We start from the raw sequence: 56,252 nt of genomic DNA, 5'->3' as shown, positions 1-56,252 counted from the left end.
TGACAATACTGAATCGAATGTACAAGAAAAGTCTGATAGTAACTTTTTGCCAGAAACTGATTTTTGCGATAATGTTGATGATGACCCATCTGATGAAAGTGATGAAACTGATGAAACTGATAATACTACAGAATACCAATTAAAAGGAGGAATGAAGCTTGTCAAGAGAAAAAAAGCAAAGATAATAAGATCTGTAAGGTTTAACAAAGAAAATGATCCTGAGAATTACTGTAGAGAACAACTTATGCTTTATATCCCATGGAGAAATGAGCAAAAAGATCTCATAAAAGACTGTGAGACGTACCAAGAAAGATACCAACAGGTAGAAGAAATCATCAAAAGCAACAGACAGCAGTATGAATACCACTCTGATATTCTTGACAAGGCCATCAAAGACCTAAATGACAACGATAACTATTCTGCACCAGTGGCTCCCAATACACAACACATGAATGAACAAGATATTGCAGCTAAATCAAAACCTACTGAGTTATTTGAATGTTTTGATCCAGGTACCAACAAACAACACAGTCAGTATGATCTATTTCAGGATATGAATATTTTACCAAGGAATAATGATGATGAAGAACTTATACAAAATTGCCTACATGATAGTGATTATCGACAGCTTGTTCGCTCACTAAACAAAAGACAGAAAGAATTCTTTTACCATGTTTTACACTCTATTAAAACTAATGATGACCCACTCAGATTATTCTTAAGTGGAGGTGCTGGAGTTGGTAAAAGTACTGTCACTAGTGCTCTCTATGAAGCACTCACAAGATATTTAAATAGTGTCCCAGGTGAAAATCCAGATGAAGCAAAAGTACTGAAAGTTGCTCCCACGGGCAAAGCAGCATTTAACATCAAGGGAAACACACTTCACTCTGCTTTTAAAATACCTGCCAACAGGGGATTTCAATACTGCACACTTGATACAGATAGACTTAATACAATACGAGCACAGTTAAGAAAACTGAAAGTTATATTTATTGATGAGATTTCAATGGTAGGCAATGGAATGTTCAACTTTCTTAACTTACGACTGCAGCAAATAATGGGAAACAAGTCACCATTTGGAAATCTGAGCTTGATAACAGTTGGAGACTTATTCCAATTAAAACCAGTATTTGATAAATGGATCTTTGAAAATACCAATGATTCTTACAGTGCTTTAGCAACCAACATTTGGAAGGAGTATTTTACCTTGTTTGAACTCAGGGAAATCATGAGGCAAAAAGATGACAAGGACTTTGCAGAACTATTAAACAGACTTAGAGAAGGAAAACATAACCAAAATGATATTAAGGTCCTTAAAGAAAGAATTGTAAAAATTAAACCTGGTGAGAAAAATTATCCCATCAATAAAACACATCTATACTCAACAAACGCACAAGTAAATGATCACAACAATGCAATGTATCAAACTGCACATACTCAAAAAGCTCAAATTAAATGTATTGACATAGTTGTTGGAGATATGTCTGATGACCTAAAAAACAAAGTCAAAGAAAAAATTCCAGATGATCACACTAAAACTATGGGCTTATTTAATGTTGTTTCAGTTGCTGTGGGAGCAAAATATGACTTGACAACAAATGTCAATGTAACTGATGGTATGACAAATGGTGCCGAGTGTGTCATAGAGAAGATAGACTACAGAGTTAAAGACTCCACTAGGCCAAGTATCATCTGGGTATCTTTCCCAGAAGCTAGCATAGGTCAAAACCATCGCAATGAATTTGCACATTTATTTAACAAAAATGTGGATAGAACCTGGACACCAATTTTAGAGATAACTAGACAATTCAAGATTTCAAAGCGACATCAATGCCAGATACTTCGTAGACAATATCCTTTACGGCCAGCAGCAGCTAAGACTATCCATCGTTGCCAAGGTGACACACTTAATGAAGCAGTACTTGATTTACCATCATCAACCAGAGAGCACATGCATTATGTTGCTTTAAGTAGAGTAAAAAATTGTTCAACACTACATATAATCAACCTAAATGAAAAAAAAATCTGTGTTAGTCAAAAAGTTCAAGAAGAAATGTCCAGACTTAGACAGCAATGTTTACTCCCTTCTATACCACTTTTATACAACCAGTCTTCTAGAATGAAACTACTGTTTCATAATGTTCGATCTCTTCATCTTCATTTTGATGATGTTGCATGTGACTACAATGTTCAAGCAGCTGAGGTTAATATCTTTGTTGAAACACGTTTATGCCCTTCTGATTGCAATACAACCTATGAAATGGCTAATTTCAAACTTTTTAGAAATGACTTTAACCCAGATAGTAATGTCAGAAGTAGTTATGGAATGGCTATGTATATTAAATCCAATATAGATTGTGTAACTACACCATTCAGATCTAACTTTAACAATATAGAACTAACTGTATGTGTACTTAATGATCCAGTTCCAAACTTACATATAGTAGGCATCTATAGGTCAAAAAGCAAAGCTAACCAACAAAAATTAATTGAAACTATAAATCATCTCCTTGATACAATAATTCCTGATGCAGATACACCTACTGTGATACTAGGTGACTTCAATGTTAATTTGTTGGAAGTTTCATCAGAACAAAGGGCATTAACAAAATGCTTATTACAACAAAGAACCTACAAACAACTGATAAGTCAGTTTACTACAGATTATCATACACAAATTGACCATATCTATACCAATATACCAAATCATGTGCTAACTGCCGGTGTTCTCGAGTCCTATTATAGTGATCACAAGCCAATATTTGTTTGCTTAGTATAAAATCAGTATTTGTTACACTATGAAGATGAAAGTATCCATATTTAAAAATATGTAAAACCAACATCACATATTATTTGCATCTCATTTACCATTATTGTATTGCTTACTCCAGGATTGCCACCCACCAAGACAACAAAAATCCGACTTTTCACCGGTTGTAAAGCAATTTTCAGTGACCCTGCAGGATGACTATTCTGGCCATCAATCAACAAAAATAAGGATAGCTCAGATAATTTTTAAAAGAAAATTGCCTTTACTACACAAAAAAATCTAAAAATAATTTGCAGCAACCTTAAGATAAAATTCCCTGACTTTTAACTGATTTTGAACATGGATTTAGAAACTTCCTGACTTCTCCCTGACCTTGAATAAGATATAATTTTCCCTGACTTTTTGCTGACCATGCCAACCCTGTCACTCAGTCAGTGGTGAACTAGTTTACAAAAAATTTTCCTTCTGGACCACTGGTGTGGTACCAGTCCCTTACAGGTACCCATCAGCACACCGGCGCCATCATCTGCGTTCAGGTAAGACTCGGAAAGGACTTTTACATTTTAACTGTTATTATTCATTTCATTCATTCATATCAATAAATCAACACCCCTATCTTTACAGGTGCACCAGTGTACACCATTTGAAGTCAATACTGCCCCAGTCATAACCATCACATTGCAGCAAAGGATGACAATAAGATCAATGAGGAACAAACAAAAGAACTTGCCAAACTAAGATATCACATCCCATCGAAGCAATCAACTATGAACTCATGTGATGTCAGTTTTAGTGGACCAACAATGAAAAGACCACGTTGTACAAACTATGTGCTTGATGCTGTCAACGACACATCTATTCCATTTGGCAAATGAACATTTCCACTCAACGACAACTTCTTTAGGGAAGACATCACCACAAAATGGTGCTACTGATATCTCCACCAGAAAACAAACTCAAAGTCTGCAGACCGATTATTTAAAAGCAACAACCATAGCCACTAAAATAGAAAAATAGGGCTGAGTATTGACATTATTTATAACAAGTGGACTTGTGTTTTTCAAACCGAACTGGACAAAATTAACCACAGAAGTCAATTTGTCTGGAGCAATTTACCATAAAGTACACAATCATGTGTACATGTAGTTGTTAATAAGCAGTTGTGAAGGTGACAAACTTAATGAAGTTGGTATTAAATAACAATGAAAGATCAAATATAATATTTATTTCAAAATATAACAAATCAAACTTAACATGAACATTATCAATATATGTTCACTGAAACCGCGAGAAAATAACCTATTTCAATATGTGGAACAACACAACTTATCATGAACATTACTTAACGTATCCAGTAGCTAACTTATTCAAAATGTGAGAAAACAACTTATAACATCAAACTTAACATGAACGTTGTCGAGTAAACCAATTAGTTCAATGGTTCAGTGTAAATAAAACACATGCAGTTCTACTTGCCAACTAGTTTATTAGTTGATTGTATTAAGTTCAGACACAGTTCCACTTGAAGAATCGTACGTAACATGAACATTGTCAAACAGAAGTAGTTTCGTTGCCACTTCACTCTCATTTAATTGACAAAGATCATCTCCAATGACTTTCTGTAACACATCTTCAAACAATTTCAACGTTATACGCCTTCCCTCATCAGTATCGACGAGGACTCTTGCACAAAACCCGATTGAACACCTCAATGATTTCATTGTATGTCCACATCTATCACAATGCACTACTGAGCTGGAACTTACTTGAATAATTTTCTTCTTACAATTTAAACACTTAAGAAATCTCTCTACTTTCTCGATAGAAAAAATTTCGACATCGCTAGTAACTGACTCAACCACAATACTTTGCTGCTCACCTCCAGCTAAATCAGGACTGATGTTGACAGTCGCCGTTTCATCTGTGATCGAGGAAACAGTGGTGCGAAATGAAGTAGATAGCTTCTTTTTCCCTGACCATATACGTACTAGCACATTGCTTAGACAATAACAGTTTCCCTCTTTTATTGTGTCTATCATCGCTTCCCAAATATCCAAGACAATACTACCACTTGCATCTGCAAAGACAGCCTCCGCTAGTTTCAGTTTCCTTTCTCCCACGATAACTGGGTCTTTAACGGTCATAACTTTGCCTTTCACGGTAACCAAGTTCCACTCATCACTTTCGTTTAAAACTTGTAAAATCGTCATCGGATCTGGAGTAGCCAATCGCACATCTTCAAATTGGAAGGAATACTCCGTACTATCTGGAAAGGAAACCTTTGTCATATCGTTTATGATTAACTTCTTCCTGTCGGGAGTACAAGTCAAGCATGACACTTTGATCGGTCTTCGACTCTTCTCGCTCTCCAAGAGGAGTGACCTTTTAGGTGGAGAGTACAATAACACCTCACGATTGCCACTTGCTGTTTGCAAAGTCATAGAAGTGTAATCTAAAGTATTCTTACGATTACGCTTCAACGGCGAAAGATTTTGTACGTAGCCAATTAGACTTTCCTGTTCAGTAGAGCAAGGCTCAATCTTCGACTTGGGAGGTTCAGCACACGCGGCAGTGCACTGTTCAACATCGTTCTTGGAAGGCCCAGTGCTAGGAACAGACATTTGAACATCTATATTTGTAACCTCTGCATCCTTCTTACCATGCTGAGCACCCTTCTTCGAGGACTGAGTATTCTTCCCCTCCATATTCTTCCTTCTCGACGAAGAAACTCTCGAAGCCATATTTGCGAAATTTGAAAACGACAACACGCTCCTTTGCTAAACTGTCCTGATTGGTTAACAAAAATAATACAAACCACGCCCCCCTTACCCCTCCCCATTCTCCTCCCCAAGATCTCGTATGAAAATAATTTAGTGTGGTCCACTGCGCAAAAAAAAACAGTTCTTCTTCACGTAGCCTGCCTACCTGACGCTTTTTAAGCAATTTGAGCGCTCTGAGAGCAGCAAAGCCGCGATAAACAGCGCCAAAGCCGCGTAATTGCTTTAAAATATTGCTTATTAAAGCCAATAAACTGCATAGCCTGTTGTTGACAGAAGGAACCTAATCTGATCTAATTCATGATCAATAACAGGACAGACACACGACAAACTGACTTCAAAAGAAATTTAATTATTTTCAAAACCCATTCAAACATAATCTATCCACGACTTATTCATCGTCTCCTTTGATTAGTTCTAATTCTCAAACTTTTTTTATTAGTGTTGTGTTATTTTTCTTCTTACTATTTGGGTTATTTTCCTACATTAGTTTGGTTTCCTTACACACCTTATTTTGGTATGTGTTGGTGATTCATTCCCACACACTTCTCTTAGCTAAATCCTGTTGTGTAGGAGAAGTTACCTCCTAGTTCCCTTAGGTAAATCCTGTATTCGTGGGCAACAAATACACTCCCTAGCCTTATTTGGTTTAGAGTTATTCCTACAGTTTCCTCAAATCTATTATAAATTGGCAACCATTTGTTCAGTAAATTCAGTTGATTCAGTTGGTTTATTCTGAGCTATACTCAAGTTCTCAAGTCAAGCACTGGTTTAGTTCGAATGCTATATTCTCAATAACCCTTGGTATGTAGTGCATTATTTCGTTTTATTTGTACTTTTCTTTAAGGCTTTTGGTTAGTTCGTTTCTTTTATTTCATTAGTTCAGTTAGCAGTCGCTTTTAGTTGCCTTTACTAGTTTTGTGTTTTTGTGTAGTATTATTCCTTTAGTTTTCTTGACCTTTAGTCAGCACAGCATGTAGCTTTATCTCTGTTCTTTTGTTTTATAGTTTTTGCTAGTAAATATTGTATTTTTTGGTTACCACATATCCTTGTTGATTACTTGTGATTGTTTGCACAAATCCAAATTCATTTCTGTTCCTTTATACGTTTTGTAGCCTGTTTTTATCACTCTAATTACTTGTGTGACTGGCTTGTACACAGCTTAGCACTATTGTGTAATCTTGTAACTTGAACCTTTTTAGTTTTGCATTTCATGTAATACTCAACAACTGTTGACAGTTTTTGTCACACAGTTTCTTGTTTCTTTATTTTTGTCATGCAATCTTCCTATTGCAATTGTCTTGTTATTTACACCAAATTACTTTGTTATTTCTTAGCTAAGTTAGCTTGTTTTACTCTTTATTAGCATTAGGTTTATTTTAGCTTGTTTATTGTATTTCAGTGTTACTCGTTCCTGTTTACTTATTATTGTCTTCGCTGTTTGTCAATAAACTCGTAAAGCATACACTCGTATCTGTCGTAACTACGTCGACCGTTTTGGCCGTCTTACATATAAATACACAAACATGTGAGCTCATGTGTGCAATCTTATCTACAGATATTGATCTAAAAACAGTTTCAGATTTTTTATCATCCCTTTATTTCTTGTAAGTTATCAACTGAAAATGCTTTAAAAACTAAAATGTACATGTAGAAGTTCATTTGAGACCTGCCACTACTGTAAAAAAAGCATCCAAACTTCCACCAGTCAATGGCATTGTCAGCATTCTGATGCTGTTGACTGCAGAAAGCTCAGATTTTCAGTTCTTTGTTTTATGGTAGTGTTATTATTAAGCCTCACTTGAACTTTAAATTTATATTTTAACTCTGAAAAAATACTATGGAAGGACAATCATAATAATAATAATAATTATAATAACTTTATCAGTTTAAATGTCGTGGACCATATTTTAGTGCTTTGGTGTGCTAATCGTGAACACTTAAAAATTCCAAATGATAGGAGGCTGACCAGTTAACTAGTTACAAGGCGTGAAGGATTTGAATTCAGGAACGCCTGAAATCCTTTCAGTGGCACGGAAGCACATTTGAACCCAGGGTTATAAGTCAAACACTCCACCACTAGGCCACCCTTGGCTCCTCAAAGGAAGCATTAAAACCTGCTGTTTCAAGTTGAAAGATTCTTTCAAAGTAGTGAGCAAAAAGGCAAAATTTGAGAAGTTTATGTAATTATGCACAGGTCAGGAAGATAGGAGGAAACAGACAAAGTCAACACACCAGATTTTCATATTTTAATAGAACAGGCATAACAATTTATGTTTTTGTAAAGAATAAACTTTACACATGTATTTAATTTTCCAAAATTTTGTACTGTACAATCTGTTTTGAACAGTAATCTGTACAGAGAGAATAGTTAGAGAGTGACATACCTGTTACCGGTATATCTCATAAAGAGTAATAAAAATTGAATAAGGTGGTTTGAATATTCTATTCTAAGAGGCATTTTGATTTTTATGGGTTGTAAACAGTGACCATAAAATAGTTTCATATGACTGGGTGATGAATGTTATTAGGTAAAGTTTGGACCAAGGAACCAATAATTTCTGGATTCCCACTGGTGTGAGTTATTTTTTCCATAGTATTTTTGGGTAAAAACCATACATGGAAAGCACAGAGAATGAACATCACAAGATATGCTTTACTATTTCCATTAATGGTAATGACTACCTTGTGGGTTTTATTACAAACTCCATGAATGGTATCTGTAGCAAGATACAGCTGTTCTATAATTCCCATTGATGTTTATTAAAAGGTTCATTTTTAAAAATGGATATTACTTAAAAACCAATAATAGAGAACATCAGCAAAAAACTGGTTATACTTTCCCATTAATGGTTATAGGAAAATTGGATGGGTTTTAGTATAAATACCACTTGAAGGTGAAAACCCATTATTGGGTTTTTTTGCATTTCTTTTTTATTACATTAATGGTCATTAATGGTCATTAATGGTAACTGGGAATTACCGAATTTACCATTATGGTATTTTATTTAACCATTAATGTTTTTTGGAAATTTTTTCCTGTGATTATTAGAGAGCGAGTTGTTGTTAATCAATGTTTTCCAAAATTCTTCTGAACAATTTAACAAACTGTTTTCTGAAAGTTTATCAAGATTTGCCCTGACATACATCTTAGCTTAAGATTATACATACAGATGTGAAATATTATTTTCAGACTGTGGTGTACTGTTTTCATTATCATCAAAGTCTTTTGAAGATGGTAAGAAATAAGAATACCAGAACAGGGGTCAATTTTTCTCAGTCTCGTTGCGAAGTCCATTTTTTCTTTATATGTTGGTTCCCTTCTTTGTTTCATAGGCCTAGGATCAAATGAATCAATGCAGGAATCATCAAAGGGGGTGATTTTCCTTTTCTTTTTCCTCACATTGCGAAAGGGAATTTTCATATCTGAAATAGGGACTGGTTTGTGTTTAGGTGTTGGTTTGGGGTTCCAGTACGCAGACATAGAGGTGACAGACTTTCTTTGATTTGAAAGAAAATCATCTAGTTCAAACAAAGTTCCTCCTAAATGTCTGCATCCTTGGTCTGCTCCACCCTTACATCTGCAGAATGCAGAGTTAACAGACCCATTTGAATCGAGGACAAACCAGAGCCTGTAAAGCTTCTCACCTTCTTCTGTTTTTTCCTTCTGTGTTGGAATGACCCCAGCTACAAACACAAAAAGATTACTGCCATCAAGGTCTTATACAGTGTTAACCCCAAGGCTTTAAATATGCCCATTCAAACAAAGATAATATTCTTCAAATGAATGCCAGTAAGACAGCATGCTTTTATCATAATCAGCTTTACTCATAATTAGATGATTAAAAATGTCCATCAGTCCAAATGGAGGCAGCTGTGAGAAGTCATTGGACAATGATGTCATTTGAAAAGGATCTGAGAGTTTTTGACCAGCTGGTAAGGTAAGGCGTCTTAGCAAACATTCTTCAATGGAATAATTTTCAAAGTTGGGGTCGGTTGGCAGGTTCATACTAGCCACTGCTCTAGTTAGCTTAATAAGTTCAGGTTTGCAGTAAGTGGAGACTTGGACACCCCTAGCAGAGATAATTTCTTTAATTTCTTTCACATCCATTTTGTCAAAGTCCAGATTATTATTACTATTATCATTGTCATTGTCATTATCATTATTCTTGTTCTCACTAGTAGAGGTAGAAGTAGTGGCTTGTCTTGAAGATAGTTCCTTGCCAACTGTAGGTTTATCTGTAGATATTTGAGAACTGGTCATGGTAGAAGATGAATATGGTTGCTTAGCGGTAGTAGGAGTAGTAGCCAGGGCTTGTTGTTTAACAGAATATGGATGCTTGGCAGCAGTCATTTTGTTACCTGGGACTGGCTGTTTAAAAGTAGATGAAAGTGGTCGATGCTTGTACATTGTAGGAGAATTATCAGCTGGGGCTAGTTGTTTCAAAGGATCTGTTTGCTTGTCAGTGGTAGGTTAAGTAACTGGAGTTTGTTGTTTGACAGAAGATGGTACTTTCGCAGTAGTAGGTTTAGCAACTGGAGTTGGTTGCTTAATAGAAGATGATTCCTTGGCAGCAGTAGCTTTTGGAGACATAGATGGCTTTTTGACTCTTGTTTTAGTACATGAAGATGATGCTGTTGTATTGTAAGAGGTTGAAGCTTGACAAGTTTGCTTGGATCCAGTAGCTTTAGTACTTGTAGATGTAAGTTTGACAGAAGGAGAAGCTTGTGAAGTTTGTTTCACAGCTCATGCATATGATTTACGAGTGTTGCTTAGATCTATTGAAAAAGAGGATGCTGTATTCTCGGGTAGAGGAGCACTACAACAGCTACCTTGAGGCAGCAGGAGACTGAAATGGTTTGCTTGAGCATAGAAATCATAATACATCAAAATGAGTGGACACCTGCATTGCTTCTTTGTTGTGATCGCTGAAGATGAATCAGTGATCATAAGCGGTTTAAAAGTAAACCACTTTTTCTTTGACATCAAGAAGGTGCAAATTGGTTGCTTAAGCAGTGATGCACGACTAAATATGTCGACAGTTTCTGCCCAAGTTCCCGTGATCATGCTTTTCTTAACATGTTCCTTCACTGAGTTAGAAGAGAACGATAGCGGCTGAAAAACCTTCAGATTTTTCCCAATCGAGGTAGAACTTAACCTACGGATTTCTTCGTGTCTCTCATTGGTCATTTCATCCCCCCAAAGAGCAATAGCTCGGTAAAAACAGTTTACGTCTCCTCTGACAATGACTCCTGTCCTTTGAGGAGGTACATTTCCAGAAGCCATAATTTGTTTATAAAAGACATAACTAATAAGAAAACAGGCTGTACACACGTAAAATGAAACTGAATAGGCTTTATTGGGTTATTTCCTCTTGATTTATTCCTAATTTTGTGATATTTTAGACCATTACACAAAAAACCTTATGTGGGCAAAGAAGTTTATCAGTAGATTTTATCACGTATTTCAGGGTCATTCAAACAAAAACTGACATTTTCTGCGTATCAACATTGCCCAAGTCCATTTGCGATAAAATAACGGCGAAAAAGTGTTAATCTCTCTCCAAAATCCTTTTTTTGGAGGTGGAAACAACTTTTCGCCATACATTTCCTTCCAGCGACTTAATGTTTGCCCCCTGGCGATCCCAGAGTTCTTTGCGCATAACAAGGATATCCAATTACTGGCAACTCATTTATTTGAGCTTGTGGGTGGAAACGCAAGAAGTAGGTCATTGAAAAATGCTTTCCGACAATTTTTCAACAAAGGCCCTCGTAAAGGCACGCATTGCAAGCGAACGACGCATCGCAAGGAACAAAAAGAGGTAGTTATCAGTTATACTTTTCATTTTTTAAACATGTTTTTGCCCGGAAGAACTGTCGTTGACTGGATTTGGTAAATATTTCTGCGCAAGAAATTGAAGCTCCTTGCTGGACAGGGACTCGAATTTCAAGAAAAAACCTTGGGGCCAGGTGGCCCCTAAGTTTTCAGGTTTTGCTCAGCAGCACAAGTATTTTAGTCGCCAAAAATTTTCAACCCTTCAGGCTTAATATATTTTCATGAAAAGGTGCAAAAACTGTGTGAATCACGGGTTTTGCATGTATATATCAGTTTGCCGCTTTTTGCCTGTAATAACAGGGAAAATGGCTGAAGGAAATTCTATTCTTCATTTGCCAGTCTTACCAGTATTTATAAAAAAGCTTCCATGTTGCAAGCTTTGATTCATTATTTCTCGTACACTGGTGCAAGGTTTTTCATGTTTTCATGTTCATTGATGCATGGCGACTGCCTGCATTTTTTCTGGTGAATTTATTAAAGTGCACCTAACCCCCAAATTTTTTTTCACTAAAATGATAAAGCTTATTTCGTGGAGTAATTTGCCGCAAAAATTTTTCGATTTGGTTAAATCTTTGATTTTCTATGGCTTGTCAAAGTATGTCAAAACGCTGCCATTTTGGTTCACAACCGAGTTTAACGGGGCATTGGTCGAGGGCCAGATGTGACGTCAAGTCCAGAACACGGTGATTCTGTAAATTTGCATATTTACTCGTTTCTGTGGGGAAGGGCTGGGAAATTACTTCAAAAAAAATGCTAGCCAGGAGCGTTGTAGTGAGATGTAGCAACACAGCAAACATACAGGAGGTACTGTGCTTCATGCCATACCATTTTATGGAGAGATGATTGTCCTGAAGTGAAGAAATGTACAAAGTGATGGGTCGATTTTGTGAAAGCGAAATGTGCAAAAGTGAGAGCCGTCTGAGTTTGCTGATCTGTTCTAAGCATTCCAAACAAGATGATTTTGTTCGATGCCTGGATTTTTCAGGTAGAGGAAGGGATTTTGCTGATTCTATGGCTTAAGCGAGACGAATTTGGAATAACTGCCTTTCCATCGATTCATGCAGCCATTGTTGCATCTGATCTGAGAAACAGCAGCAGTCAGTCAACACAGCTGACAGATACAGAAGAATGGTGAGATATTTTTTTCTGAGCAAATGTTCCCTGCCCTGATATGTTAGTTTCCTTCCTTGTTCAATTCTTTGAAAAAGAAATCTGTAAGGGTATTTTGGGCAAGTTTCAAATCCTTTCAAAGTCATGCAAACAAGCACGCTAGTTTGGAACACCCACTGTTCAACAAATGCAGCCATGGGGCATTCAAGCAGGGAATGGCTTAGAATTAGTTTATATGTTCAGAACCCTTTTTACATGTGGGTATTATCAATATATAGAGAACATACTTTGGCCAGGACCAGAACAATTTCAAGCTGTCTGTGTATGTGCCTGTTTCTGCATGAGGCTTGTGGACTTGAATTGTATTTATGGGAAGTTTTAATTATTGATACCGTGGTAACACATGCTTATGAGATTGCATCTCTGCTGACCAAATGCTCTTGCAAATGAGGACATGTTGCTCCAGAAACATTGCTGAAGACACAAATATTTCCCTCTTTGCCCAGCATGGGAAACATTGTTGCAACATAAAAAATGTTTGTGATAAATATTATTTTTTTACAGGGACATGGTTGTGTCCGTAACAATGCATCTGCAACTTGCTGCACTGTAGAAAAGCCATCATTAAACTGATGTTGTTGTTGTTGTTGTTGTTCTTGTAGTTTCCAGTCCTTGTGAGACAGAGCCATATTATTATTAGCCTGTCATTGTTTGCCAGGAAATAGATTAAAGAATACAGAATCAAAAATAAATAAATAAATAAGTTATTGTTGTCCAGGTTGATTGTGACGTGTAAATGGTTAGTGAAGGGACACAAACTTTAAATTTTCCATTTGACAATAAAAGAAAGAAAGACAGCTACTTCCAGTTTGTAAAACAGGATTATAATAATTCACATTTCTAAGCACAAGTGAAGAAAAAGGGGTATTTTTGACGTTTCATGGGCCTTTTTCTATTAGTGTGTTGTGCAAGTAAAACAAACTGTGTATCTTTATGAATCAATAGTTCAGCAAGCTGTTGGTCTCCAGGTGAATAAAGACTGACATATTTTTGAACAAATGCCATATTTTTGCAGTATTGTACAGTTGTAGGACAGTTTGTGTTGCAGTTTGTCAAAATAAGTACAGTAAATATCAAGCACATTCTAGTTTTGTTCGAATTCCTCATTAAGGTCAAATCATTCATAGCTTTCATCCTTTTCAACTGAAAATTCCTTTCTAAAATATTGCTACATAAAGGAATCCTCTTTTTCCCCAACATCCCATACACCAGCCGTGAGAACTCTCAGTATGAAACACTTCGTAACTAAAAAAGATTAATGGAAAAAAGTTTCTAGCAGTGGGCATCTTATGGTGAGAGAGGGGGGGTGGATAGGACAGGATACCTAAAAACAAAGCTCAATGAAGAAATCACAAAAAGTAGTAACAATATTTTTCAAGGATCACTAAAGCATGGTTGTAACAGTGATACAGGACTAAACAGGTGTACACTAATCGTAACTCACACTTGACCAACCAAAGATTGCAATAACATAACCAAACCCTAGCCACCCCCCTCTTACTCAGGAACTTTACAATGACTTGTTTATACATGTAACTGATCGTTTCACAACTATACTTGTAAATTCGAAGAATCACTATTATTTAAAATGTTGTGTGCATGCATGTAAAGAGGGATTCAGACCAATTTTTTATTTTATACAGCCATGTGCATGCCTGAATTACCTTTCTGTGCTGCCAGTTTGATGATAGGCTTGCTTCCCTTTAGTTTTGTATTTGCCTGCTGCTAATCTTAAACTCCATTTCTGAAGGCATACAGGTTTAATTCCCTGATATTCCGTAACACACTTTAAGATAACATCAGTGCCAATATCTTCAAGAGCAAGATCACTCTTCTTTGAGTCTTGACAACCTTCTAACGCACTTAACAGCAATAACATTCGTTGATGTTTTGAAGGGAAGTGACGCTACAATTTTTACAGTTGCACATAAAGAACACAAACACTGTCATGGGATAATCATTTTGATCTACATTGAAGGCATGAAGTTAAAATAATTTGAGAAAGTGAACGGACTTGACCGTTATTACGAAAGTATATTAGTGCGAGATTGAAGAAGGCGCGAAGATAGTAAAGACACGCCACGCACTCCAGTCTTACTAGTATCACTCTTTGACCTCTACATATCATTGCCTTCGAGTCTGTCCATCAGAGCTCGTTCGAGTTTTTGTCAGCATCCTCCTCCTGGTATTTGGCTGTCCATTCTCCATTAGCCAGAGAGTAGCTTGGTCGTCACCATTTGACTATTCAGTTTGCAATGTTGATAAGTGTGAGCAGTCATTCTCTTCAGCGATATAATAAATTTCAGAGTTTTCTGAGTCAAAGCTCATTTCAGAATCAGATGAACTAGAAGACATTGTTAGTAAAAACAGAAATCGGTTAAATGCGGAGTCCCAGGGAAAGAACTTGTCCTGCAAAAAGGCTTCTATACTCGGACAAAGTAAAAGACCCGACTGGAACAGCTGAAACATTCGTTCTGGATTTGACGTCACAGCTTTAACTCTCCCAGATCCTCATGCATGGTCGCGAACCATTCGAAACTCGGTTTCGAAGGGGCACAGAAATTTGAGGATTTAACCAAATCGAAAAATTTTTGTGGCAAATTACTCCACAAAATAAGCTTTATCATTTTAGCAAAAAATTTGGTGTTAGGTGCACTTTAAATTTCTTAGGGCACCGTGGGAACTTCAAATGCCCTGCAGATTTCTAACCCGCTTCACTTTTCTTTTACCAAAAAAGCATTTTTTTCATTTATAAATCTTTTGGGTGAGCTGAAAACCCAGAGTGTGTTTAATAATCAGCCTTGACAGCCAGGGATGAGTTAAAATAGTTACAAATTTTAAATACTGTCTAATTTGATTTGAAATACATCAGAAGAAGTAGTTAAATTGTACATCAGTCCTATCTATATATATTGACAATTACCGATAACAGGTCCCACTGTAGCGAAATCCCATATCCGCATGTAAATAATATTTTGCCTGAAATGTGTTGCCATTTTTTTTCAATTTTATCATTACCATTCATCATTAGTTAAGAATTTTTTTTTCATTTACATTATTTTTGGGAATTACAGTTGCTAATGAAAGCAGTGCTACAGTAAAAAATGAAGCTGTAATCTTACTGCATGCTTTGTCAAGTAACAATGCCAGTAAACACGACACGTGATACGAAAAAGATGCTTGCAGAGTCAATTTTCCTTCTGCTGGTTTACGCATGTAAAAGTTGTATATACCTTTTTCTTCTATCCAAAATTTATTACACATGCTTAGCTTTCCAACGATACAAATTACTATTCTCACAAAAAATCTTAGGTACCGATAAGGAATGTTGTCAGTTTCACATTTCCGTCAAAGATGTCAATTTCACTTTGCATCTTACATGTAAAGTCACTGTGTATTTCACAAGAGTCCACGTAGTCCATAAGTGTAAAGAAACCTAGGCAAACACCTATGAGCAACAGCAAAAAGTATCCGAATCTTATAAGTAAAAACACAGACTTGTGAGGTGGAAAGCATCCGCCCAATTTAAACACATTGAAAACTCGTCAGTTTCTGTGATACCAGAGCTCCCTCCACATTGAACGGCCAGTAACATAATCAAAGAGCTCTGTGAGCAAACTTGTGAATTGAACAAAAGAATTAAAATATTTTTTTGGATTATCTTTAGTATTATCTGATTTAGGGAATATTGTGGTTGATTTTCATATTTAGAGTATGAGCAGTAGTTCAGTGTTCGCTAATAAGGTACCAAGGAAACAAAGTAACATTTGGATAAGAAGGCATTACAACTGAAATGATCATGCTATTACATTTGACAAGGGTGGACGAGGTCGTGTTTTAAACATTGATCATTTTTGTTTCTGTTTCACCGAAAAATAGTTGGCAGTAAATGTGGTTGAAAAGTGAACATTGGAAATATTGAAAAATCAGGGCAATACTGTCTTAATGAAAACATTAATCATTCTCCTTTCATCAAATGAGATAAACAGAAACAAAGTTTGAGTTTTGATGCAAAATGGCATTTTCAGGTTCTGCTTATGTGGACGTACATGTAAGGACACACGTTCATGACATTTTCAATGGAAGTTTTCGATGTAAAAATTCCGTGAAATGCAAAGTCTAGGCAATATCTTCATTTCAAGTTGCAACAAGGTAACGAGGAAACATGGGTTATTTTCCTTTGTTGAGGGAAATTAGAGAAAATTAAGCAAAAAGAGAGGAACAGACTTGCAGCTCATGTAACCACTGTAGGTATGCCTATGTAAGTACCCACAGTGAACAATATCTAGTTCCACTGCAGCCTTAAGTTTCACTGGCTTTAAAAACAATGAAAATTATTGCAAGAAAAACTAGCCTGTAAGAGCATCCGGTTTTTTTGGCTCTTGATTTTTTTTTGCATGAAACAAGAGCAGAAAAAAACAGGTGCCCTCTCACGCTAAAGAAAAACACAAGCAACTCGATTGAGCCACGTGTTTATGAGCTAGGTGCAATTCAACTGGAAGTCCGATATTTTCGGACTTCAAATCAGATCTCTCCAGGGTCGCTCGTTTCCCGACCGCCGGTCAAGGGGAACGAAGACTCTTGGTATGAGCCTGCTAGCATTCCAGTGGAAACCACCCACCAGTCTGTCTGCAAGAACAATTTGTGATATCACCAGAGATTTCGAGATTATCTGATACTCAGTGGGTGTTTACCGACTGGTGCGTAATTTTAGCAGTTTTGATCTTCAGGTTTGATTTGTGATACTCGATAAACAATTACACTGAGGCCTCCTCCACACGACGCCAGAGAAATTTGAAAACGCAGCTTTCTTTCTAAGGTTAGTTTTTCCGTCCACACTAATTCACCACGAAAACGGGCGCTCTTCAAACGAAAACACTGCCAGCTTTTTGTTTTAATGTGGACGGAAAACATTTTCAAAATGGAGCTTTTCCAAAATGATAACTTCACGATTTCCTCAAACACAAATCCAAAATGACCGGTGATTGTTGCGTTTCAAATTTCTCCAACAAAGTGTGGACAGGAAACATTTGATGTGTTTTCAGAGTGATTAACACCCTTTTCAAATTTCTCCGGCGTAGTGTTGACGGGGCATGAGTGTTTGCAGTTCCAGGGTAGCCATTCAAAGTTAACGCTTACATCCTGCATGAATGCCTCCAGATAGACTTGCCACAAGTAGACTTCTACTTCTATAAAATGAAGTCAACTTGTTCCGCGTGCTCGGTTTCAAATTTAAAATTTGTATCATTTTTGGCACGAAAACATGGGTGTGATGTAATGATTCACAGCCTACCCCTAATTCCCTGGAGTTTTTTGTTTTTGAAATATTTCAGAGCAAGCATCAGCAGAAAAACAAACCATAAGTCCAGTAACCACAGCCATGTATAAGATCAGAGTTTAAGACATTGTTTATTTAAAATTCAACAATTGACAGGCCAAAATTTTAAAAAATATCAACAAAAAGAACTCAACTTGAGGTGTATTATAATCGATGAGATGCGACAAAAGCCGAGAAAATTGAACACGCAAAAACGAGTTAATTATTGACTTTGGAGGACAAAACGAAACCGAAAACAACAAAATTTTGGGTAGGTAGGTAGGTAAGACTTTATTTTACGAGGGTAACATTTGACAGTATTAAAACTGATAACCTAATGGCCCTCAAAAATTAAAATTTTAGAAAAAGAAAGAAATAGTACAATCGTAACAATATTAAAAATAATTAAGCCTACATACATCGTAAAATATTTATAAAATGTGATTATTTACAAGTTTTAAAAAAATTTACAGGAATAGTTTGCTAAGAATTTGGTTATCTAAAATTATTTTAAAAAGGGAGCGCTTAAAATTTAAAACTTTAAACTTAAATTCGGGTAACCCGAAAACACTGACCCCCGGTCTGCGGACCCCCACAACGGACCAGGTCCACGGACTACCCTACGGAACCGGTCCATGGACTACCCCTATGGACCCCTTCTATGGACCACCCTAAAATAGTGTAAAAATAATAAATAAAGATTTCACTTATGGGTTGTCTAATTCAGACTCTTGTCGCTGATTTTTCAAGTGTTACACTGTGCAAATGTAACAGACTTGGGTTTTTAACACCCCACCCCCCATCTCCCCAAAAATGCCTAAAAGCTGTTTTCAACGTAAGGAGATGCCGATGGTAAGAAGGAAAGTTCTTACCTTCCATTCGTGGCTCAATCTGGCCATGGAAGATATATTTTTAGACCGTTTATTCTTGTTTGTATCTGTTATTTCGCTGAGTAAGTTGTAAAGCCTGGAATGAGTTCACAAACCCACTGGAAAATGGGCTGAACAAAATAGCAGAGGGGAAAGAACACAAATTTTGAGGCTTCTCGGAGGCTTCCCCGTACGCGTCTTTCGTATACTTTATGGCCACAGCAAAGGAAATGGCAATGTGTAATTATATAAATTGCACCCAAGCCTGAATCCAAGTCTGCCCATTTAGACAATGTAACTTTCGAAATTTCACCGTCACGAGTAATATATTAGACAACCCGTAACTGAAATATGTATTTATTTTTATTATATTTTGGGGGCTGGTCCATGGAGGGGGACCTTGGGGGAGTCCGTAGACCGGTCCATAGGTAGTCCATGGACCGGGTCAGTAGTGGGGGTCTGCGGACTGGGGGTCATGTTTTCGGGTTACCACAAAATTTCGATTCTTTTAGTATAGAGGATAATATTTGAGAAAACACTGGAAAATAACAGCGAAAAGACATATCTAAAGTACAATTTAAGAACAAGAAATCAGTTAATTTCTTTGCATGTGACAAATAATGCAGCGCAGAGAAAGAAAGATGAAAGTTGTAAATAAAAAAGACAACAAAAACAAGCCAATTATTTTGAGATAAGTCGTATTTCAACTGTGCTAAATTAGTGCCCACTTAGTTGTTTTCTCAGGAGTTTTATAGTAGCTGAATAAAACTAAAAAAATGCATTTGAACGAAGCGAATAAACTAGACAAACACGGCCGCGAAGGTTGCTGTCATTAAATATGCAGAAATCCATGGTGCAAAAATACTGTTAACTTTAAAAACCTAGAATTCCCAAAGAAAGGTAACCAAATGAAAGAAACATGACAGGAAGTTCAATAACGATAAAGTTTCATTCAAGATGAGGCAAAAAAAAACTATCTAAAAGCAAAAAAATGTTCAAAATTTTGCAGAGGTGCTTCGCTGCATGACAGCATGTTCAAATTAACTCTATGCTAAAGTGAAAGCTTGAGTTTTTATCGGCCATGGCTTTAGTAGTCATTTAAGAATTAGAATTAAACTTCGAAGTAATACTGTGCATTACCACTTTTGTTTTCTAAAGTCCAGGAAGCTGCTTTAAATCCTCAATCTGTATTCAAAACCCACTTGAAAGCGCAACGACTTTATAAACTCAAGGTTGTATTTACCTTCAAAAGCATCCTTTATTTCTGCGTCAGAACTTTCTGGCCCCAAAACTATAGCTTTGACTCCTTTCTCGTTCAGGCTGGACACCTGGTCTTCCATCAAGGAAATCAAAGGAAAAATAACAAGACAAACTGTCTCAACAACTTGTCTTTCACCATGTTCAAAAAGTCCAACACAAATGGCCTAATGTGGAATGTTAAACTCTCTTCAGATCCAGTCGGTGATCACGACAACTAATGTATCCTTCAACTACTACGTTGATTCACTCCAATTTCTTCAAAACCAAGCTTCTCAAACAAAACATCTTGTTTCAGCTTACCTGTGTTGTGTGTAGCTTGTGAAGAGCCCCGGTGCAAAACGTGTCACGAAGACCTTCCCTCAAAACAAACGTTGCGACTATTTGCCGACGAATGAACTCATGTGACCTCTAAGTTTTAAAAAAGGCACTGTTGAGCATCAGAAAAATCCAGGAATGCCAAATATGTTCACTGACAGTTGTTCGGTGAAGGACAAATTAACCTCCAGACAATCCTGGCACAGACTCGAGCCTGTTGAGTTATCAGCAGTTTAATCAATTTGTTTATTTGTTTGCTTCCACCACCTTATTTAGGTATTGTTCACGTAGCACAGAGTGTAGTGGACAAGACTGCGCGTTGAAAGGTTCCGCGACCGACTCCGGGTAGACAGCAGATTGTTTTTTTTCCCTTTCTATTTTCACTGTTTTTAGCAATACAATAAATAAATGCTCTGTGTTTATATCATTTCGCTCGCTATGTGCACATTTACCATGCCGTAACCATGCTTCAATGACTTCCGTTTCTGTAAGATCTACACGAAGTCCGCATTCAGTGAGAACTTGTGCTGCTCAACAACTTTACGATCCTCCATGTTCTCATTTTCGGTGGCTGAGTCTTCCTTAACTTATATCTTTTATAATTTAGACCTTTAAAACAGCTTATTTTAGTTAAAGATGAACAGCAATTTAAAAGTAATCTGCGAGCGTACCTCATTTGCATAATGTTTACAGCCCGTCGAGCAAGCGACACATTTTCCCACAACTCACGATAACTCCTGTTGCGCATGTGCAATTCACGAGTTAAAAATGACAAATCAGATCAAAAGCACTAAACTGGGGATTTATTTAAGCCACCAGTTCAATTCTGAGAGCAATTTACAATTAAAAATAAACCTCTTCCGCTAACTGCATCCATTGCAATAGTACTGCAAAATGTACCTCCATCTTTGTGAGCTACTCCGGCTGTTCTCGGCAACAAATACATTCTCTTTGCATCGGTATGGTTGCACATCTCTCACAAGTACACCACAGAGCATTTTCCAACCGATCATTCAATTCAACTTGATTATTATCTTCCGCAGAATCACTAGCATGTTCTGGCTTCAAGGGCAGCCATACTAAAGCTCAAAAGAACAAACACACTCTCAGACAGAATGACGTCACAGATATGCGGCCTGGCCTTCAAGATCCTTTCAAAATGGTGCCTCCTAGTGTCCAACTTTTTACTTTTTCATTGGGATCACATCCACTTCAGAAGCTAAAACAACGATGAGTAACTCCACTCAATGTGAGCCTTTTATTGGTGATGGAAAAAATGCAGTTTTTGGAGTGACCTCTTTTAAAAACAGAAATGCTAAGCATGTACAGTACTGTGCAAAAATAATGAGAGCAAAATGCATTGAATTACGTTGCTTTTCGGTACTCTTCAATGCCATTCAACGAATTTGCGAACGAAACGATATGTCGATGAAATATTCGTGAAATATCATGGCTACTATTGTTCTTACCCAGAGCAAATTTTCAGACCATGTTACAAAAAGTCGTTCTGCCTGTAGCAAATTTTCGAACAAAGTTTCAACGAACGTAGCGAATTTTCGTTTTAGCTTTGTTAAAGTTCAAACGATATTTCATTAATTGTGTTCTTCCTGAATTCTCTCGGGACTTTAATGGCTCCTACGCTATTCAGTAGATATGGCAACCATGTTTGTATATAGTTGAATTTTAAAGTTCGCATTGTTAATTTATCCGCAGCAATCATGCCGAAGGTATCAACTTATACGCGTAAGCAAATCCAATCTCTTCATGAACAAAATCTTCATCCAGTCGAGATATTCAAAACATTAAAGGGAGAAGATCTAGCAGTTAGTTATCAGAGTGTGGCGAGAATTATAAACAAGCTAAGACTTACCGGTTCCACGAACAACCTGCCAAGATCAGGTCGGCCTAGAAAGGTAAACCCTGAAGCCAAAGCGTTCATTGAAGAACAGATGAGAAGAAACGATGAAGCAATCAGCCGAGAAATCCAGAAGAAGCTGCCAAACGTGGGTTAACAGTTCACGCGTCAACCGTCCGACGATCCCGCAAAAAACAAGGTTGGACTCTGCAACAAACAAGATACTGCCAACTGATCAGAGAAGCCAACAAGTCAAGAGACTGGAGTTTGCCCAGCATGTTCTAGACTCTGGAGATACATTTGATAATGTCATCTTCTCTGACGAATGCTCCATCTCTCTTCAGCAGTTTCGCCACACGTGTTATCGAAAGGTCGATGAACCAGCAAAGAGAAAGCCCAAACCTAAACACCCACTTAAGGTTCATGTCTGGCTGGCATCAGCAGGAGTGGTGCCACGAAAATCTGTATTTTCGAGGGAATAATGCAGGCTGATCTGTACTGCAACATTGTTGAGGACACTCTGATTCCATTCATCAACAAGACTTTGCCAAACCATTGTTTTATGCAGGACAATGATCCCAAACACACCTCAAGACATGCCCAGGCCTTTTTTGAAGAGCATGGCATCAACTGGTGGTGGACCCCTCCTGAAAGCCCGGACCTCAATCCAATTGAGAACATTTGGCATGAACTGAAGTTGTACCTTGAGTCAAAAGTTAAGCCCCGAACGAAGGAAGAACTCATTGCCGACATTCAAAAATTTTGGAACAAAAGGATGGATAGAGCCAAGTGCAGGTGTTACATCAATCATGTCCTTCAGAAGGTTGTTCCAGCTGTTGTCGTGGAGCATGGCGGTGCAACCAAGTATTGAAAGTTTTTAATAAGCTTTCAGAACAAAAATGGCTCCTTTAGGAGCCACCAAATCTGAGAAAAGTCAATGGCCAATAAAAAAGACTACTTTTGGATCAGAACTTTGATTTTCGTGCAAATTTCTGTCCCCTATTCCCACTCCCTACCTCTTTTGTTATCCTAGCCGCTTACTTCTCACTCAGAAGTAAGAATAGTAACAAAAATCAGCTGTTTACTTGAGCACGGATGAAACTTCAGGTAATTTCATTGGGTTGGGGTTATTAACAATTGAACTGTATATTTTACTGGCGACTGTTGTAAGGGTTTTATTTCCATGACTGTTTGTGTGTGTAAATAAGCAACATGTGGTTCGGCTGAAAAGAAGTAGTAAGTTCCAAAAAACAGATTTTAAAACATTCGAAGTACATGTAGGAATAATTCTTAAAGATCAAATTACTATTGACACAGAAAAACACGCAAAACAACATTGTTATTATTTCTTCAAATGCATTAAATGACTAATCAATGCAGAAATGAAGTTGAAAAGCGTCCGCGGCTCACTTAAAAGACACAATAGATCTATCTGTGAAACCAACCGAGAAAAGCCATCAAAACTGACAGAATCTTTTATTTTTTTTTATTCAAAGTGCTTCTCGGTAAAAAGAAAACAAACGCCAAACGCATGCGCTTACGTTGTACTGAAGCAAGTGTGTTTGCAGTGTTCTTTCCTTTTTGACATAGTAGTAAAAGAACTTACATCATATTTGCAAAACTAATTTAGCCGTTGTGACTGTGGTTCGGCTGAGAAGAAGAGGAAAGTTTTCAGAAACAGATTTGAGATCATTAGTGGTAAGAAAAAAAATTGTAAACATTGCCAAATTATGAGCGAACACGCTTAAGCAATCTTTTTGCAGCTCAAAATAGATTAATCAAAAGCACTGTAGCATTCTTCAAAAGGACTAGTAAACAATGATGTGTGAAATCATTTAAGAGCAACACACACGCCAACTGCATGCTCTGTAGTGAATGATGAGTCCGCACGCATGATGAAAAAGACTTGGAAATCGATCCGTTTGATGAAAACGGTAATTGTAAATTTGAGGTATTAGTAGAAAAGTATGCGCAAATTTCACAGCTCCTTAAACAAAACGGTGTTTTTTAACAAGGGAGGGCGGCATGCATACCGAAAACCAACAGCACATGTAACAATAGTTACATTTGAATAACAATTCGAATCTTATAATAGTGGATGCAAAAGCCAATCAATTTGCAGGATCTTTGATCCAACTGGAGCTTGTGTTTTGCTATAAAAAGGTTGAAATCCTTGCGCTAGTCAATAAACACTTGTTGCTGCTTTCCACAATCACCACTGCTAAAATGAGTAAACAAATTGCATGCGTAAACTGGAGTCAAGGATGTTATTCGGACGTGTTTCGTACCGCTAGAGTTGATCCATCGCCAATCAAACAAGGTCAAAAAGTACGAGTAATCTGGGGGAAAACCAAAAAAGAATACACTGCTGTTTTAAGCTGCTACCCCGTGAATGATGAGAACAAGCCAGAGTCTTCTTCTGAAGACGACTAGCAGCCACCTCAAGCGAAACGAAAACTAGTGAGTTTTTACCTGTCTTAACTTGCGATAAACTTACTTAAACCATCGTTTTTGGTAACAAAGAGATAACAATAGATTGGGACAGCTCAGTAATCAAAGTAAGAGAAAACTTTTGTGGCTCGCCACCGTCAAAGACAAGTTTGCTGCCATGCGATCTGATTTATGCATTGGCAAATTTTTGTGGCAACTTTTGCTGTAAATCTGCGTACTGTTTGTTCTGATCTGATTTTTTCACACACCCTGCATATTCAATATTAATATAAACTTTTTGACTTCCCTTTTCAGATCTCAGAGGCTACTCAATCCAGTGAACCTGCATAAAAAGGAAGACAAGAGACCCAAAGGCCAAAGAAAAAAGAGAAACCCGCAGGAAAGGTAAATATTTGTTGTACAAATCTAGGAAACTTTATTATCAGTTTTCATTCCAAGTGCGAAAACCTGTTAGTGGCTTTTAAAATACTGCTACTCATGCAGTATAGCTCAGATATCACATTAGAAGTGCTCTACATAAGCTAAGTTAAGAGTAAAATATCAGGTTGTTGAATCAGTGTTGCTTCCGCATCATTCGACATGATTTTTGAAAAGTGATACAGACATTTCTTTATCTAAATCTTGTGTAAGAATATATAGCTGTAGTATATTGCTAAAGACTGCATATTTTGACCTGTTTTACATGTATTTGAAGTGCGAAAACCGTTAATTTTAGGGTGCCAGCCCTAGGCAGCTGTCATTTCCATTCTGTCGCAAACTACCGAATATCCTTTCGCTTTCTATTTCATTTGGTTGTATCATGTACCAAAGTCAACTTTGATTATTGTTTGCAGATTCTGGCCACAAAGTCACCGAACAAATTCTGCATTGAAGAGTCTGAGTCAGATGCCAGTGACAGTTGAGATGACTTGCTGTTAGCCTCAACCTTGACGGCCCTACAAAGAAAAGCTGTAATGCCTCCCCCCAGCAGTTTTCCAGACATTGATGATGAAATAGATGATCCAAGTATGGGGCAGTTGATCGCAGACGCAATGAACACCATGAACAATATGACAAATGTGAGTTAATGCATTTCTATTACTTTGAGAATAGCCTGTTCCAAGCTCTCCATCAGTGGGGACGATCAAAAAAGCAGGCAGGCAATGAGCTGGATCAGTGATGAGCAGGATCGGGGAGAGAAAAGGAGAAGGCAGACCCCGCTTGTCGCTCGCCCACTTTTTCGATTGTCCCCACTGACTGAGAGCCTGCCAGAACAAGCTACTTTGAAATGGAAGGATTATTTTTAACTTATAGCACAATGAAATCAGTATCAGACAAACACCCACTATATGTAGCACTTACTATTTTTCTTTTCTTAAATTTAAGTAGCTTTGACTACATGGTGTTTACACTCTGTTTTGTAAGTATATTATTTTTCCGGCTGAGGCTGAATACACATTTTTTTACACATTTTAGTTAGAAAATAATATTGTGAGAATTGTTAGATTATATAGTTTATGACATTTTCGTTTTATTGACTTTAATGACATTGAAGTAATTTTGGAACCAGACTCCAGGCAATACAGCCTGATATGATGCACACAGTGTTATTACAATCGAACAGACGGCTAGCACTGTTTTTGTTGTTTTCTTGACTCTAGTTTTGTCATCTGGGAAAGAGAGAATTTTATATGGTTTATTTAAAACAACATATATTTGTATTGTATTTACAAATTTCAACACACAATTCATTTCCTTTTCATATATATATGCATGGCTAACATAATTTTCTTACTTAGGTATACAATGCTGATAGACAAGATAGTACTTCCGCCGAACTTAGACTGATAAGAACTATTCTAGAGTGGCTGGAGTGCACATTTGCAAGGCAAGAAGCCAAACTGGATAAGCTGTTGCAGCAGACTAACTCGCCGTTCAACCAGCAACCCCCACCACTTACGTTCTCTACCTCTGATGTGGCTGCAAAACAGTTCAGTCAGTCTGCAGAGTACCTGCCATTTAAGTCAACCAACACCAGCAGACCATCCCTACCAGAACCTCCGTCTGTAGATCCGGAGTGGATATTGGATGATGTCTTCCAACAGTCAAATCTTGAGTTGGCAGGTATGACATTTTGCATGATGTAAAAGAATAGTGAAACATTAAATTTTCCAAATTATGAGTAACAGAAAAAAATATTACGATATGATACCAGTTAAATTTACGAGGCAGTTCAGGCACAACCCTCTTCTGAAAGCGATAGTTATCAAATACTATGTACTAAAATTCTTACATGAAAAAATGGCCTTGCTTGTCATAAAAAAAATTTTACATACTGAAGCCACTTGGACTGCCTTGGCTACGAGCTTGAAAACCTTGCCTCGTTCTAGATCTTCCCTCCTGTTTTCGATTATCAATAACTTCACCCCTGTGGAATAAATAATTCACTTTCTGTTGCTGGAGGTTCTGCCAGTGTCCGCCTATCAAAGACTGACTACGACCCTGCGAAGGCGGCGAGTAAACCAACGAAGATGGCTCTTCACCTGGTTGACAAGCTGTTTACCCAGGATGTTCTCATGCAGTCAACAGTATACGGAATGAAAGACTTCGCCCCTCTTGATGTTATTGTCATCACTGCAATAAAGGGTAAGCTCACAGAGTCATTTGCATGTACTAGAATAAAAACTTGGGTATAAAAACCTGGGTTTTTTCAAGTTAGCCTCCAAAGGTTGTTATATAAATGATATTTACTGTGGAATTAGGCCACCTAGGTTCTTAATCAGGTTATTAATTTCTATTGAAAGAAAAAAACAAATTGTGAATGGTTCTTATGTGAAGGGTGCTTAACTGGGAAATTGTAGCCTAACAGGTTCTTAAATTTGCAGTTCTTACTGTAGTCAACAACAGTCACACCCTGTAAATGTATACTTAATGTTGTGTTACATGTATTTTAACTTGTCACGCAATATTTGGGCGATGTTTGCAACGCTTCTAGACTTTAAATTATTATTTCTAGCTAAGTTTGCAGCTATGACTAGTTTCAGTGTTATATCTTTTGTCTTACAAAGACTTTGATTTCTTTCAGCTGAAGTGCTCAGATCGTTTGATTACCAGTGCTGAAACACTGAGGATTTGAACTGCATGTGGGAAACATGTAAAATAAGTATAGGCAAGCGCTGCCAAAATTTACATATGAAAGGCAAGGATGGGCCTAGGGCAGATTAGGTTTTTGTTTAAGGACACGTTTTTAAATTTCCTTTCGAGTTTTTGTGCACAAAAGGCAAGGACTGGACTAGGATAGATTAGGTTTTTACTTTAATTCACATTCGAGTTTTGCTTAGTTTATAAGTTGAAGTTCGCTTTGCTTTCGTTTATCCAGGTGTCAATAAAAAAATCAATCATAGTAGATCACTGAATTATAATATAACCTGAATTAAGAAAACGTATGTAGGTAAAGTTTGGATTCAATTGTTGTATATTCAAAGGATGCTTTCGTGCTGTACGTATATATATGTAATAAACTTCAGAACAATATATTTACATACTGTAGTTGTAGTCAGGCATAGTAATAAAACACAACACTGTATGAAAAACAACCACGAATTTGATTTTAATAATGTCAAGGTCATAGACCGCTGCCCCTTGTGGTCACATAGATTGTTCTTGGAAGCGTGGCATTCCATTCGCGAACTGAACTCAATTAATGACCACGCGCATATTCCAGACATTTACAAAATGCTAAATTAATCCCTAGTGAGTTCCTCACATTCTTATAAACATCTTATTACATTTAGACGCCATTAACATTCATTTCATCACTGAAGAAGGTTATAGTATTTTAGCCAAAACGTCTATTTTAAGATTTTTAAGTCAGTGACAACAACTTTTAAGATAACATTTTTACATATTTGTGTTTTCATGTTGAATCTTACGACATTGATGGCATGGGGAACATTGAGAACATTGGTGACTTTGGACTTGACTTCTAAAAATAATATAAACAATGCACCTGAACAAGCTGTGAAATGCTGCAGATTGAAACCATCTCAGGCCTGGTATATACGTCGCATTTCTGCCGTTGCGAATTCAATGTTAAACAAATTAAATTCCACAGAAATTCGAGGTCACATTTCTGCCGCACTTATTGAATTGAATGTGCGACCAGGCCTTCATTTACAAGGAGCAGTATCTTGCAGCGACAACCACAGCACGAAACTTACCTGATTCATGGGACAGTTTTGTCACAGCTCCTCCAGAATAAGAAAGATAAAGACTTGGAACCGTTTCTTCGCATGAAGGTAAACTCAGTTCCAAATGAGGCCAGACATTCAAAGAAAACATTTGTTTTTATGCAACTGGCTGAAATCGGCAATGAACCAATTCAGCCTCAGACCACAAACTAAACTAGGACCATTTGGGCAAACTGTTTCAGCATCTTGTTCATTTATTAAAACTAAGAATTAAATATTAAGGAGCGTATTCCTTGTGTTTTGTCACATAGAAGTAAAATTGATTCAAACTTCAGCAAGACATTCAATCAGTATCATGATCTTCACGGCTCATAGAATGAAAAGTGGCAATTTCGGGCAATTTGAACTGAACAAACATTTTGCATGCAAGAAACCAAGATAAAACCAGTTCTTTACATGTATTTGCCACTGCCAACAGTATTAAGCAAATGTTAGCCAAAATGCGGTCTGTTCCGATCGAGTGAAATTAAAAAATGTTGAGACATTCCCGTTGTTGTTTACATTATCGTAATTGCAAGCGGCTTTGTGTAAACATTGTGGTAACGCTACAACATGACATTACATCGGAAATCAATAGGAACATCGCAAATCATTTGAAAAACCCTCATCATTCATCTGAAGAAAAAAGAATGAAGCCATAGAAAATAAATTCAAAACTACCAGAATTTTGGGTGGACTTTTGAAAAGGATGTCATGTGTAAATTATCGAGCTGTAATCTGTGTTATGAACATTAACTAGCACCTCGCTCATGCGTAAACTGATTAACATTATTAATGACTCTCCTCGCTGAAAATGTTGTCGATATTTCGTTTTGTTGTAGCAAATTTCAATTGAAATTTCTTTCCTTCGAAATATCGTTATATCGAATTTTCGTTTTCCTTCTTGAATTTTCATTGAATTTTCGTTTGAGAGTACACATCGGTTCGGTCGAAATTTCGAATGAAAATTCGTGAGAACAAATAACAATTCGACGAATTTCGCTCTCATTACTTTTGCTCAGTACTGTAATTCATATAACTTATACAAGGCCAATTATGTGTACCTGAGAATGACGCGACTGGTCTTTTATGCTGTGCTTTTCTATTGCTGTCTGCTGCCCTTTTCTTTTTTTAATGGTGGTATATGGAAATCCTCTACAGTTTTCAGGACTATAATTAGACAGGACTTCATTCAACCTGTCAAGGCTTCTGATGTGATAGGCAAACAAACCAAGAGAACCTAAGAGCTGTACACAATTTCACATTTTGCAATGTAAGGAGCAGAGATTTATGCACAACGTTCTTCTTTCCAGAAGAAAGTTTAAGTCATCACAAAGACCTGAACTTTTGCAAAAAAATAAAAATAGTAATAATGATCATAATAATGATGATGATAATTTTTTTCATTTGCCACACAAATAAAACAAAAATAGAATTAATATAATGATGAATCAATAACAAATTAATATACAAGAGATTACAAAGATAAATAATAAAATTAAGAAACCTGTCAAATAGAGACACTGGTTTCCAGACAAGAGTTCCTTTTTGAGGCTATATTTGCCAAAAAGGTGGGGCGGTCAGTTGCATTGTTCTTTTCCTGTCTGGGATTTCCAGTCATTTATTTCAGATTCCAAATGTGGAGGTATTTGGTAATACCAGGACTGATTGCAGTTGAAGCTCTAAGAAATACTCAATCTTGCTAGTAAATTAACCCTTTTCGAACTCCCACACAAAATCTGTATCTAAACATGGCTATTATAATAAGAATTTGTTTGCTTTTTTCAAGCTTCCAACAGTTAGATACAAAAGTCATTTTTGTTTTTTTTCCATGGGACATTTGATTACATTTCAAAAAGAAAGAAGAATAAAATTACCTTCTAATGTTTGCTTTTGATCATAAACAGTCTACGGAAGCTTCATGTAGATGAGCTCCATGGAATGTGCATGCCTTTAATAAACAAAGATAATTACAGTACATTTAGTGATGTTAATATTGTTAATATAGTTTAATGTAGCCGGCACGTGCTAGCATCATATCACATTGTACACTCGCTTATCGCTGTTAAGTTCGATCGTTTAGCTGTTTGCTCTCTTCAACTTGTACCGGTTCGTTTCAACGCAATGTCTTCGAAAAGCAAATCCAAACGCAAAAATAAATGCCCCGGTTGCGGAACACCGAAAGATAAGCACGATTTTGCAGCAATGGGAAAACACTGCAAAGGACCCGAAGAACGAGATCCTGATAGCGACGGCACCATGGAGGAGTCGCCCGTCGAGGAGGAGAAACAACTCGCTCCTGATTCTGGCGATAAGCAGGACGCCTTGCTCCAAGCCATACGAGCTTTGTCGAGCCAAGTGGAAGCCTTGCAGCTTGAGCAGCAAACACTATGCGACACGGTAACCGAACTAACAACAACCAAGGATAAAATTGGGGGCGGTGCCTCGACACACGAACCGTCCGCTCGTGCCAACAACAAAGACAACAACTCCCCCATCCAGATGACACAGCAACCTCCATCTGGCTCACACAGTGGCTCTGGCCAACCAATTGCAGGTACCGTACTTAAAGCTGTAAAAGCTGGCGCTTATGTTGATTTTCTCGATCTCCTTCCCCGCCTCAAAGTTAAGCCCGACACATGTGGCGATGTTATCTCTGGAACCGGCGATCGGAAAGCAAGTGCGACCCAGAACGTAACTATCGAATCGTTCGACTCGTGGCTCGAGGCGTGGAACATTTATGAGGCGCTCGTGATGGATGTCTCACCACTTTGTTACAAGGAACTCGCCCGCTACTGTGACGTGATTCAAAAAGCGAACAGGAAATTCGTGTGGAGCGCCATTTACAATTACGATGTCCAATTTCGTCTCAGCCAAACTCTAAATACCTCTGCACGCTTCGACACCGTTGACACGACGTTGTACACAACAATTCTCGACTCGTCTGCCGTCAGGAGAGTAGGCGTCTCTTGTCAATGTTGTAAATCCCCGAATCATTTGGTGTGTGATTGCCTTTTTCGTGCGAAAACCACGTTGGAGGAAAATCAAGGCGCGAAGAAAATTAGCTCGTGCCCGCGCCCAGACGCAAGCCAGCAAAATTACGCCTGGAAATACGACAAGTGGTTCACAAGCAACAGCAAAGAAGGCTGCACCTTGTTTCAGCGCAATTCTTGCCAACAAGGAACTGAGTGCAAGCGCGCCCACGTTTGCAAGGCTTGCCGGGGGGAGCACTCTCTGGCCGATTGTAAATACGTTACCGGACATTAATTCACCCTTCAATCTTGATACCTGGACGGACTGCTTATCACGTTACCCTGATCATACGCTTGCAAATGATTTATTACACGACATTCGTTCTGGAGTAAACATCGGTTTCTCCGGAAACCGTTACAGTCAGATCTATGATAACCATTTATCAGCATCAACAAACCCCGAGGCGGTGGCGAGAGAGCTGGAACGCGAACTTTGACTTAATCGTAAGATTGGTCCTTTTCTTACACCGCCCTTTGCTAACTTTGTCAGATCGCCGAAGGGCGCTATTCCTAAAAAGCGCTCGATGCCTACGAAATGGCGCATAATTCACGATCTATCATGGCCCGCCACTCACTCTGTCAACGATGGCATTCCCAAAGAACTGTTTTCCTGTACCTACGACACACTTGACCGCATGATTTCCCAACTTAAACTCCATGGAAAAGGCACGTTAATGAGTAAACTTGATTTATCTGATGCCTTTCGTCACATTTTAGTGCGTCGCGAAGACTGGGAGCTCCTTGGCTCCACATGGCAAATTGACATTAATGGCACACTCACCACTGCTTACTTTGTCGATGCCTTTTTACCTTTCGGATTGCGCAGCTCGCCTGCGCTCTTCCTCCAGTACGTGGATATCTTATCGTTCACCATGCGCGACCGTGGGGCCAACCCCGTTTGGAACTACCTGGACGACTTCTGGACCTGTGGCCCCCCTGCCCCAGACCCCCTCTGCCAAACCAACTTAGACCTCATGCTCAGTACCTGTGCAGATCTCGGCTTCAATTCAAACCCTGCCAAGACTTTTGTGCCATGCACTACCCTAGAACTACTGGGTATCGAACTCGATAGCATTGCTCAAGAGGCGCGCATCGCACAGACCCGTCTGGACGAGACTCTCAACTTACTTCGAATGTGGCAAACCAAAGCCTCCTGCACAAAGAGACAGCTCCAGTCCCTCATTGGGAAACTCAACTTCATCTGCTCCGTAATGCAGACCAGGTAGAACGTTTCTTCGTCGAATGATCGAACTTTTGTCCAAAGGATCCCACCCGAGCCATCATATCTGTCTTACTAAGCGGTTCTTCAAAGACGTCGAATGGTGGCTGTCATTTCTCTCTGATTGGAATGGTCGCAGTTTGTTCTATGATGAACAGTGGCTCAGCAACGCGTACCCACACCTGTTTACTGATGCCTGTACCGAGTCCTTTGGAGCCTTATTTGGCACCGCTTGGCTCTGTGCAACCTTTAATGAAGTCGGTATCCCCAGTCGTCGCTCCATAACGTACAAAGAACTTTATGCCATCACCATGGCCATGACAGTCTGGGCCCCCTCCCTAACCTCACAAAGTCTTTTGTTTCATTGTGACAATCAATCAGTCGTGCGCATTCTGACCTCCGGTTCCAGCAAATGTCGCCACATTATGTCCCTCGTCCGTTATCTTTTCTTCATCTGCGCCAAGTTTAACATTGTATTGAAGGCTGTGCACATCCCTGGGATACTAAATTCTGCTTCTGATGCCTTGTCTCGATTACAGGTCCAACGCTTTCGCAAGTTGGTGCCCGATGCAGACCTCCTGCCTACGCCAGTCCTTCCGCTGAACTTGGCCGCCTTCAAATGAGGGCTGACCACTACTTCCATAAAGGGTTAGCTGAAAATACCCATCGCACATACAGTTCCACGCAACGCCAGTACCTCACATTCTGCGACAGACATGGCTTCACTGCCGTTCCTGCATCCGAAGAAACACTCTCTTTGTTTGTGGCCTTCTTAGCTGACCGTTTAAAACCACAATCGATTAAAGTGTACCTCGCCGGCATACATGCGTTACACATCAGTCACGGAATTCATAATCCTCTTACTCACACTATTAAGCTACACCAAACCTTGCGAGGAATTGAACACGTACACTCCAGTCCAGCCAAGCAGAAATTACCTATAACCTTTGACCTTCTGTGTCGCCTAAAATATTTTATCGACCCACACTCCGAAGATGATACAGTTTACTGGGCGGCCATGACCACCGCCCACTTTCTGCTCCTACGCGCGGGAGAATTTACCGTCACCAGCAAAACATCTTATGATATCGAGACCTTACTCCGCCTACAGGATGTCAACCTTCACACCACGCAAACTGGTGATGAATATGCAGCTCTACACCTGCGAAAATCGAAGACTGATCAACAACACCGTGGAGTGGTCCTATATGTTGGTCATGCTCACCACACTGTTTGTACAGTCTGCGCCTTAAAGACCAATCTACGCCTTCAACATGCTCGTCCACGTGCCACCCCCAGCGACCCATTGTTCCGGCTTTCCTCTGGAGTACCACTAGCCCGCAGAGATCTCACCACTTTCCTTTCACCACTGCTCCGACTCGTGGGTCTAGACCCTCACCATTACAGCGGACACAGTTTTCGCATTGGTGGTGCAACGTCTGCTACCATTGCAGGACTGAACGATTATGAGATCAAACTGCTAGGTCGCTGGTCCTCTGATTGTTATAAAAGATACATTCGCTCTCCCTTAAGTCTCTTCCTAAAGGTTGCTCCTCGTATCGCACAGACTAAGGACATTCCTTACCAATATGCCTCTCCTTACCACTCCAGCACTTAGTTTTTGATTGGGCCACTTTTTTGGGCAGTTTGTTTTGTGTCCCAATATATACATTACATTAAACTACTCGTTTGAGGCCCAACCCCGTGTGCTGTTCTTCTTGTGGTAAGGGGCAGGGACATTAAGTGATGTTAATATTGTTAATATAGTTTAATGTAGCCGGCACGTGCTAGCATCATATCACATTGTACACTCGCTTATCGCTGTTAAGTTCGATCGTTTAGCTGTTTCCCTTAACCCTCCCTATCCCTAGCAGTTTGTTTTGTGTCCCAATATATACATTACATTAAACTGCTCGTTTGAGGCCCAACCCCGTGTGCTGTTCTTCTTGTGGTAAGGGGCAGGGACATTTATAGTCGTGAAGCTCTAACATCTTGTCTTGCACATATAAAGTTATATACAGGTGTTAATGCGTGGCTGCACTAGTAAATGCTATTGAAAATATTTCATGGTTATGTTGTAAAAAAGACTACACCAAATATACATGAAACAGCTTTAATAATATTTATTGAAATGTGACAAATGCAATGCAGTGTTAAACTTGTTCAGGTAATAATTATTAGACTATGTTTACACAATGATGGTTTAAGGTTCTGTAGCACTAATGCAGCATCCTACATCAATATACAAGCATCAAGAGTTTCCCGCTTCCGGTTTTTAGGCAATGCATTATGGGATATGCGCTCCAGAAAAGTGAGCACCAACTCTCGAGTCTCCGCCATTACTGAATATTCGTTTCAGCTTCGCGTCTGTTTACCTTTTATCTTGTCTTATTTCTCCATCTTTAATTCATCTACTACCAATCCTAATCAACTACATACGTCTAAAGTTTCAAGTGACGGTTTCCAGATAATTTTTAGGGAAAAAAATCACATTTAAAGTCGTGATTTCAGGCCAAGAATTTCTGACCAGCTGCAGTGAGTTCTGAGGAGTCAGAGGAGTCTCTAATTTACGATGAAGTGAAGTCTCAGCGTTCTGACGCTCTGAAGCTTTATTGCCGTCAACAGGGCTTGAAATTTTCCAGAGGCAAGCAAGAACTGGTTGCTCGTGTGTTTGCAGCCTCGGAAATGGGAATGCCTGTCCAACCAACTGCTGAACACTTAAATGAAAAATCTTATTGTAAGAAATAAATTTCTTAAAACAAATCTCAAGTTAAGAAATTTGGTTTTGTTTAATTAAATTTCTTATTTTAAGAATAATTCTTATTTTAAGAAACAGTTTCTTACTTTGAGATTCCTTATTAAAATCCTTAATTTAAGAAGGAATGTTCTTACTTCAAGAAGAGATTATTCTTATTTTCAAGAACAGTTTAAGAATATTGCTTCTTTAAAATTAATTCCCATTTTAAGAGTACTTTTCTTATTTCATTTAAGTATATCAAGAAGTATTTCAAAAAGTCCTGTTACTTTCACTATCCTGGACAAGATCAAATCCATTTACAGGTCTCTTCCATGGTGCTCAGTGAGAGGACAACCAAAGCTTTGAGGCCAGTGACAGTGTAGATTAAACACTTGTGGATGTAGTATCACATATACTTAAGTCTTACAATGCCATCGCTGTACTTATTAGTAGAAAAATACAACTCTCAATGCAAAGCAATGCACATTAAAACTCAGTCTTTTATTTGTAATCCAGCTAGGCATTGGATACACAAGAGGACATTAAACTACTTCATAATTGCTTAATAACCACTTTTTTCTGTGTGGAGAAATTAATAACCACATAATTACAATGGCGACTTTCCATTCAACCAAATACTCCGGGAATCAGTCCACAAACAAGTTCTTGAAATGTCAGGATACCTCTTGAGGTTGTCCCAATGCTCTAGAATTTAAAAGTGGAACTTATGGTGAAATAAAAAGCACACAATGTATGCTACTAAATACCATTAATTTATCATGCTCTAACAACTAGAGTCACGTCCAGTAAAGTAAAGATAATTTAAATTCAAAGTAAGTGAATGTTACATACCACCGCCTTGGAGTTTAAATTGACCACTGTTGCTCTTCAAATCTCTTTTCTTAAAACAATCCTCAATTATTTCCAAATGATGAATTGATTTTAACAAATGATACATAAACGGGAGAAATTGGAGGCTTGTTGGAAAAAAAAAATCCTAAATAAGATGGTCCTGGTCCTGCATACGTCTCCATGGCCACCAGGAAAGGGCTGAATTATCCTACTTTTATTAAAGGATACATGTCTTGTCAAGCGAAATCAAATTTCTTTGAAGTAGGAACAAACCTCAACATGAGTTTTCAGTAGAGGCAAATGACCAAGAGTGGTGGATGTAGAATATTGAGACTGGTTATCTGAATGTTTTACTGTTGTCAAAATTTAAAGTCCTTGCAAAAAAAATAATTTAAATCTTCAACACAGCCCCTTTAAGTATTCCTCTCACTGAAAATTCTAAATTGTTTACATTCAAACACAGACGACCAGAGTTTGGGAATAAATTCGGAGCTTTATTGTTACACTGAGATCAAGAGACGAAATAAAACTCCGACACCTTAAGGGTGGGAGGGAATTAGGGTGAACCAAAAAACGGTTTGAACAGATCGACAAGAGATTACAACTGACATATGATTCTAAATAACTTGCTTAACAATGCGCTGTTACATCAATCAACAATTAACTATCATCACTTAGGTAATGATTAACACAATTGTTTACATTCAAACACAGACGACCAGAGTTTGGGAATAAATTCGGAGCTTTATTGTTACACTGAGATCAAGAGACGAAATAAAACTCCGACACCCAAACCCAAACTAGATTGTCTGTGTCTATGAAATTGAAGGAAGTTAAAGAATAAAAGAAAAAAATAAATAAATAAATAAATAAAAATATATATATAGAAAAAACTACCTAGAGACCAAAGCCCTGTAAGTTCTGGGCCATTGCATCTATGGCGGCTCGTTTCTGGTTATCGGTCATTTCGAGATAAACTAAATAAGCGTCGCTATGCCAGTCCCCTTGTAATTTAATAAATTCTGCGGGGAGTCCGCAATCGAAGGCAAAAGTAGCACCCCCACGCCAAAAACTATGAGGAGAAAATGCACTAGGATCTGCCCCGATTGCCTGGATAGACCTAGCAAGAAAACGCGAAAACTGTGAATAAGTGATAGGCTGACAGGATGCCGAAGAACTGTCGCGCACTGAAAAAAGTGGAGCACTAGCGGGCACCTGGTTCAACTCGAGATGCATTTCTAAAGCAGTGACTGGACAAAGCTTTGAACCAGGAATAACTGGCAAGGGAATGCTTAGAGAATGCTGAGCGAACTGAATTGTTTTTGTTTCAAAAATGCGCAAATATGCCGTGTGCTCTTTAAAAATAAGTTGACCGCGACGGACAACCTTAGGGGACGAAATACTGCGTAGGCTGTCAACGACTAGATTAGATTTACGTAAAAACGAAAAGAAAGCAACAAGAAAAAGTGCCCACATGGCGGCATGTAATGGGATACGTAAATCAAAGAAAAGCGCCATGCGATGCAACATAAACGGAGTAATGGCTTGTTTCCTGTTTAGTTGCATACTGAGAAAACGCTTAGCCCCCCTGATGATAAGCTTAAAAACATAATTCTGTTCCCAGCCCAGAGCGAAACCATACAATTGATGAAAATGTTTCAGACTAGAAATATGGTTCTGGATAGTGCCGAACTGGCGACCAACATAAGCAAGATAAGCTACATAACGAGACACGATATTAGCGTCCAAAGGAAATGAACAAAAATGAAAATTATCGCAAAAACGAAGATAAGAAGCAAGATGCAATTGCATATTCTTCTGAGTGGTTTCGGCATAGGCCTGAGATTTAAGCTCATCTCTTAGCTGGTCGATTACCAGGAGCCTGGGATAATGGCCTATAATAGATAGAAAGAAAGTGAAAATAAGTACTTATGAAGCTACTAAAAGGTAGAAGAAAACTACGATACTTGAAAGCGTAAAAAGTGTTCTGGCACCTCGATAAAAGAATACTGAATTCCTAGCTTACTACAATAAAAATAAAAGTCACGCTGAGACTTGGAGTTAAGTTGCCATCTGCTTAGAGCGTCCGCCAAGGTGTTGTGGTCGCCTGGAATAAAGGATGCACGAATCTCGAAATCGTGTAAAGAGGCTGTAAACCAAAGCTGACGCAAACAACGTTGCATAAAACAGTCGCGTGTGACGCCAGAGTTAATGACTGTGACCGCGGCTTCATTATCACAGGAGATGAGAAAACGCCGGCGAGCGAGAGTAGGCGCCCACACTCGAACGGCGAGCACCAAAACAAATAACTCTAAGGCAGTGATATGCTCCGCTTCCTGAACGATGTTCGTAGGAAGAGTGACGAAGAAACATTGGTCGAGACATGTAGCCCCACCGCCATGAAGACAAGAGTCCGTGGAGAAATGTAAATCCTCAAAAGACCAAGAATCTGGCTTGATGAAGGAAACACCATTGTACAGAGGAAGAAACGTAAGCCACCAGGCAATGTCCAATTTCATGTCATTTGAAACTACCGCCGTGCGTCGTGAAGATGGAAATGTACGTAAATTGTTTAACAACCATGACATGAAAATACGACCTGAATTGACACATGCTGTCACAAAAGACAATTTTCCGAGAAGAGATTGCAAGTCTTTGCGACAATAAGAGTCTCGAGTTTGCCAATGTGTCAGTTCGAGTGACAAATCATCAAGACGCTCGCGCGGCACGCGAAGACAAAAAGTGGTCGTGTCGACTTCGATGCCCATGCAGATCATGTTCGCAGCTGGAGGGCAGTCTTTCTCAGGCGAAGCTTGCAAGCCTAGGCTATCGAATAATGACTGAAGCTCGTGAAAGGCGTTGAATGCTCTATCGGGATGGTCCACGCCGTAAAAATCATCTAAATAAACGTCTGCTGTGTAACCGCGTTGAGTAAAGATATAAATAACAGCCGATGTGGTTCTCTGACATATCATAGCGCTAGTCCGTAAGCCGAACGGACAACGAGTATCGAAATACAGTCTGCCATTAAACTGAAAGCCCAGTAGATTGTAATCTTTTGGATCGATCGGGAGTTGCCTGTAAGCTCGCTGCAAATCTTTTTTGTAGAGAAGACAACCGCGGCCGTGTTGAAGAATAAACTGGCATAAACTATCAATGCCAGGCAGTCTCAGTTTGTATGGCTCGTTAAGATAACTTGAAGCTGAAATGCCGCTATTTACAGAGGAATTTGGCGGATAACTCAAATCCATTACAACGCGCCGTTTGTTAGAGCCCCGCTTAGGAACAGTTTGTAAAGGTGAGCAAACCAAAGGCTGATGTAAGGGGTTGGTTTGAAAGGGACCAGCGATAGCATGATAACCAAGTTCAGTGTGAATATAATGTTCCACATGGTCGGCAAATTCAACCGTGGAGGGATGATTACGTGAAGAAGAAGAAGGGAGAATCTCAGCTGTATAACGCACCGGCCAGCCAAAGCGCAGAAAGTCAACAACGTGAGTATCGTGGTAGTCCCGTAAAAAAACTCCCAGGCGGGAATGTTGAGCTGAGATGTAACGGGTAGACGAGCTCCAAAGGCATTGGGAAACTCTGATTTAGAAGCCAGAATATGCTGAATTACTGCGGTCGCAGCAAAGTCATCTGAAAAGGAATTAAATCTAGTGTTAGGGATGTCCATGAGCGATAAGTCCATAGGAAAAGCTGGAGTCGGTTGGGGCGTAAAAGAGTCCGTACTCGGGTTTGAGCTCGTGAGTCACGCCGGCTCTGAAGAATTGAAGTTCACTTCAGGAATAGGAGCACGTCGCTTTGGGCAGTGAAGCATAGGATGATCTTTAGCGCAGACTCGACATTTGTGATGCCCTGCGTATGACGCGCTAGTTGAATCACAGGGGCAAGAACCGAGATAATTCCATTGACGACAAGCCTTGGCCTGTGAAGAATCTGGCTTTGACGATTTATTGTTGATGATATCGCTACCAGAAGAAGATCCGCCCCCAGCCGAATTATTCGAGCATGCCTGGGGAGTGGAAGACCGTAAATCTGAATGCTTGAAGAAAATGGTTGCTGAATCGCGGATTTGAGACTCGTCATCAAATTCCAGGCAACACAACTCCACTTGCTTGGCAATATGAGCATAAAATCCCCTAACACTCCTCCAAGTATAGCTAGAGGCTTTGCGCATTAACAACTTGAGAAGCTGGAGCATAACCTCTTTGCGCTTGGCCTCATATGGCTTAACCATGGCGAGAAAACCAGCAACAAAGTCGGCCATCTCCAACTTCTCGAATTCTAAAGTGGGCGCACCTGAGCAGAACTCGTGAGGCCAGTCAATAGTTCTCTTCTTTCTTGTTGTGCTTGGCTTCGACTCCACTCCCTCAACCTTGGTTTCTGCTGCTGCGGCACGAAGCTTTAAAACTTCCAGCTCGAGAGCCAACTTGTCTCGCTGCAGTTGAGCCAGTTCGATCTCCGCTGTTAGTGCAGATGTGGATGGAACAGCGACTGGAGGATCAGAGAGCTGCCTCGAAGAAGGAGAATCATGAGAACCGTGAGCATGAGATGTTATTAACGGAGCACGAGGCGATAGCCCCGATGCGGCTAATTCGCGATCGAGTTGATCAATACGCATTTGCACGTATTCATAGTCGGGATCCCTGTTTGGCTTGACTTTTCTGCCTGAGCGTCGGGGAAGAATGGGAGAGGTAGAATCCTGATGAGTCATGATGGTCGGAGATGGAATCAAAAAACGGTTCGAACAGATCGACAAGAGATTACAACTGACATACGATTCTAAATAACTTGCTTAACAACGCGCTGTTACATCAATCAACAATTAACTATCATCACTTAGGTAATGATTAACACCAATAACCCACTTACATCTGCATTTCTTTACTTATAGAGCAGTTAGTATTTTTTTTGTTGAGTCAGTGATAAAAACCCTAAGCAAAACTCTTCCATGTATATTAAAACATAAGCCATTTTCTGGCTTTTTTGTAGTAAAATCATAATAATGTCCTCATGGTTCTTATAATAATACCTCAGTAAGAGGGATTTAATGTACAACCTTACAAATTTAAACAGAATACACAAAATATATGGCACTAGACTGTTGCACTTGCAAGGATGATCCATCATTGCTATGTATTTTGTACATTCTGTTCACACTGAGAAAGGTTGAGTTTAAATAGCCCTCAGTGAGGTATAATTAAGTTTCTAATGAAACAAACAACTGTACTGTATTCCCAAACAACACTCCAAGGAAATTTATATAAAATATTCTTTGAATATAATAGCTTTGTAGCCAATATTGAAGGCATAATGATTGCACAACAACATAAAAAGACAAAGAGGTCATCACCTCAATGAGGATCCTCCTGTCAACAACCACAAACAACATTGATACTCATCTGTCCCATCCTTGTTTACATAACACAAAGAGCTTGACGTTCTTCACTTAACTTTTAAGCCAACATTTTGTGGTCATTCATGCATGTGGATGGCAGTTCAGACAACTGACAAAATGTACTTGAATTCATGAATTCAGTATACTAGTACAAGATTTATTTCCTGTCACGTGGGTAGGTGAAATTACCCAATATGAAAATAATGCGTATTTTATATCTGTTTTATACCTATTTTATATGTTATTTTACTCCTATCATTTATGTATTTTTTTTACTATTTTTCTGGACTATTTTAGAGCAATTTTTACCTATTTTAAACCTATTATTTTGAAACAAAAAATACCCAAAAAATAGTCCAGAGTGTTGACCAAAACTTACATGAATTAGCTTTAAAATAGCTTTAAAATAGACATAAACAGGGTTAAAATAGCTTTGAAGTTAAGCCTTTTATAAATAATAGGGTTAAAAATAGCTATAAAATAGAGCACATGAGAGCCACATTTAGCCATTGAACAATGAGATTTATGAAATGTGGCTTGTGCAAAAATAGCAATATAATCTGTAATACAGGTACATATATAGCCAAGTAAAAAGTCCAGAATTATAAACAGTGACGTTAATAAATTTGGCCCATTAAATTAAGAAGCAAATGGCAATTGAAACAATGCAATGACTCAGCAACATTAACGTCTTCTTCCTTCGCTATCCTTTTTCTCTGTGGGAAAGGGAAAAAGCTTGAATGGTGGCTCGCAGTTGCAGGTATGTGTCCCGTTCAAACATGCATGGACAGTGCAGGTTTGTTTCGCCCATTTATTCAACCTTTTTCCGCTGTTTGGGCAGCCAACAACAGCACAATTCCGGTGCCCAAATCCCATTCCTAGAGAAGAAATCAAAACAGAATGATTACAGACTTGAAACATTTTGCAAGTAAACATCCCTCTCGAAACTCATGAAGTTTTATCACATTATTTTTTGCGGAAGACATAAGTAGCCAAAAAATTGATTGACTCACCAGTTTATAGAATTGCTAACCAGTATAAAATGCATAAAGGAAGTATTCCAGTGGAAAAACACAGCATAAATTAATAAGAAGTAAACAGACGCGAAGCTGAAACGAATATTTAGTCATGGCGGACATTCGAGAGTTGGTCCTCACTTTTCTGGAGCGCATATCCCATAATGCATTGCGTAAAAACCAGAAGCAGGAAACTCTTGATGCTTGTATTTATGGCCATGCATTATAATGGCTGGTTTTCTCTTAACTAAGATCATCTTCTTTTGATGTCCAACACATGAAGGTACTTTGTTTATAGCGGAGCTCCAGCGGCCCAAAGGGCCGCCAAGCGGAGCCCCATACTCATATGGGAAAGAAAAGGAAACCCATGAATGAATTTTCTCATGGTTTTCATGGCTAGCGGTATTGCTCGTGGGCGCGTACGCACGACGACAGCGACGGCGGAGTTGCCCAACATGGTGGCCATACTCCAGCTAATAGGTCGACAGAGACATGCACCCTCGCTCTCTAGCAGAAGAATGCCATTTTTCTTAGCGGGATTTTTAAAGAAAAGAAAACGCATTTCTATTTGTTATGTCGACAAACGATAGCGGAGGTTGATCTGATGGGGTTGCACTGAAGGAATTAAAAAGAAAGCAAGAATTAACAGGCAAAGAAGTAGCGAAGAAGATCGCGAAAAAGAGCGGGCCAGCGCTGGGGAAGGAGGCGAAACAGTACTGAACAATGCCGTGAATTATAGCGAGTCAAAGGCTAGAGAAAGGAAGTGAAATAATATCGAACAATGCCGTTAACCAAAGCTAACGAGGGCCATAGATAGGATGTGAAAGTACTCAGAAGACTGCAGTGCCAAGTTTGTAAAATTCGCGCGTTGTGATGCTGTGCAGCCGTGCAAGAAAAGTCACATGATTTGGTCAGGTGATGAACAAGAGAAATCAAACATGTCCGAGTGTTACAAAACAGTAAACACAGCGGGAAAAAGTGGTTGATTCGTTGATCTGTCAAAAAGATTAGTTCAGTTCAGTCTTCACAACTTTTGCTGCAAGTTTCTGCCTGGAAGATTTACACTGGCCGAACTGATGTTGCCAACTTGCGGTAAGTGACTTTTGTTGTTGCGTTTGCTATGAAAATTAACAAGTTGCCTCGGCGATATAAGCTTATTTTCAATTGGAATCCTTTGAAAGTCTTCCTTATTTGAAGCCATGCTGTGAGACAATTTATAAATTGCATCGTTTTAATTTCTTTCATCTCTAAACAATAGCAAGTGAATCGCTTTGTGGAGGTTGTTGTAAGTTGTAAACTAATTAAGCTTTCTGTCGATATTCGTCGTCAACCTAAGCTTATAACCTCACGTCTAAAAATAAGCTTAACCAAAACCGTATTTGTAAACACGGCCGGGCGAGTTTTGAAGTTTTCTCTGTGTTAGTTGGCACAGCCGCCTCGTAGACTGCTAAAATTTCTTCTGTTGTTGAAAACCAAGAAAGGTTTTAAGCCGAAGCGAACAGGATTTGCTAAATTTACTTTCAACGTTCCTATGTGAAGATTTGCATATTGTGATTACAAAGTATGGAGATTTCCTCGTTTTGTTAGTTCAATTTATTTGGTTTGGCGAAATGCTTGGGTGAATTCCCAGGTTTAAATTTGGTTGCTGACTGGCAAAGCTACTGCCGATAAAATGACTGCAAAGCTAAATTAAGCCGTCGGCAAAAATGCACACTGTAATATTCAAATTTAAGCGTGAATAATTATTAAACTTTTAACACTGCAAGGTTAAACGAATTTTCTTTATCCTCTCTTTCATTCGGTTACCTTTCACTGAGAAGGGATTTGCTTTTGATACTCAGATGAAGTGATATGCATAATTATTGTGTTTATAATGTAGATTTCCTCGTTTTATTTTGTTGTCTGTCCAATTAGTTCGGTTTGGTGAAATGCTTATATAGTCCAAATGTCGAGTAGACGATTGCGCATGTAAATCCTGTGTGCATTAATAAGGCTCTACTTTCATTTTGATTTACTATTTCATTTTATTAGTGCCACTGCTTTTGATTGGGGGTACATGGGTTATTCCCCAAATATGCAGTATTTACACTTAATATGGAAATGTTCCTCAAAAGTGAGATAGTACTAATGGAAAAAAAAATGCGAAGAGCTTAACTCGGTAAATTGAACAGTGTAAATGACATTTACATACTTAGAAAAAATTTAGGACGGAGAAGTTCTTGCCCTGACCATTTCTCGGTATTAGAAATAAGTTTTACATACATACATACATACACAATTTAGTTGGTGAGAGTGCTCTCCTCTCTCCACACACGCACTCTCTCTCTCTCTGCTCTTTTCTTCACACTAATTTTGTTATTAACTACACTGTAACCCATTAACCGAATGTCACTCACTGTTTTCTTTGTTGTGCATGCATACTTTTTTGCTCGTCGAAGAAAGTTTCAGTTTCTTCCTGGCTATTTCCTTTGTCCTGTCCAGTACCAATTCCTTTGTAATATAACTTTGTGAATTCTCTATTCTCCTTAAATTTTATCTTGTCAGGGTGATAGAATGCACTCTCAGAGTGTTCAATCATTGTTTTCAGTCGCTACAATTTTCAGGAAAAAGCAATAGTTTTCTTAATTTCCTTTTACTTTGTGTTAGGACCTTTTAGCATGCTCGTGATTGACCCATGGGCATAATTTTGAATAAAGTGAAGAATTAGATCTGTTTTAGTGTTAAGTATTTTTAAATTATGATGAATTACATGTAGGCATTTCTTTTTAGTTTATATTTTTTATTTTAGTCGCATGTGATGTTTTATGATTTTACCGAAGTATACCATGTAAGTGTAAATAATGCACTAGAATTAGCCAATCAGAGTGTGCATTGTATCAGCTTTGAACACAAACCATATGTAATAAATGTATGTAAATGATATTTTTATGACAGAGAACTGGACAGGGCAAGAACTTGTCTTTCTTTTGTACATTTATATATTCATTCCTCTCATTGCTGTCAAAATGTCTTAGGAACCTTCATTTTTGATAGTCCATTATTTTCCACCATACCTAGCACAGAAGCTCGCAAAATCCTAGTTAATGACCAACACGTGTGTATCTCTGGCCTTTGCTGTGTACTACGTGTATATTCTGTTATCCTGCCTTAACTGCTAGAAACAATTTTGACAGAGCTGTTTCAACAGTTTCACTTAAATTAATTCCCAGTAACAGCGCTACTTGTGGCATTGTTATTGGGTATGAACTTTATGGAGGGTTTAGATTTTTATTTTTTTATGATTACAGGAGACAACAAAGTATACATGTGTATACATAACCTGATGTTGGTGTTGGTTGCGAATCGTAGTTCATAATAGTCATCCTATTACAGGTAAGGGGGAAAAGTTCAGAAAGTTTAGAACATGTCTTCCCCCAGCACACCTTTTGTCTACAGGTGCAATTATTGAGAGGTTATATATATATACTGAGAGTAATGTAAAGTTATAAACTTAACAATAAAATCTGACATTTGAACGCCTCCTTTGCTAAAATTAGTCACGATTTAATTGTTATCACTCCCTGTGAATTCATAGAGATTTCAGAGGCAAATTATCACCTAATGTGGAAGTCCTGTCTTCAAGTTAGGGAAAATGACACAAAAAAAGTTACAGTGAAAGTAAAGAGAATTGTGAATGTTGATGTGGTGTACTTTGTACATCATGTAAAGGTACTTGGTGAGTGCCAAAGGCATAACATTTTGTGCATTGCTTTTTCAGGGCAAATTATATAACAGTGATGTTTTAAGGTGTGATCACAAAAATAATGAGTACATTGTCCAGGCAGTACCAGTTTATGGAAGGCATATGCAGACAGTAAGAGGAACTGTAAGCATTACCAGGTAAGTTTGTTTTATGCTTTTGACTTCTTGTACTTGGATTTTGTGTCATTTCATCACAAGAATAGGTGATGAAAGATGCAATAGTTGTTTCAGTTTATTTTTGAAGGCAAACTTATATTAGTCTGCCTATGCTGGATAACAGCCATGTGTAAACTGAATGTAAAGCAAACACTCTGTTAAAGGTGGGGCAACCCTGAAACCCAGAAACTGGAAGCCGGAATCCAGAACGAAAAACTGGAATCCAGTAACTGGAAACCAGAATCCACAAATCAAAGAAAACAAGTTCTTCAAATACTCGAAAATTGTTTTGCTTACATTTTTGCCCGTAAAAAATAAGCGGCCAAGTAAAAAGGACCTCAAACTGACACAAAAATTCCCCATCTGTTGAAATTCGTGCAACCGTTATTTCTAGTGACGGCTATAATTATGAGAATCTTCGTAAAGTGCGTCATAATTTAATTGCAAGCACCCTGAGAGCATCTAAAATAAGCTTGCTGGCAATTAACTGCACAGCCATGGGCCGAGCGCGGTTCATATTCTACCAGTGTTTTTTGTTTTGTGGTTGGTGACCAGACCCAAACTTCCTCTCAGCCAAATTTTGAATCACACAACCTGTGATGTTTATTCGCCATAAGCTGTTGAAACGTTAATACAAGGACAATGTTACGGACATTGTTTTCTTTATTTGTTTATAATATATATTTTCTTCTGGTTTTATCGAAGCGTTGGATTCAAAGGGAAATAATAAATACGTTAAACGCTAAAATGGGTATTACGTCAGCCATGGAATGTGCTGACATTGCAGCTTTCATTTTCGCTACATGACAAATACACTGTAAGATCATGTTTACTTTGCAAGTTTATTTTGCCAGAAGCGATGGTCATTAATTTATGTGCAATTTTGTGAGTATTTCTTGTGGGTTTCGGCAAATGAAGCGAATTCTTTGGCTGTTTCATTGCAGCGAGTTAAGAGATTTGAAGAAAAATTAAGTATTTGGCGAGGTAAACAAGAGCTTGCCAGAACTTGCAATGTTTAAGTCAGTGCTAGGAGAAAAAACACAACTGTTCCAAAATTAGCTGTGGATAACGTAAACCCCCCTGATTGTGTGACTTGCGTGACTACTTCAAAGCGCAAGCAAATTAAATTTTGACGTTTCAGGAAGAAAGCTGTTTATTAAAAGCATTATTAATAGCGTGACACTCGTTTCCTTTTGTATCATTCATGGGCATGTCCCGAGCAAACTTCCAGATTAAGACCATTACATCATCGATCATAGCTTTTGCAAAGGCTAAGACTGATGGTGCAATAAGATATGACACAGTTTGTGTTGATCAAGTGATGTGTTTACAGTAATCAATGAATCATCAAGGACTGCTTTGGAATGTGCACTGCGTTGTGACTGTAGTATTAACAAAACAGTTAAATTTTAAAAGCGCGGTTATAAGATTTAAACGATCTTGCCATTTTGTTTAATAAGCGTATCATCGGCAATTTACCAGAGGTATAAATTTACCCTTTATGTTTAGTAGATACTGAACAAGATAGAAAATGTCATAGAGAACAGGATGTCTGTCAGTGGCAGCACCCTGTACATTGATGGTCATGCCAACCACTTTCGAAGTTCAAAGGCTAACCTGGCTCATCTTAATATAATATTTGATTTGTCCAACAGATACCAAACTAGTTCCGGATCAACACTATTTCCACACTGATACTGTGACAAATCAGCATTTCATATTCAAACAATTTATAGAAATGCTGCACACTTACTTCCATCTGCTTCTCACTTGCTAACAGATCGGACCACATGTTGTTAAAAGATGCTTAAAGACTGCCAGAAACTCACCACAATAGCTTGTTGTTATTGTGCTACTCACCAGTCTTCTCATAGCAATTTGATCTAGACAAGAACTGCGCTCTCACCAGAACCAGGTTGAACAAAAGATGGGTAACTAAGCCTTTGAGCAGGCTCTTGTGTTTGGGCCGGGGGCATAAGAGGCAAAGTTGCATGAAGGCACTCGCTGACATGCCAATGCAGAAAAACACTAGACACTTATTTAGCCTGGTCAGGCACCAGAGACAGATAGTAGAGCCTGCTCGCAGGCTATGAGTAACTCTATCCACCTGAAAAATTACTAACCCTGACTGGAAAGTGATTACCCAATGGATAGCTTTATCCAGCTTTTGAACAATTGGGCCAGATGTATAGCTAAGGGTTGTTCAGAACCAGTCAAAAATTTTTTAGCAATTACAGTTTGTAGCTGAAGTAAAGCCAAGAAAGTAAATAACAGCAAAATAGTTTTTCCCCATAATTATTTATTAGACATTGCTGAAGTGAATTATTTCTATCATCATTCATAATATCTGGATTCAGGATTCTAGTTTCCAGTTCCGGATTCCAGTTTCCGGATTCAGTTTTTTAGGGTTGTCCTTAATGATGTATGTGCATGTTAATCTTGAATAATCTGAAATTTCAGAGAGGTTAAAAATATCATATCTGTGATGGTTCTGTATCTGTTGGTGTGCAACTATCTACACCAATATTTCAACGTAATAATGTACAGTGTATATTAATTAACCAAATTATGCTGTTTTTAGTTGACCAATGCTACTATTGTAATGTGATGTTGAAGCCCACAAATTGACAAACATGCCCAGTGTCAACTTGTCAAATATATGAAGTGGCCAGACAGTCTAGATTACAAAATTTTCTGAAAGTTGGAATTACCAGGTAAGATATTTCTGAAACATTATTTTGTAATTAATGATTTCTCAGACATTGTTTTCTTCAAGAAAAGATTCATACCCCACATGGAGGTTTTTTTCTCTATTAGAGCTCTATCTTCCTGATACTTTAATTTGGAATTTTTGAAGACTGGCCATGAATGGGTGTTGGGTGTGAATATCTTCTGGTACTGCACATTCAGATTTACATGTAGTAAGCAAGAACATCAGTATTTATCCTGACAAACTCTGATTTTCTTTTGGAAGCTGAACTCATATGCAGTTGTACAGTTATGTACAACCAAACAGCCTGGATGGCCCTTTGATTGGGACTGGGCACATTGTTGTAACTTGCAATGTTCCAGTTTCTTGTTTAAAGCAAATTGAATATGATCTCAAAAGGAAGTCGCCAAGTTCATTTCAGTTATTAAGTTTTCTTTTCATCTCAGGGCAGAGCCTGCCACTGTGAAAGTTGGGGTACCAGCCCGGGGGAGGTACTTTGGGAATTTCTGGGTGGAGATGTGCCGCTTGGACCCTGGAACCCTTAGCCTATACCAGACCTAGTTCAGCTGAATTTTGCTACCCTATACTAGAGTAAACTCCCCAAATCCCCCCATCTATCGACGCTGTTGAGGCTGATTTGCGTAAATTTAAACTTGCTGATTTGATTTTTTTATATTTTTGAGTGGCAATTCCTGGTTTCCTTAGTCTAGATAAAATCTTCAACCAACTAGTCAGTTTTGTGAAAAATGATACCCTATTCTAGACCCAAACGCTCTGATTTATATACCCTATCCTAGAATAAACTGCTTGAAAACATACCCTTCACAGCGGCACATACCTATATAGCCCATATATGGCAGTGCCCCACCGGGGGTACCAGCCCCTAGCGTTTGATTCACTAACACTTAGTAAACAACTAACAATGAAGTACACTGTATATCAAAGAAAGGAATGTCATCTGTTAGTGTGTAAAGATTATAATAAATTATAATCGATTTGTTTTTATCTGAATAACAGTGGTGTTCAAGTAGCAGCTACAGTATGATTACATGTCTGTTCCTGTCATTCAGTATATGAACAGTTTACACATGGGCAGCCTGTATTAAGACATCAAAGATTTTCAAAGCAACCATGGCCTGGTGAGATATTTCTGAAGAAATGTAAATTTAAAGTCCTTATGATTGCTTATAGGCATTGATTTTTATTGTAAACCATATCTTACTGAGTGTATTTTTCTTGTGTACTAATTGTTGTAGAACACAGAGATCACTATAAGTATGACAGAGATATTAAAGTGTGAAAAGTTCTATAAACAAATGTATGCAGGAACAAATTAATTTATGATGGATGCAGCTTCTGAGAGATCCCCAATGTTAATGGAACATACACTGTACATACATGCAAAAGAGTTCAATAATTTATTACTTAAGATTGCAATGATTTGTTTGGTTTCTCTGTATTTACAGACAACTTGATGGGATTATAATTTCTGCACCAAGGTCATTGAATAAACTGACTTAGAAGTTGAGTTCTGCAACCCATCCTGTGTGTTGTAATATCATGGCTGCAACATTGTGACAGATACACTGTATTACATTATTAAGAAACACATATATTAACTAATTATTTAAGGTGCCTGTTAAATTAATCAGTTTTTCTTAGAGATAATTTACTCATGGTTTATTTAAATAATTGCTTTTTTGGCTTTAAAATGATATTTATCGTGTTTGTAAATCAATTTTGTGATAATCTGCATTGGACATGGCATAAATTAATATTTTGCCAACACGAAATGGAGACAGACAGCCTTGCCATTCGCAACATCCAATAAGGCTAGTTTGTTCCCTACTGTTGTACAAATAGTGTTCTCTTGTTTATAAATTATTTCAATCTGTTGTTTAAATGATTGCTTCATAACCCCTATGTCCAGTTTGGTGCATGTAGGATATTGATGTATTGTTTATCCATTTTGCTGTAAATTATCTTAATTGATGTGTCAATCAAAACATATCTTAGATATGCTGGGCTCTTCTGACAAATGTACCTATGCCTCATAACCTTTGAGTGCATTTGGTTGTGTAGTGCAGACAAAATGCATGTACATAATATAACTTACTCTTAGCTTACTTATAATTCTTGGTATAATTTAATCATAGCAAAATTAATTAATGGAACCCAATAACAGCTCCTGTAGTCCACAATCTCAGTCAAGAAGAAGAACAAATCACATTGAAATTGAATAATAAAATTATTATTAGAAGCCTATGCAAGTATTCATGATCAGCAAAAAAAAAAATATCCTAATTACCATTCATGCAAGAGTGATTTTGCTTATTGCAAACCCTTTCAGCAGGAGGAGACCAGACAAAAGTGAAGATGGCTAAATGTATCTTTGGGGACAAGTTAGAAAACAAAACTTTCCAACTTGTCACATATGTATACTATTTTGGTATTTTTGCGAGATTTCATTTGGTAGAGATTTAGGGACTGAGTATTGTAACCACTGCATTTCAATCAGTCCCCACAGCAAAAAAAAATGTTTAAACTTCTTTTGTGTGGGAGTCCCCATGTTAACTAAGAAAGAATATAATGATTAATAACAATGTCTTGTCTTTCTGAATAAGGTAGGAAAGAACAGGAAATGCCACCAAAAAGCACAGAAGACAGTTCTGTTATGTGATCAAGATTTTTAGTGGCTTCCCAGAAATCCTTGAAATCATGGCTCTATATTTCATAATCACACCATCTTACACCTCGATCTGCTGATGTGACCTATTTCCGGCTGAAACTATTAAATAGTTCGCAATTTACCTCACATACATGTTCGATCATTTTCATTAGTAACAGCATTCCAAAAAGTAACTGAGGAGCTCCGCTTTTAGGCTCGGCTAAGTCTATATATTGTTGTTGCAGACTTCTTATGTCAAAACTGTATGGACTGATGATGATGAGACCATCATCATCATCATCATGAAGATTTTGACACAGTTATACTTTCTGGATGCTCGACAGTTTAAAAACAGCACCACAGGCTGCAACAACAAAATCTATGAGTGGAAAAAGAGAAAATCAAACTATTTCAATCCATTTTTGAGGAATTTCAAAAGTGGGACTGGGCATCAGTGGCTTTCACATTATAATGACATAAACATTTATATTTACCCTTATGGCATCACAAACACCGCAAAATTTGGACCATAGCCTTTTCCACCAAGAACAAAGTCTTCATTAATTTTTTGCTCAGAAGAAGACACAGTGCTTTGTAATGTAGTGTCACCACAACAAAAATAGGACATTCATTACAATTTTCTCCCATGGTAAGATTGCTATTTTAACGTGTAGACTATTGAGCTCAATCATTTTGTTTCAAATATAAATTGGAGAAACCCAGAAATTAATAGGCTCACATATTCCAAAGCATACTAATGAAAAACAAGAACAACAGGAATTACTCAAGCCATAATGTTCAAGAACCTGAATTATCAAGCAAGATCTGCAAAATACCTGTGAACTTGACACTGTATCTTTTGCCATCCACTTCAATGCCATGCTTTTTAATTTGGTTCTTTTGGGAATTAAGATTTCTGATAAGATGTTTTAAATTTCCTTCAAATATGAAACAAGAAACAAGAAACAAGAAATTGTATAAGAACTTATCTAGTCTGTAACTATTCTAACCATGTAGCATCAATGAACAAAAGCAATAGGATCAATAGAAAAAACGAGTTCGAAAATGATTTGAGTTGATTGTTAATTTCAGTCTAATCAACTTGGCCTGCCACAACTACCCTTTTCCTAACTGCAGGCCAAGAAAAAAAACCCGTAACTAATAATGTCAGTATAAATAAATGTTGCTGTTATTATTTGTTAATTAATTAATTTTTTTTAATCATATTCAGGACTTCAAATTAATTCAACATGATCTAGCATTTTAATGATTTTCAACCAGCTAAGAAATTTCTCTGTTAATTATAGTAATAACGTTAAAAGCCGACGTTTCAGCGTCATCGTGACACCATTCTCAAGGCAAAGTGAACAAATAATGCGATATCGATAATTTGATTTCTATAGTCTCTACAAATTAACATAATAAAGGATCACAAATTCTTCAAGTGAATACCTTTGCGCGAATCAAATCTGTTTGCACGTTTAGGGATGGTTTAAGTTTTCTTATAAAAAGCATCTCCTTAATTAGGCAATCAAATTTGTTAGTACATTTGGGAAGCATGTGAAATTGCTCTGAAAGACAAGGTGGTACGTGCAAATTATGTTCGCCGAAGTAATGTTTACAAATTGAGGACGATTTTTGTTTGTGTCCATCAATGCGTTTGTGGAGGTGGCCACGAGTGTAACCAACATATCCTGCATCAGACAGGTTACATTGAAATTTATAAACTACACATTGTTGGCTAACAGTTGCTGGCTTGACCTCTCGAACTTTAAGGTCTTGGTTGAGTTTTCTGCTGACAAACATGGGCTGAATGGTGGTCTTGATTTTTGAGCTAAGGTCTGTGAGACGTTTTTTCACTACATTAGCAGAGACCTGATCTTTAAATGGTATGATGATTCGGATGGGGGTGTAGTCGTGTCGGTTGATGGAATGTGCTGCTGGTCTGCTACCTTGGAATCTACGAATCGCTTGACAGCCAGATTGAATAAGTGTTTCGGGTACTTAAGCCTTAAGAAAACCGTCTCAAGTCAATCCCATTCTTGTGAGAAGTATGACCAGTTGGACGACATGCGGTAAGCACGATCTAACATGGTGGTAATTAGACTGCGCTTGTACTGAATGTCGACATGGCTCTGGTAGTGGAGTAAAAGGCCCGTGTTGGTTGGTTTTACGTGGACCTTGGTCTTGATTCTGGGGGCTAAGTTTAATAGTTAAACACCGATGAAAGGAAGCGAGGCATTCTGTTCCACCTCCATAGTAAACTTTGCTGATGGGTGGCAATGGTTTAAGATGTCAAGAAAAATTTCGGCTGATGCTATGTCAGGCATGATGGTAAAGGTGTCATCAACATATCGTCAATAATAGGAGGGCAATTTGCAGTCTTGATTGAGTTTGTCTTCAATGGAGCACATAAAAACATTGGCGAGCAGAGGACCAAGAGGGGATCCCATTGTACTGAAATAGTTGATTCTTAGTGGCTGTGTTGAGTAGTTCAATTAGCTGGTCTCTTGATAGGTTCAGTTCATGGGTCTTGTTGAACCAGTCAGCACTGAAAGCTTTGTCAGCTAAAATCTGGATAGTTTCATCCAGTGGTACATTGGTAAATAAAGAGGTGACATCGTAGGATACTAGGATATCACCTCTGTTGATCTCAACACTTTGTACTTCGTTGACAAACTCAAAGGTGTCTGTAACTGTGTACTGATTGAATGAGAGTGGTTTCAATTTTTCATCCAGCCATTTAGCCAACATGTAGTTATAGGTATGCATAGCGGAGAGAATTGGGCACATAGCAAGTTGTGCCTTATGCGTCTTCAGTAGGCCATATAAGTGTGCGAGTCTAGAACCTTTGGGACGGATGGAGTTGGCAATGGGCTTGGGTAGTACTTTAGATATGACAGCACAAATTTGCTTTTCCTGTTGTAAAAGCAGATGATAATATTTCACTGGTCCTCCTCAGCGGGCAGGTCACGGAACATTAGCCATTTCTTCTTTTAGAGGTTTCCAAATCTGGATCCAGCTTCTTTTGAAGGTTAATCCAAGAAGATTACTCTTCTATAAATATAAGCATTCAGGTAAGTATCGGCTAACATACTTCAAGTTTGCAAATTTCACTGGAATTCGCTAATGGTCATTGAGTCAATTCTCAGCAAACAAAAATATTTTGTCAAAATGCACCCTTTAGTCCTTCTTTGACCCTGTAAGATTTCATATCTGGAAATAGTTTCTTGTAATCATGGTTTCTGAGAGATATCACTAGAAATTGTTTCAAAATCATGAAGCGTTTGCGTTTCTTCTGGGTTTTCTTGCAGTAATCGGTTTCGTTACACTTGGGTCAAAGGTCTCTTTCACGATGATGACTTTGCTTTCTAGATCTTCAAGCTCTACTTTCACTTCCTTGAGGGCTACAGGTATGCCTCTGGAGGTGTGCTGTACAGAACAAAGTAGAACAAAACGTGTAAGCATATTCAGCATCTAAAATATCAATTTCAAATTATTGAGAAATTAAATTGTTATATTGTCAACAATTACCCTTTTGAGATAGATGTTCAAGATTTCATCACTGATGTCTATGACACTGGCCCTTGCAATTCCATTCTGTAAATCTCCAGTAGCAATGTACCAATATATCACTGGTGACAAATAAGGGAACCCTGAGTCACCATGGATCATACTGTAGGCGATCATTTTCCCAAGAATTTCAAACACTCCATTAAGGACATTGTCACTTAAAGGTATATAGGAACTAGATGTTCTAATGGACCTTGAAACATCTTTAACTCTGCATCTCCTTTTACCAGTGCAAGGAAAGCATCTTTAAGCTCGACAAAGGACTCACCCTGTATCAACTGCTGACTCTCTTCTGACTACAATTTTAATATGCAACTCG

At 38.2% G+C, this 56,252-nt stretch overlaps 4 protein-coding genes, 1 long non-coding RNA gene and 4 pseudogenes across 5 annotated transcripts in view; 5 read left to right on the top strand and 4 right to left on the bottom strand.

Moving 5' to 3' along the window:
* Positions 1–3,059, top strand: part of LOC149099917 (uncharacterized) — a 4,349-nt gene extending 1,290 nt beyond the window's left edge. Inside the window, exon 1 of the mRNA XM_089278356.1 lies at positions 1–3,059. This exon is cut by the window's left edge and continues 1,290 nt beyond it. Coding sequence (XP_089134482.1) covers positions 1–2,779 — 2,779 coding nt within the window. The 3' untranslated portion in view covers positions 2,780–3,059.
* Positions 3,060–13,637: 10,578 nt separating this feature from the next.
* On the bottom strand, positions 13,638–15,214 carry LOC149099916 (uncharacterized; annotated as a pseudogene).
* An 8,760-nt stretch (positions 15,215–23,974) lies between these two features.
* On the top strand, positions 23,975–28,330 carry LOC149099915 (uncharacterized). Its single transcript, XM_089276935.1, has 6 exons — positions 23,975–24,601; positions 25,059–25,069; positions 25,524–25,678; positions 26,399–26,723; positions 27,063–27,245; positions 27,685–28,330. Exons 1-6 carry the CDS (start codon positions 24,396–24,398, stop codon positions 27,717–27,719), a joined length of 915 nt encoding a protein of 304 aa, XP_089133061.1. The 5' UTR covers positions 23,975–24,395; the 3' UTR covers positions 27,720–28,330.
* A 2,622-nt stretch (positions 28,331–30,952) lies between these two features.
* Positions 30,953–35,007, top strand: LOC149099913 (uncharacterized; annotated as a pseudogene).
* LOC149099914 (uncharacterized) lies at positions 34,098–34,697 on the top strand. The gene has a single exon (XM_089276933.1). It carries the CDS (start codon positions 34,098–34,100, stop codon positions 34,695–34,697), a length of 600 nt encoding a protein of 199 aa, XP_089133059.1.
* A 2,546-nt stretch (positions 35,008–37,553) lies between the features above and the next one.
* Positions 37,554–41,524, bottom strand: LOC149099911 (uncharacterized). The gene is made up of 2 exons (XM_089278232.1): positions 40,971–41,524; positions 37,554–38,563 (listed from the first exon to the last, which is right to left on the bottom strand). Exons 1-2 carry the CDS (start codon positions 41,383–41,385, stop codon positions 37,566–37,568), a joined length of 1,413 nt encoding a protein of 470 aa, XP_089134358.1. The 5' UTR covers positions 41,386–41,524; the 3' UTR covers positions 37,554–37,565.
* LOC149099912 (uncharacterized) lies at positions 38,541–40,668 on the bottom strand (annotated as a pseudogene).
* Positions 41,525–43,961: 2,437 nt separating the features above from the next.
* LOC149099910 (uncharacterized) lies at positions 43,962–51,957 on the top strand. The gene is made up of 6 exons (XR_016203734.1): positions 43,962–44,177; positions 46,373–46,457; positions 46,843–46,964; positions 49,564–49,696; positions 50,710–50,831; positions 51,159–51,957. It is a non-coding gene; the product is annotated as an uncharacterized LOC149099910 (long non-coding RNA).
* Positions 51,958–53,800: 1,843 nt separating this feature from the next.
* Positions 53,801–54,690, bottom strand: LOC110054055 (uncharacterized; annotated as a pseudogene).
* Positions 54,691–56,252: the final 1,562 nt, after the last annotated feature.

Source organism: Orbicella faveolata, unplaced genomic scaffold, assembly GCF_042242905.1.
Source record: "Orbicella faveolata isolate gen_17 unplaced genomic scaffold, um_ofav_v1 contig_46, whole genome shotgun sequence".
Taxonomy (NCBI): domain Eukaryota; kingdom Metazoa; phylum Cnidaria; class Anthozoa; order Scleractinia; family Merulinidae; genus Orbicella; species Orbicella faveolata.
The sequence above is the reverse complement of the archived record's forward strand: the minus strand, read 5'-3'. Positions and strand labels throughout refer to the sequence as shown.

Coding starts and splice junctions, on each gene's coding strand:
- LOC149099914 (XM_089276933.1), top strand. CDS start 34,098: ATGACCACCGCCCACTTTCTGCTCCTACGCGCGGGAGAATTTACCGTC.
- LOC149099915 (XM_089276935.1), top strand. CDS start 24,396: ATGAGTAAACAAATTGCATGCGTAAACTGGAGTCAAGGATGTTATTCG. Junction 26,724..27,062: donor GTCAAATCTTGAGTTGGCAG/GTATGACATTTT, acceptor CTGTTGCTGGAG/GTTCTGCCAGTGTCCGCCTA. Junction 27,246..27,684: donor TGTCATCACTGCAATAAAGG/GTAAGCTCACAG, acceptor GATTTCTTTCAG/CTGAAGTGCTCAGATCGTTT.
- LOC149099911 (XM_089278232.1), bottom strand. CDS start 41,385: ATGACTCATCAGGATTCTACCTCTCCCATTCTTCCCCGACGCTCAGGC. Junction 38,564..40,970: donor GCCTCACGAGTTCTGCTCAG/GTGCGCCCACTT, acceptor TATCTATTATAG/GCCATTATCCCAGGCTCCTG.